General features: G+C 35.4%; 3 protein-coding genes across 4 annotated transcripts; all 3 read right to left on the minus strand.

Moving 5' to 3' along the window:
• Nucleotides 1-16394: 16394 nt before the first annotated feature.
• LOC109193703 (retinol dehydrogenase 11-like) lies at nucleotides 16395-26992 on the minus strand. Its single transcript, XM_019344553.1, has 9 exons — nucleotides 26906-26992; nucleotides 26617-26863; nucleotides 25419-25539; nucleotides 25131-25248; nucleotides 24610-24746; nucleotides 22828-22929; nucleotides 22261-22353; nucleotides 17571-17643; nucleotides 16395-17049 (listed from the first exon to the last, which is right to left on the minus strand). The coding sequence occupies exons 1-9, from the start codon at nucleotides 26976-26978 to the stop codon at nucleotides 16787-16789; spliced, it is 1227 nt and encodes a 408-aa protein (XP_019200098.1). The 5' UTR covers nucleotides 26979-26992; the 3' UTR covers nucleotides 16395-16786.
• A 30011-nt stretch (nucleotides 26993-57003) lies between these two features.
• On the minus strand, nucleotides 57004-59076 carry LOC109193658. Its single transcript, XM_019344511.1, has 2 exons — nucleotides 58265-59076; nucleotides 57004-57175 (listed from the first exon to the last, which is right to left on the minus strand). Exons 1-2 carry the CDS (start codon nucleotides 59074-59076, stop codon nucleotides 57004-57006), a joined length of 984 nt encoding a protein of 327 aa, XP_019200056.1.
• A 4729-nt stretch (nucleotides 59077-63805) lies between these two features.
• Nucleotides 63806-65781, minus strand: LOC109193643. 2 transcript variants are annotated; one of them, XM_019344498.1, is made up of 2 exons: nucleotides 65193-65781; nucleotides 63806-64433 (listed from the first exon to the last, which is right to left on the minus strand). In XM_019344498.1, exons 1-2 carry the CDS (start codon nucleotides 65548-65550, stop codon nucleotides 63991-63993), a joined length of 801 nt encoding a protein of 266 aa, XP_019200043.1. In that variant the 5' UTR covers nucleotides 65551-65781; the 3' UTR covers nucleotides 63806-63990. The 2 variants fall into 2 exon arrangements, with proteins under 2 accessions (XP_019200043.1, XP_019200042.1); XM_019344497.1 differs by having other exon boundaries at nucleotides 63806-64442.
• Between the last annotated feature and the right edge of the window lie 6308 nt (nucleotides 65782-72089).

Raw genomic sequence — 72089 nt, forward strand, 5'->3', positions numbered from 1 at the left:
ACTGCTCTTTATATATTTGCTCTCACGAAGATATACTGCTCACACAATCTCACACACACTTTATGTTTATTTATTTCCGCTGTGCACCATACTCTAACAATCTAGTTAAGAGTTTTGGTTTATCTCTGTCTTAGCAATTGTTGTGCTGTGCGAAAAAGTTTGAAAGTCTATTCACCCCCCCCCCCCCCCCCCCTCTAGACTTTCACCCTACCTCTTTTGGGACCAACATGAATGATTATTGTGAAGAGCTTAGAAGAAGTCATCCTGGAACCACTGTAAAAATGAAGTTAGATAGTGAATTCATGGTTAATGGAAAGCCTAAGTTTGAAAGACTTTACATTTGTTTTGGAGCTTGCAAGGAAGGATTTGTAAGAGGATGTAGACCCATTATTGGTTTAGATGGCTGCCACCTAAAGGGTTCTAAAAAAGGAGGACAATTACTGAGTGTTATAGGTTTAGATGGTGATAATAGCATTTTTCCAGTGGCATTTGTAATTGTGGAGGGTGAGTTGAAGGAGACATGGACTTGGTTTTTAAAGCTATTGGACAGTGACTTAAATGAAATGGTAAGTGCACTTGAACTTCAATCCTTAATATACTTTCATTCAATTATGAATTTGTGCTCATATGACAACTATTTTCAGGCAGGAATGTCTTCACAACCATCACAACCCACTGTTGGAAGCAATGTCATCCCAAGTGTCTCAAATTTTATTTCAACACATATTTCATCGACCAGTGCTGCTGCAAGTGGAATTACAACTAGAAGGAAAAAATATGTTACTATTGGAGGCTCCTAAAAAATATGAAGAAAAAGTGTGCATGAGTTGGAGGCCTAAACCTGTTCTTGCAAACTGTTATGTAGTTGAAACTGTAAACTGAAGTGTAATGCTTATGTAGTTGATAATGTTTTTGCAAACTGAAGTGTAATGCTTATGTAGTTGATAATATTTTTGCAAACTGTTATGTAGTGCTTATGTAGTTGATAATGGTTACTAAATGAAGTTTTTATGAAGTTTTGCTTACTGTTGAAGTTGAAGTTTTGCTTACTGTCAAGTTTTGCTTATTGTCAATGAATCCTAAGGCTTTTGAATGGCTAAGTTTTGATTAAAATGAAGTTTTAGTAATCTGTCAATGTTATGGTTTTAGTAAACTGTTGATCAAACAAACAGAATGAATGGTTTTAAAATGAAGTTTTGCTTACTGTAGTGTTAATTTTTGCTTATTGTCAATGCTTACCATCTATTGCCAAAATGAATGGCTATATTCAAATGGAGCACTTTCAAACAAGCAGAATGAATGACTCAATTAACATTAATGTCTTATTGTCAATGCTTACTTGGAACCACTGTCAAAATGAATGGCTCAATTAACATTCAAACAAACAGATAACGTTACATTACATTGTTGTTGGGAGTTTATTACACAATTAATTGCTGGAAAAAAATACAGTTAACCTAACTTAACCTCATTACAGTACTACTTTAGCTGCAATAACCCTACACTTGCTACATCAGATTTGATCCAAATATTCATAACAAACACTGCAAATACAACCCCAATTTTAAATCCATACAAAAACTTCAAATTCGACTCCCAAATCTTCTTATTAATTTCATGACCTTTTTTATCAATTGTAAAGTGCATGTAACACCCCTAAATTTTAAAATATTTAAAGCTTACAAAATAAAGGCGAATCTAATATTAAATCCCAAACAGAGCATAAACGAAACATAATAGTCGGGGTGCTATGCCACATCTAGGTTTGAGAACCTAAATGCACAAGCTAAACTAACCAAACGAGGCATGAACTATAACCAATATCCATAATACAAATCAAGGCTCACAGGTCATCTAACTAATACTAAGCTAAGTCCACGAGTCTATCTAACACGCTCCGAAGCTACTGATCTATACCTGGAAAAACATACGGTGTAACAACCGTCAGTGAATAATGCTGGTAACCCACTCCAACGCGTTAAGTACAATAGGGGTAGATATAAGAAATCATTTTGAAACTGGAATACATATATACTTATGAGACACTAATTTAAATCCAAGATCAAGACTCAAGACACAACAACAAACTTGACAGTATAGACCAATCATAAAGACTAACATGCATCCTAAGAGTGTAATACAAGGCATAATAGACAGATAAGCTCATAAATAACAAATAGAGACAACAATGGAATTCAAGGCAATCAATTAGCATGTAAACATCAAGGCACACAATCCATCTTCCAACCTTATACCAAGTTCCAACCTTGTGGCTCCCCCTCCATACTTATATCAGTTCCAACCTATACCTCCAGGCCACCCTTATATCGCCTCCCTTATTCCTCCAAGCAACTACATGCCCCCACCGACAAACCACCTATCAACTACCAACATATCAAGATAGCGCCGCAGTACCATTCGCATGATCCGCACCTCTAGTGCCAATATCAAGGGGTCAGCGCAAGTAGCCCCGACATGGCACCGCAACACTTATAACTTGACCCATGCTCAACGGCAAGCTAATCGAAGGTGGGTTGTGCCTTTAGCACAGTAACCGCTAGGCCTGTACCTTTAGTACAATGACCAGGCACTCGTTGTGCCAACCGCCATCAATTCATTTCCACCAATCACAATCTCAACATCATTATCATCTGTCACACCGGCCATTGTGCAATGACCACGATACTCATCATCATCCAATCAATCAACACATACACAATCAATAACAATCAAGACATAACAACAACGACACGCACTACACATAAATTCCTAGAACGGTATTCAAAACATCAAACGAGACTCATACACGTCAAACAGGGTACAATGGGACATGGGAAAACATCAAACGAGGAAAAACATCAAACGAGGAAAATCATCACTACCCACATCAATTTTCTAGCTGGTGGGCGGTGGGTGGAGGACCACCCGCTGGCCACCCGCCGGCAGCGGCCTTCCATTCTAGCGGGTGCCCGGCGGGCAGACCACTGCCCTCCGGCTGCCCGCTGGAACAGTATTTTCGGGCAGCGGGTAGGTGGCGGGCGTTCGTCCCCCCACCTACCCCCCACTAGTACAAAGGCAACTTTTCGGTCCCAGGATCTCTCGTGGAACCCGAAACCATGTCCAGACACATTCCGACACACCACAACAATATCACGGATTCAATTATCGAAGATTAAACCAAGAATCATTCCAAATAAGTTCTAACACGATTCCTAAACATGCCAAGAATCAACATCAATCATATAACAGTTCAGGAGCATCCGGAACCACAAGAACATCAAGAAATCTATATGCAAAGTCCTAAATACAAGTCCTAGGCTAGACTCAACACCCGATCATGCATAAACCCACCCAAATATACCAAGAACATCACAACAACGAGATTCACGATACAAACCCTAGGGACAAGCTCTAGACATAATTAAAATACAAGATTATTCATATAATCAATCACAATATCAAGAAGATCAAGATTATCAAATAAACACAATATAAACCCTAGGCAAAGCTCTATCAAGACTCAATCACAGAATTACACATACGATTATCAAAGGAGCCAATGAATAAGATTTAGCAAGAAAAATAGGTTTTGTAAGACATGGGTTACCTCTTAGCCTAATCAATATCCCTGGATACTAAGGTTCTTCTCTAAGATTCTTCCTCCAATGGATTCCTCTAAGTTTGGTGGCGGGGAATTCATTTGCTAGGTTTCCTCGGAGAATATCTCGCGTGGTAGGATTAATTGTGGTAGGGTTTCTAAATGCTTTCTAATTCCCTATATATATAGATTCAGGAGTCCTAACTAGGATCTGAATAGTAAAGGCCCACTTTTCCTATTCCTTATAGAATTAAAGACTTGGTTAAGGATAAGGGTCCATGATCCATTGTGGACCATACTAATTAATTAATGGGAATTCTAGTCTAATTAAATCCTTTTTAATTATATGTTAACGGAATTAATTTCATAATTAGTCCGGATATAGAGGCCGTAACACGGGGTGTTACAGTGCAGCTTCTTAATTTCCTTCTCATACTTGTCTGCCCTCTTCAACAAACCTCTAATCACATTTGCTACACGTTCGAAGACATCATAGTCCATCCATTCCAAAAATCGGCAACTCTCATTTCCCTGACCATATATATGTCAAATTAGAATTAAATAACAATGTTTAACCTAATAACTTGCCAAATTTTACACTTACCCCGTATCTTGGACATGCCCTATATCTCTTCCCTGGGTTAGCATAACTCCATGACATCTTTATTGGAGCCACATATCTGCACCTACATCGCACCTCCGCCATGAATTCCGATGACGAACTGGTCTTGCAAGACATTATCTTTCTTCTTTGTTGGTTGGAGTCTTCAAATTTTTCAAAAGCTCTCGCAATTCCAGAACTAGGGCTACTGATGGATAGTTTCCTTCTTGCCCATTCGACTCTGTTTCGGATATAAAAAGAGACTAATAGACTAAGAGAATAAGAAATGACCAAAATTCCCAGGGCAAATCAGAGCTCTCCCCTGAGTCTTGACAGAATACGGCCATAGGGACTGAATTGACGAAAAACAATTATTTTCGGGGACCAAATCGATGAATACAGGATTGAGGGGCAACATTGACAGGTCGCTAATAACTGAGGGACCAAATCGTTGATTCACCCTACAATACAACAAGCTTAATAAAATGTTAAGCTTCTCAAAAGCTTATATCTAAAAAAAAGTCATAAAATACTAATCTTACAATACAACAAGCTTAATAAAATGAAAATGTTAAGCCGCTTCTCAAAAGCTTACATCTAAAAAACATCATAAAATAGTAATTTTACAATATAACATCCACATTCACCATCCTTCAATATCTAGCAAGAAAAGCTCTCACCCATTCTAATCTTCTATCCGATAGAAGGCTAAAAAACACAAGCATCTGATTTGGATGTTCACGAAGTTTGATCAAAGCCATCAAATACTCTTTGTTTAACTGTTGAACTTTTTCTTGAAGAGTTAATTCAATTTCAATGTTCTTACTTATTTTATCACCAACCATTACCAATGTTTCACTCACCATCACTGCAACATTGTGAAATGATTGTGAAGTAATTGGTTCACCTCTATCACTAGACTTCCTCATTCTTTTTTGCACCACTAGACAATGATTCAAAGTTTGTTTCAATTTGATCCCTATTATGAGTTGATGGCTGAGCTTGGCCAGATGTGAAATTTATATTTGGCATATCTTTTTCGCCAATATCTTCATCTTCACTACCTAAATTGATCCCACCAATGCCTTCCTCATTAGTCATTTCTTGAATAATATATGTTCCAGTTTGTGCATCTCTCTCTGTTGCATGATATTTCCCATAGATAGAACTAAATTCATTACAAAAAGAAAAACTTTTCCTTCTGGACTAAGCAACTTCTTTGTGACTCTAAATAAATGATGTTTTCATTTAAGTATAAAATAATTAAAGTTTTCATATAATTAGAATGAAAAAAAAAAATACTTACACTTATATAAGAATCCCACACATAATCTTCAGTTGTGACCATGTTTCTTTCTTCATTCTATCCAAACCAGATGTTATTGCTAGTGAAAATATCATGTACTACACTCCATTCTTTTTTCAAAGTCTTTACCTAGACTCAATATGCAGTTTAGCTTTTATATTATGGCCAAAACAAGTAATTTAGATTTTAGCATTTTCTCCAACTCATACAAATACCCACCTTTGAACCCATTCTCAACATTTTTTGTTCCTAAATTATGGAGGTCAACCATACCAGAACCTAAAACAACATCTTCTTCATGGCTCCACCTCCTTGCACTAGTTGCAATAATTCCTTACAATAGGAAAAAGTTAATAAAGACTTTAAAATAGAGCAAGAAACTTTGAAAGAAAGTTTATATATTGATAAGTGCCAAAGACACATGCTTTTAAGAGTCATTTTGGGGTTGTGCTGTGCTCATTTAGAGTCCTTTGTGAATGATTTATGATCTAAATGTTTCAAAATGTGCTAATGTGTTGCAAAGCTCTATAAATATGTACACTTTACTGTTTGAAGGGTTTTGAGCTTAAAGGATGGCATATGGGCATGAACAGGAGCAACCAAAGAAGAGTGCAAATGGAGGAATTTCTACAAGTCCTAGTCACTTTCGTGACCAGGTCGTGACAAGGAATCAGATCCTGTTACGAGTGAGCCACGTTCGTAACCGGGACACTGGGCACTTTAATGACCTAGTCACAATCGTGGCCTATTCGTGACAAGGACAGTAAGCCAAATTTCAGCATTTTAAATAAAGCCTTTGTGGATTTTGAGGGAGGGGGGGGGGGGGGTTCAAGATCTCTCATTCTATCTTCTCACTTTTGTATTTTCAAGAGTTCTTAGCCTAGTTTAGATATTTCTCTCTCTAGATTAGATCTAGATTCAACTAGCTTCAATACATTCTTCAATTCCTTGAGGTAGATGATCTAGAGTTGTGGAGAATTGACAACTCTCATTGATTGTAGAAGATCTCCTCTCCAATTTGTGTAATTGAAGATTACAATTGTGGATTCAAGTTTCGTAATCATTCTTCATTCATCTTTAATTTCATATCTTGATTTCTCCATTTCATCTTCTATAATTGCTAGACTCCTACAATTGTGTTTCGATTCATGATGATGAATTGTGGCTAGAATACCTAGGAGTTGGATTTGATGATCTAGAGATTATGCATGCTTGATCTTTCAATATTGAAGAGATGAGATGATTGCAATTATGTCTTGAATGCTTTTGTTGTGAATGATGTTGTATGTTGATCCTTTCCTCATTGCCGGTTGGGATGAGTGAGGAGTAGGAGAGAGGGGAATTGGAAAGAGATTGCAATTCCCCGGAGTCTTACATATTTGCATTCCCCGTCCTTCGATCTGAGAGGGCAAGCACTGCTGGAAATTAAGAAATTTCCGACCACCTGAAAGTGATCTTAAATTAAGTCGAAAGCCTTGTTCCGACCACTTTTGGTATCCGAAAAAACCTTTATTGCTATTTCCGACCACTTTTGCTTTCAACTTGATTTAAGATCACTTTCAAGTGGTCGGAAATTCCATAATTTCTAATAGTGAAGGCTCGGGAGGAGGCGTAGGCAAGGTGTTTGTTGAAATGCCTTAGTCACTGTTAAGGAATATATATTTGATATATAGAATCTCTATATATTAGGCAGTTTAAGGTTTTAGGTAGGTAGGACATATGGAAACTTGTTTCCTATTCGTAGTTTTCTAGTACCTATTTATAGGGCTTTGTATTTTCTATTCCTATGAGAGTTTGATATAATATATGACAGCACATTAGAAACTCTCTCTCTTCACTTTCATAACAGTCACATTTAGGTGTGATCTAAGAGTTTAAGCATGAAATGACTTAGTGTATGCATAACGGCTCCCGAAGGTTAGACATGATTTGCATTACTTCAAGTCCACTGTAGCCAAATGCGTGCATAAGATCTAGTGATTCAATCCAACTATATTGTACTCTCTGTTTTTCCTTGTTGTTGTTTTACTTTATTGTTTTGATTCTTTCATTCACATTCTTTCAAATGCTGTACTTTCCACCTAGTTATCTCTTGTTGACACACTTCCCTTGAAAGCATTGCACTCCCCTTACCCAAGTTGTCATCCTTTGAGAACGACATTTCCGGGAATCTTCATTCTCCACTTTCTTTCCATCCACCGCTAAAACCAACTCATCATATATAACAAACATGAAAGCTAATGAATTCACTCATTACATCATAGAAAATTGGTGGATAAATATTCTGACACAGTGAAGCCAAAGTGTCTGGCCTCTTAGCTTGTTCCATTTGGTTTCGAAAAAGTATACAATATATTCCTTTATTTGGTTTATACTTCATGCAAGGTGTTTTAGTAGTGTTTAATGCATCAATGGTGTGAAATGCTGGCAGACAAAAAAAAGACTTTATTTTGCTAATGAGCTAATCAAATCATAAATTGAATTGCTCCGGTAATTTTCTCATCCATAGGTTGGTGGTATGTGTAGATTGGTAAATAAGTGATGAATTTACATTATTCAGAGGAGATATTTATACTACAAAGGTGAAACTAAATCTACTAAACTCAAGGTAACCACATCAATAAATACGAAACAAACTTAACAAACTAATCACAACCAAGCACTATAGTATCTCTTATCATGCCCCCGCAAGATGGACAGCCGTCCGGCGAGGCCAATCTTGGTCACCAGAAGCTGAAAGCGGCGGCGTGGTAGAGGCTTCGTAAGAGCATCAGCCAGCTGATCATCACTTGCAATATTAGAAATACGAAGTGCACCACTCTGGACACGCTCACAAATAAAGTGAAAGTTAAGAGCAACGTGCTTCATACGAGAATGAAAAACTGGGTTTGCACAGAGACTGGTTGCACCAAGATTATCGCAATAAATAATTGGTTTCTCCGGGAGAGAAAAACCAAGCTCGCTCAGGAGAGATGAAATTCAAGCAAGTTCCGCAGCAGTACCAACAACAGTGCGATATTCGGCCTCCGTAGAGGAGCGGGCAACAGTTCGCTGTTTCTTAGAACTCCACGAGATAGGATTACGCCCTAAGTAAACAATATAAGCTCCTGTAGAGCGGTAATCATGCTTGTCACCAGCCCAATCAGCATCAGAGTAAGCATGAAGTTGCACCGGTGAATCAGCAGAAAGGAAAATACCATGATCCAAAGTTCCGCATAAATATCGAAGCAAACGTTTCAGTGCCGCCCAATGGTCTACGGTTGGTGCTGCCAGAAATTGAGAAAGTTTATTAACAACGAATGCAACATCTGGTCTGGTCAACGACAAATACTGCAAGCTCCCAACTAGTGCCTGAAACTCAGACGGGTTTGAAAGAGTGTGTCCGGTTGTAAGATGTAGTGGAGGAGAAACAACCATAGGTGTGGCCACAGGTTTAGCATCCACCATCCCCGCACGACAAAGTATGTCATAAATGTACTTCCTTTGGTTGAGAAAGAGGCCGTGAGAGCAAGGAGATACTTCAACACCAAGAAAGAAGGAAAGGGAACCAAGATCCTTTAAAGAAAAGCTACAAGCCAGACAAGAAATAAAGGAGCAAAAAGATTTTTCATGTTTGCCGGTTACAATTATATCATCAACATACACAAGGACATAGACAAAGTCAGAGTGATGAGTATAGTAAAACAATGAAGTATCTACCTTCGAATTTTTAAAACCAATATGCAGAAGGTAATTACGCAGCTCAGTGTACCAAGCCCGAGGGGCTTGTTTTAGACCATACAACGACTTTCATAACCGACACACATGCTGAGGTAGTGTATGATCAATAAAACCGGGAGGATGAGTCATGAACACATCCTCATTCAAAGTTCCATTCAAAAATGTGTTGTTAATGTCCAACTGACGAGTTACCCACCCATGAGTAACAGCTAAACTTAAGACCAGCCGAACAGTCGATGGTTTGACAACCGGACTGAAAGTCTCAGTGTAATCAAGCTCCGGTCGCTTATGAAAGCCTTTGGCAACCAGTCTAGCTTTGTACCGAGCAATGGACCCATCTGGATGATACTTGAGGCGGAAGACCCATTTGCAACCCACCTGATTGTGAGATGGATCGCGGGGACAAGATCCCAAGTTTCATTACGAGCTAACGCTGCAACATCATCCTTCATGGCTGCCAACCAGTTTGGATCCTGCATAGCTTGCCTAACAGAAATAGGTTCAATAGGAACAACTTGAGCTAATAAATTGAGTTTTCGAATGGGTTTAAAAATGTTGTTTTTCGACCGAGTGATAACGACACGTGGGGCAAGAACTGGTACAGAAGCTGGTGGGTCAGGAGGAGAAGTAGCAGGAGATGAAACTTGACTCGTTTGTGAGCAACTAGAGGGAGAAGAGTGGGATGTAGAACCAGGCAGAGATGGTGATGGAGACGACTGAGTATTTTGAGTAGGAGGTGAGGGGAGTATAGGTGACAGAGGGGAAGTTATAAGGGAATTTGGAGGAAGACTATGGAGGGGTGGCGGTGTGATGCTTTGGTAATGTGGTTGCGCCGGTGAATGGGCGATGGAAAGAGAGATGGAACACCACTCACCTGCGCTGAAAGATGAAGGGCGGGAGAGGTCTTTAGCAATATGTGCAAATGGGAACCATGCTTCAACAAACCGTACATGTCGAGACACATATATACGATTTGTAGTTGGTTCTAAACAATAAAAAGCATGTTGAGATGCACCGTACCCGACAAAAACACAAGGTAATGAACGAGACTGAAGCTTGTGAACAGTATATGGTTTGAGCCATGGATAACACAGACATCCAAAGCTGCGAAGACTAGAGTATTTTGGTTCACTACCAAAGAGTTTAGAGTAAGGGGAGAGATGGTTAAGAGTTGGTGTGGGAAGGCGATTAATGAGGTAGACTATAGTGGAAAAGGCAAGAGTCTAGTAACTAAGTGGCATGGAGGCTTGGGTAAGAAGAGCAAGATCCGTCTCAACGATGTGACGGTGTCAGCGCTCCGAATACCCATTATGCTCGGGAGTGTGTGGCGGAGAGGTGAGATGAGAGATGCCACTTAGTGTTAAGAAAGATGATAAGGCTTTGTACTCACCACCATTGTCAGAGTACAAGGTTCGAAGTGTTTTATTAAAAAATTTCTCAACAATCAACTTAAAGCGTACAAACACATCATATGTGTCAGACTTCTGCTTGAGTGGATACAACCATACATATTTTGTATAGTGATCTACAAAAATAATATAGTATGTATTTGTAATTATCAAAGGAATGTAGTGGAGAAGTCCAAACATCACTGAACACAACCTCAAGCGGTTCTGATGTAGTAAGAGTGGAGTTTTTAAAGGAAAGTTTATGACTTTTATTGCTAAGACATACATTACAATGTGACTGAGCAAAGGAATTAGAAATGCCTAAACAAACCAAGAGTTGGTCGAGGATGGAAGCGGAGGGATGACCTAAGCGGTGATGCCAATTATTGTCACAAACCATTGTGGTGAAGACATGAGTAGACACACTAGGAGACGCCGGCCACTCATAAACTCCGTTTTAGATGGTCTGGTTAGGAGGGGTGCCCCCGTTTGAATGTCCTTAACACAAAAGGTAGTGGGTGAGAACTCAATAAGGGAATTATTATCACGACAAAATTGTGAAATAGAGATAACATTTCGACACATGGTGGGAACACACAAAACATTAGAAAGGGAAAATGACTTAGATGTAGAAGGGAGAGAAACAAAACCAGTATGTGAGATGGGAAGACCAGAACCGTTCCCTATCATAACTTCATCTAAACCATCATATGGTGTGTGAAGAGAAAGATTAGAAAGATCCGTGGTAACATGATGGGAGGCACCACTGTCTAGCAACCAGGAGGGTGCAACTGGTGAGGTGGCAGCAACATGAGCCTGTGTTTTTACCTCTTGTTTGCGTGTAGGACGGGGGGAAACTGAATATTTGGGTACTATCCACAAAAGACAGAACAATGAAAAAGAACATGACCTTGAACATTACACCACTAGCAGCGACCAAGAAAGGGTTTTGGAGCAGGCCGGGATGAATTGTTGGTGAAGCGAGGATATGAGGGTTGCCGAGTCTGAAAATTGCTTACTGGTCGAGTTTGAGTGGGATGAGCTGTAGCTGGAAACGTGGTAGGAGGAGTTGCACGGTGCAGAGCAAGTTCTTTGTTAATTAACTTTTCATGCAACTCTTCAAACGAGATGATGGGTCACGTCCATTAACATCATCAATAACAGATTGGTAATCAGAATCCAAACCATCAAGAATTTTGTCTGTGATATCTTCAGGTTCCATGGGTTTGCCTAAAAGGGCAAGTTCATCAACAACTCTCTTGATTTGGTGTATGTACTCGGTAATTGTGGAGCCGCCTTTGATGATATTCTTGAGTTGATCCTTGAGCTGCTTTATATGACCACGGGTGGGGCGAGCATAAGTATTTGCTATGATATTCCATGCGTCGTGAGAAGTTTGGGCACTTGAAATGAGAGGCCCGACAGCTGAGGACAAAGTACCAGCTATAGCGCCAAAAATGAGTTTATCTTGGCGTATCCAAGTGGAATAAGCAGGATTTGGAAGTACGCGATCTTGCACAGTGATAGTAGCAGTTGGGATGGGTTTACTGCCATCAATAAAATGTTTAAGATCATAGCCAATAAGAATGGCTTTGAGCTGAATTTTCCATGTGAGATAGTTGGAGGAAGTGAGTTTTTAGATGTTATGAAATGTAACCACAATTAGTGGTTGGCTAGGTTCAAGATTATTAGGAATGGTATTAGCACCTTCAACATTAGGTACCGGATTAACTGGAGTGGGGGAGACAGTAGGTTGAGTATTTGCATCATTAGCAGCCATTGAAAATAGAACTTAGGGTGAAGGGGAAAAATATATAGTTTAAATCGAATAGCTCTTGATACCATGTAGATTGGTAAAGAAGTGATGAATTTACATTATCCAGAGGAGATATTTATACTACAAAGGTGAAACTAAATCTACTAAACTCAAGGTAACTACAACAATAAATACGAAACAAACTTAACAAACTAATCACAACCAAGCACTATATTATCTCTTAGTATGCTATTAGTGTTATGTTTATCGTAATTCTAATGATATAATATATGATTGATGATATTTTCTGGGTGTTCCTTGCTCATTTGTGCCACGGTGTAACAAACCTAGGCGTGTTGATGTATATTATTCAAGTTGGTGCATTCGTCCAGGTAGGTTATGACTCAGCCATTAAGTATCTGTATATTTATAGCATTGTCTATTCTACTGTCTAACACGAAACTTTGTAATATAACAGCTGTTGGTTTTTTTTTTTTTTTTTTTTTTTTTGAGCTGTTGGTTTTTGTTCTCTGAAATCTCAACTTTTTTTAAAAAAATTTTTTTTGTAATTCATACAGTTAGCTATTTTTTTTATTCATATATTTATAACAACAATAAATTTGAGTCTGAAATAATGGGCTTGGTTCTGAATGACCACATAAATCATTAAAGTAACTAGCGGCAATTAATATCGTGCACAATGTGCGCCCTGGTGTAAAACGATGTCGTTTTATATTTTTTTTTTAGGAAATTTCGCTTTCTGTATCTGCTATTAACTTTTTAAAAAAAAAACTCATGTTTTGAAAATGTACATAATCGCATAACAGAATGTACATAATTATATAACAGAATGTACATAATGGAATAACATAATATACATAATTATATACCAGAATACACATACACTCTGTCGCGTCAACTTCCCACACAATTTAAAAAAATGTCGTTTTGGGAAGCGCGAAGCGGACATTGCTATATGCACCGTGGTGCACGATATACGATTGGTGACGACAAATTATTGTATGGACCATGGTCCACGTAATGTTATGTGAACCATAACAAAAAGTATATTTTTAATATGTTAAATGTACATTATTTTTGTACTGAATGTACATTATATAATATAATGTACACTTAGAATAAAAATAGTGTACATCCCCTGAATACAATGTACATTATTTTTGTACTGAATGTATATTATTTTACAATAGACAAAATATGGTTCATACAATTTGTGTGGACCATAATGATTGATTGGTGACTAGCTGGGCACGCGCATTGCGCGTAGTGCAAGGCCCAATACAAATTTAAAAGTCATTTATCGCTCTGCCACTACACTCGGCCCATCTATAGCTGTGGCTAAAGCAAGAGTTGCTACCTCTGTGTGGTCTGTTAGCCTGCTGATTTTCCAACTTCTACAGCACTCACTGTAATTTAAGGAGTGACTATTCAGAACACAGATTAAATTTCTCGTAAATGAATTCGTGCAATGAGTGGACTTTTTTCATATATAAATTTTGGTAGATGATAGCATGGCACTCTTCTGCTGCTTATTCATATAGGCATATTGCAATAGTTGATTTTGCTAGTGAAATTACAGGTTCTGATTAGTGGCGAATCTAGAAAATTATTTTAGTGGGCCGAATATTAAATGACGTTAGGAATGTGAATGACAAAATATCAAACAATCATAATAAGGTTAAAATACAAAATACATTATAAATTACAATATATTTATGAGAAAATATGAAACATAATCAATTAGATAAAATAATTTGAATAACAATATATTCATAAATACTTTTAAATTTTAATTTCTTTTAGTTAAATCGATTTTTCTAAATTAATTCGAATACAATAAAGTATATTATAAACTTGTATACTATATTAATTAAATGATTTATAAAAATAAGACTAAAAGAGCATTTAATTTGTTAATTAAATGATTCATAAAAAGTAGACTAAAAATATTTAATTTATCTTGTGAAGAAATAAAAGAGAGAAGATAATTAAAAGTGTTGCTAATGAGGTTTGAACTCGTGATAAGCCTTTTATAACATAAAATTTGGAATTCAACCAACTAAGCTACTCAAACTACTAATGTTTTCAACATAAATATACATTTTATATAATATTTCATGTTATATATGTATACATAACATACATATATATAAAAGGGAAGGGTGGGCCCACTGCACCCACACTGGGTCCGCCCCTGGTTCTGATGAAGCGTGCACAGGATGTAGCCACATATAAATATGTTACCACAGACCTTTTTTTTTTGTTTTGTTCTGTCCAAAAAATCCATCTTGTAAAGAGAAATATTACAAAAAAAAAAAAAAAAAAAAAAAAAAAAAAAAAAAAAACTTTATTTCCAATTGTTAAAAAAAAAAAAAAAAAAAACCTTACCCAATTTTGTAATCGACCTTCTTCCAGACTGGTAGAAGGTAGCGACTCCCTTCTTTCAGCATGGAAGAAGGCAATAGCTGCCTTCATGAAAGGCGGTCGGGAGGGAGGCCGTAGCAATTCAAGATAAATGAGAGCATGAAATGAGCAACAGATAAATATGTTTAATTAAAGTATCGACAAAAATATTTTATACAAAAAGGACGATAAAACTCAACAAATATGGTAAATGAGAGGCAAGTAGAAAATCATAAGCAATTAAAGAAAAATGAGAACAGAAAATGGCCACAACTTTCACAAGGAGAAAACGAAAATAAAACGAAGAGAAATGAAACTTATGTGCAATAGTCCGCTATATATAAGAAAAAGTGAGAGCTTATGCAAGGGATAAATCAACCCACGAATTAGCTAACAACTCCCCTCAAATGTTCATAACTGACACCAATAATGAAAGCAAAATAAGTCTTCCAAAGGACAATTGAAGTAAAGGGAAAATCTAAAAAATTGGATAAAAATGACATCTAAAAATAATAAAGAATTAAAGTAGTTGAATGAAATCCATAATTCTGACATCAATAAAATATGATAAATAGTAAAGGGTTAATTCCACCAAAGGTCTTTTGTCATTGGTGGAAATTGCAAATTTGGTTCCAGACTATCGTTTTTGTCATTTAACATTCCAGGACTATTATTTTTGGACACTTTTAGTTCTTCTCATTATTTTTTCTATTTTTAGTAAGAGAATTTTTGTCTTTTCATATCTTTCATTTGTTATTTTTCCGGTTTCAATCGGTTTAATTGGTTTAGAACTTTACTAAAAATCGGTTGAAAAGTATGGTTACTAAAAATCAGAGATTAAGGAAAGTTCTAAATCGATTAAACCGGTTGAAACCCGAAAAATAACAAAAGAAAAATATGAAAAGACAAAAAAGTCTTTACTAAAAATAGGAAAAGTTATGAGAAGGACTAAAAGTGTCCAAAAAAATAATAGTCTGGGATGTTAAATGACAAAAACGATAGTTTTGGACTAAATTTGGAATTGTCACCAAAAACAAGGGACCTCTGGTGGAATTAACTCTTTTATTTTTTTGTTATTAATCGGGGGTTATTTGGTAATTTGGGTGTGCATTTAAACTTTATTTAATATTATTTTAAGATAGTGTGCATGATTTTAGGGATTAGTTAGCCATTAACATTCCTAATTTACCCCTAATCTTGATTAATCACCCAAAAACATACAAAAACAGGGAAGAAAATTTTTAAAAATCTTTTATTTCAAGTCATTGTTCTTCACATTTTAATGGATTAGACTCATGGGAATGAATGGACTGATAAAATATATATATATATATATATATATGAGGACCTATCCTTAGGTGACGTGAAGACTTATCTAATCCTTTCATTTAAATAAGCTCATAACTGTGATTTAATTATATACAATGGATATGAACATTTTGATATTTATATTACCTTATTCCTACTTTCAATTCTCATGAATACCAAATTGAATTTGAAATTCTCAATAATTCTACCAAACACTGAAATTTAAATTCTCACAATAATCATCTCCATGAAATTGTAATTTCTTTACCCCTAATTCCTCATTGCAACCAAACGACCAGTGAAAGTATTTAAAGTTCCATAAAAGTCTTGAAAATACACCATTACACCCCCTTAGTATATTTTTAACTGCACAAGTAAAAAGCTACAACGCTCACTAACTCACTGCTCATCAAACGTATAAGTTATGATTAAAAAGTTATACAACTCTTTTATACGTGAAGGAGATAAACAACTTACTACCAGTTGAAAGCTAGAAGTAAAGCATACAAATTCAGGTTGAATCTTAAGGCCAGTTTGGTCCATTGTGTAAAGGGCCATCGTCTCCTTGTCATCCAACCACTCCAAAAAGGAACCTATATGATCGTTAAACAATGCTGGCTGAATCTGCGGTGACCTATAGCTTACAACTAACCGTGAAGGTGCATAAACAAGCCACACAACTGAGCTATTCCTTCGGTTTTCCATATTTGCACTCGACTTCTTCCCCCTCGATAAGCCTCTCAACTGCATCCGTGGGAAGGCCAATCAGTTCCAAGGTCTTCTCCCAAACTTTGTAAGAAGTTTCAAGGTTGTGTGATTCTTCGGAGGGATTCATTGGACGGCAATCTTGAGAAAGGTAAGCGCAGACTGGCCAATCATCCGCTTTCAACGTCTCACAGTACTCTGGAACTTGAGGATCAGTGGCTGCAAAAAGTGTACTTCTAGAACCTGCAGCAGTCATTTATAATGACCAGGTTAGTGATCAATTTGTGATGAAACGACATTAGTCCTAGAACCAAATTGTAGATTTGGGCAGGAAACCGACTATATGAAAGAAATTGCTGAAGGACTGCACAAATGTCCAATCAATCAATCAATATATATATATATATATATATATATATATATATGGGGGATGGGGGGGAAGCAGGATCAAATGAGAACAAGGTCCTCCAATAAAAAGTGAGGACTGATCTTAACCGTCCATCAGGGTTCATTAATGACGAATGGTTTTAGTAAAAAAAATGCGAGGTTAATTTTCTAATTATTGAAAACTTTTAAGAGCAGGGTTCTTTTTTATAATTATTACAAACTTGAAAATTTAGTTATGGTAAGATCTTAGCCTTTGATTTCTCAAGATAGATGGTGTGGATGTGTCCACGCTTTTTAGAGGGAGAGATGTTCTCACTTGAACCCTCCCCTATATTTATATATAAAGTACTGCAGAAAATTAGGCAGATTTGAGTTACCTTCCTCAGGATTGAATATAAGATATGGTATCAAACGATATGCACCTTGAATGAACCTAGGAAGATCTCTTGCCTGCATTATGAGTAAAAATCATGAATTATATTATGTAATGAATTGAAATACTACATTTGCAACAATACTGTAAATAAGAGAAACACTGAATCGAAAACAATGGAAGACATAACAAAACATAAAAACAAAAATAAAAAAACGGAATAGAATAATCTGCTGCATTATTATTTAATCATATTTGCAAAAATAAATATACAGATTACTAGATTAGGTGGAGGCAGTGCAAATAAATATTCAAATTTGGCAAATACAATTTCATCTTATTTTTCATTTTGAGTATTATCATTCTCTAGGATACAAAATGCTTCTGTTTTTACTTTTTCAATATTCGGTTAATGGATTGAGAATAAATTAAGCTAAACTCATAGCCAGCTCCTGATATGTTTCAGTAGTTTGGCTACACATCACGGGTCTGTGGTTAACAAAAGAAGAAGAAGCTGATGGATTACCTATGGTGGCGGATAATAGTGCGAGAGAGAAGAAGTTGGGGAAGCGACTTCCTTTTGATTTTATTCAATACCAACTTACCAAGACAAACTAATACTCTCCCTATATATATAGGAGTTACAACTAAAGATACAAGGGAATAATATTCTAAAATCTACTGAACTAAATATAAAGGCAATCCTTAATAAAAGGAAATAACATAACTAAACTAGTAAAGAAACAATATAACTAAATTGATTCTTAAGCAGTGTGAATGATACAATACAGATTCTGCTGCCCCTTAAGAATCAATTTAGTTATATTGTTTCCTTTACTAGTTTAGTTATGTTATTTTCTTTTTATTAAAAATTGCCTTCATATTTAGTTTAGCAGTTTTTAGAATATTATTTCCTAATATCTTTGATTGTACCTCCTATATATATGAGAGAATATTAATTTGTCTGGTCAAGTTGGAAATTGAATAAAATCAAAAGGAAGTTTCTTCCTCCAACTTCTCCTCTCTTATTCTATATTCAGCCACCATAGGTAAACCTTCTTCTTCCGTTAACCATAGACCCGTGACGCGTAGTCTAACTACTGAAACATATCATTTGGTTCCTGTTGCCGGGAACATGGGTACTGATTTGAACATCGAATCAGCCATCAAAGCTTTGCAGAAATCTGTCAAAGCTTTGGAATTACAGCATGACAAAATTGAAAATGTGACAACTACTGTCGCCTCCTTATCTGCATCCTCTCACACCCAGGCAGCTTCTCTTGCCAGATTGGAGACACTGGTCCAACAGCTACTAACCAGCCATGGTAAACAACCTGTCCAGGAGGAGAGCTCCGTTACTGCCCTTCAAATTGAAGGGATATCTACTACGGTAGACATAGGGGATCACTCCTACGTTTTTCCCGGTATCCCAAAGTCGAATTCCCTTTGTTTTCAGGCGAGGAAGACCTCAAGACCCTATGGTTTGGCTACTTCGTTGTGAGTCTTCGTTTCACCATGCTGACACACCAGACCATGAACGTGTTCCTCTAGCAGCACACCACATGATTGGCAAGGCCCAACTGTGGTACCATTCTGAAACTGCGGTGTCACCATTTGCTTCCTGGGCATTGTTTAAGGAAGAGTGTTGTTTGAGTTTTGGGCCACCTCGAAGCATTAATCCACTAGGTGAACTGAAGCTGCTCTTTCAGACCGGCAGGCATGTTGATGATTATGTCAAGGACTTTCGAGCTCACCTTGCACGTGCAGGCACAGTACTCCCAGCCCAACGGGTTGATCTTTTTACCGGTGGTCTGGACGAGGTACTTCGGATTGATGTAGAAAGGACCAAGCCTAGTTCTCTCAACGAAGCCATTAATACAGCCCGTGACTTCTATCGGAAATGTCACATCTTAGGCCTTCTACCTGCCAAAACGGCAAACAATGACCCACACCCTGCTGCACCCCTTCCCTCTGCCCGTGTCTCACTAACCCCACAACAACCAATCAACCACACCAAATTACCTCGACCTCCGTATAAATTCTTATCCCCAGCGGAAAAGGCTGAGAGGGATGCCAAAAAATTGTGTTACAATTGTGATGAACGATTTTTTCCAGGTCATAAATGCCGCCACCTTTCTATGTTGTGGACATTAGAGGATGGTGAAGAACCCCCTGCTTGGCTTGCATCCACAGAGTTGAACGCATGTGATGGAATCACCTGAATTCACCTTGAGCGTTGTCACCTGCTTCAAGCTTGATCTCCAGGAGGGGTGTAATGATACAATACAGATTCTGCTGCCCCTTAAGAATCAATTTAGTTATATTGTTTCCTTTACTAGTTTAGTTATGTTGTTTTCTTTTTATTAAAAATTGCCTTCATATTTAGTTTAGCAGTTTTTAGAATATTATTTCCTAATATCTTTGATTGTACCTCCTATATATATGGGAGAATATTAATTTGTCTGGTCAAGTTGGAAATTGAATAAAATCAAAAGGAAGTTTCTTCCTCCAACTTCTCCTCTCTTATTCTATATTCAGCCACCATAGGTAAACCTTCTTCATCTTCCGTTAACCATAGACCCGTGACGCGTAGTTTAACTACTGAAACATATCAGTGAACAAGTTGGGCAGTAAGATATGTATTGTATCATTACACCCCTCCTAGAGATCAAGCTTGTCCTCAAGCTTGAAGCAACTGACAATGTTCAAGTTGAATTTAGGTGATTCCATCGCCTGTGTTCATCTCCGTGGATGCAAGCCAAGCAGGCGGTTCCTCGCCATCCTCTAATGTCCACAACATAAAAAGGTGGCGGCATTTATGACCCGGAAAAAATCGCTCATCGCAATTATAACACAATTTTTTGGCGCCCCTCTCGGCCTTTTCTACTGGAGAGAAGAATTTATACGGAGGTCGAGGTGAATTGGTGTGGTTGGTTGGTTGTTGTGGGGGTAGTGAGACACGGGCAGAGGGAAGGTGTGCAGCAGGGTGTGGGTCATTGTTTGTTGTTTTGGCAGGCAGAATGCCTAAGATGTGACATTTCCGATAAAAGTCAGAGGCTGTATTAATGACTTCGTTTATAGAACTAGGCTTAGGCTCTGTTTGGTAAAAAATTGGCCTATAGGCCAATTTTGGCTTATTTGACCATTATTAATTGTTTGATTTAGTTAAAATATCAATAGAAATATTTGGTTAATTAGCTTTTTGCAACTTCAAAAGGCTAAAATTCAAAAAGCTACTCTAAGCAACTTTTTCAATTAGCTTTTTGAGAAAAGAAATTGTACCAAACAGATATCAGCTAACAGCTAATTTACCAAACACTTTTCTACACTCATCTAATGTTATCAACTATTTATACCCTCTAATTAACACAATCAGCTAACAACAAACAGCTATCAGCTAACAGCCATTTTACCAAACAGGGCCTTAGTCTTTTCTACATCAATTCGAAGTACCTCGTCCAGACCACCGGTAAAAAGATCAACACGTTGGGCTGGGAGTACTGTGCTTGCACGTGCAAGGCCTTGACATAATCACCAACGTGTCTGCCGGTCTGAAAGAGCAGCTTCAGTTCGCCTAGTGGATTAATGCTCCGAGGTGGCCCAAAACTCAAACAACACTCTTCTTTAAACTATGCCCAAGAAGCAAATGGTGACACCGCAGTTTCAGAATGGTACCACAGTTGGGCGTCACCAATCATGTGGAATGCTGCCAAAGGAACACGTTCGTGGTCCGGTGTGTCAGCATGGCGAAACGAAGACTCACAACGAAGTAGCCAAACCATAGGGTCTTCCTCGCCTGAAAACAAAAGGGAATTCGACCTTGGGATACCGGGAAAAACGATAGGAGTGATCCCTTATGTCTGCCATAGTAGATATCCCTTCCGTGTGAATGGTGGTAACGGACTCCTCCTCCTGAACTGGTTGTTTACTGAGGCTGGTGAGTAGCTGTTGGACCAGTTTCTCCAAGTTGGCAAGAGAAGCTGTAATTCTCAATTTTGTCATGCTGTAATTACAAAGCTTTGACAGATTTCTGCAAAGCTTTGATGGCTGATTCGATGTTCAAATCAGTACCCATGACGCCGGCAACGGGAACTAAATGATATGTTTCAGTAGTTTGGCTACGCGTCACAGGTCTGTGGTTAACAAAATTAGAAGATGGATTACCTATGGTGGCGGATAATAGTGCGAGAGAGAAGAAGTTGGGGAAGAGACTTCCTTTTAATTTTATTCAATACCAACTTACCAAGACAAACTAATACTCTCCCTATATATAGGAGTTACAACTAAAGATGTAAGGGAATAATATTCTAAAATCGGCTGAACTAAATATAAAGGCAATCCTTAATAAAAGGAAACAACATAACTAAACTAGTAAAGGAAACAATATAACTAAATTGATTCTTAAGCAGTGTGAACAAGTTGGGCAGCAGAATCTGTATTGTATCAGCTCCTGCCTACAAATCCATCACCAAAGTCAAAAACAAATTGTTCAATGCCGGAAGGCATTTTATAATTTGCTTGAGTTTGCTTTCCCTTCCAGGTATAAAAAAATAAATAAAGTCTAAATATGCACAAGGGAGAAATAAAACCAAGCACCTAGATAATTGATCTAGTTAGGGTTACTCAATGACTACAAATGTAAAATAGCAGAAGGGATCAACAGGAAGCAAAAAACGCATCGTTTAGAAACTTACAACATTGGTTTGAACAATTCCAGGAGAAACACATATTACATTTATACCAGCTTCAGCTGGCAGTCTCTTCTGAAGCATGCTACTGTACATAACCTGCGATTTTAATACCAGAAATAAGTGTAAGATCTGGAACCTGGAACCTTATCAAAATATTTTTGATAGGCATTATCTTGAATCATTAATTATAAAGAGTTCATATATGGAGCAATGCCTTCCAGGAAAAGATGACCATGGCAATCACCAATAACATGACAGAACTAAACAATAAAAACATAAAGTTTCAGTACCAGAACAAGCTTAAGATCTTGAATTCATTTAAAGCTCTTAGACATGGGTGCTTTTGAAATTTGAATTATAAACAGATGATAGCGCATGTTAAAAATCCTTCTTTAAAGAAAATTTTAGAAAGAGTACAGATGATAGCACATGTTACCTTACCTTGTTGACAAAAGTTTAGAAAGAGGACATTTTCTTTATATAATTTAAGCCAGATTGCACAAATGGACAGAAAATAACCAAAAGGGTCAGGAAGTACAGACTAAAAAAATCAAGTCTCAAAATACATGCCTGCGCAAGCTTACTGCCTGAATATCCCACTAAACTTGCGTACTTTCTCTTCCCAGACACAACATTCATATCCTCTGGATCAACAAATCCAACATAGTGTATCTATTAAAAAAGAAAGATTAACTGAATTTGGTCAGGTGGAGAATTAACAACAATAGGAAAAATAAAATGCAGGCATAGGAAGACAACTAAACATAAGTCATTGATATACAACTACAATTACAATAAAATAAAAATACAAAATTTCACACACTGTTTTCCAATAGTAAATTACACTGTAATAACAAAGAAGTCTATGTTCAGTTATTCACTTATTCTACGACAATAGTAAACTCTTTTTGTGAATTTCATTGCAGTTTCCTGAAAACATGTCATTTCACATTGAGAGGTCAGAAGCTAGATTCCGTTACTGCTGCTACAGTCATTTAAGGAAACTACACATGAAGATGGACTCAATCACTTTATCAAAGAGAAGTTGGCTTATTTGTCCAGACATCCAGTCATCCGTGTTATCTGATAAGGATAGGCCATAAAATTCAGTGGAAAGCTAAGACTGGTCTCATAAAAAAATATTTGGGGTCAAATTCCACTTGTCTAGTTAATAGGGTGCTGACGATCTTATTTGTTAAAGAAAAGGTTCATTGTAAGAGAGAAAAGTATTCCTATTTCCTTGCTTTTAATCTGATTAGTACAACAGACATATATACATTAAAATGTCCTCTAAGCTACCCTAACTACATAAGTCTGAACATATCAAATAGCCCTTCATATTTCTTTACAATTTTTCTTAAAAGTCCCTTGGGACTTCCTCACATTTTTCTCAACATTATTTAACTACTAACTAGTTTCCTTGAAAATTGGCATCAATAATTTACTTGATTCATTGATATATTAGGTCGAATAAATGTATATTTTACCTTCTGGTTAAGGAGATATAGATTATATCCTATATTGATATTTTCCTAGCCGTTTAAAAAGGATGTAAAGTTGAGTGGAGCACCATTCACAATTCGACCTGATTTCTGTTAACGTTGTAGTTAGCAGGGAGTATGTAATCTGAAGTAAAATTATGTATTGCTCTTAATTTTAGCTATAGTTTATCAGGATCAATAGGATCCACCAATAGTTTCAAATTGAATAATAGAACGTAAGGGCTTTGTGAAGAACATTCACTTTTAATATTATGTATTCCTAGCATCTCCTTGTTATGGCCCTAGTGTCATATATTCCATAGTTAGATTTGAGTGTTCCAGATATTCTGAGTTCAACAAAGAATAATTCCCATAGAAAATTATGCAGTATCATTGCTATATTCTTTAAAAAGCAAAACCATCTCAAAGGAAGTTAAACATTCTTCCTTCCTGGATCCTTATGTTTCAATTTTTCACAACTACTAATTCTTTTATTCTTTCTAGATGTAAGAAACTGCATGTTGATAACTATGCTTCTAAGAAAGCAACATTGACCAAGGACCCCAAAACAAAATTTGAATAAGAAGAAAGGTCTATGTAAAGTGTCTTCTACACAAATTGGGGATGAGTATCATCCCTGATAAGTCACATTAACACAAACACCCCGTTGCTAATAATGTTTTCTGTTAGTCCATGAAAGAATCATAGTTATCTAGCAATCTTCATTTCATACATATCAAGAAATAAATTTCTTTTGGACTGACAAGGCTATAAAATACAATGTCAAATGAAAAAAAAAAAATGAATAATAATTGATAAGTAAATGAATATATCCCATTTATAAAACAGTGCATATCTTACTGGAACTTACAATGGAGTTCACATTGATGATTCTGCTTGGCGAACCTCTTATAAGGGATGGTAAAAGCAATATGGAAAGCAATGCTGGAGCAAGATGATTCACTTGCATGTGTTCCTCATAACCATCCTTTGTGAATTTCTGTGGTTCTAAAGAAAATAATAACATAACCAAATAATTAACCTGGGAAGGTAGAGATATGAATTATAAAAGCATGTCCATTTTCTTCCAAATCCATCAAAGCACAAGACAGAAATGCAATGACAACCAAATTGCTCATGAAAAGGAAAATGCAGAGGATCAAAAGCACCTCTAATACAGTTCTCCAGAAAACAATAAAAATTAAGACTATTAAGTAGAAGAAAAGGAAAGCAAGATAGATGAAAAGGCTAAAAAAGTTGAATATGACAACGACAAATGATCAAAATAACTCTACGTTTTAAAGTAATCTTTGATGTGTGTGTGTGTGTAATAATTAAATATATATTTCACAGTTCCACTTAGTCAAATGTTTGGCATAGGGGAATACTAACCACCAATAGAAAATATCCCAGCATTGTTAATGAGGACATGTAATGGTCCTGCACGTGCATTCCATGCATCTGCAAATCTCACAACAGAATCCAAGGAGACAAGATCAAGTTCCATGACCTTGTAACATTGCAATCACAAAAGTTAGCATCCTTCAACTTAACACATAGCATTTCAAAATAAAAAATAAATATGAGGTTAGAGCACATGTATAGGATTTAATGGAACATTTCATTTAACATAATAGACAGTCTACTTCCAGTATGCAATCTCAAGTTCATATTATATACCTCAATATTGAGAGGAAGGCCCTTCCCTGCCCAATCCTCCTGCCACTTCTTTATCAATTCATTTGCAGCCTTTGTATTTCTGACTGCCATAACCACATGAGCCCCTGCTTCTGCCAATTGTCTGTGCAAAAATGAAAAACATCTTTGCATACATGTACCAATATGTATACTTTGCAAGTAAGAATAAAAGACTAAGGCTGGCAGGTACACAGGTTTATCTTGTCTTCATTCTTACATGAAGAGATGACTGAGAATACATTCATAGGGTCAAAAAGAAAGAGCATATGCATAGTTTCAAAGTTAATACTTCCTCTATCCCACTATCTTTGTCTTACTTTCTATATTGAGATGTCCCATTATCTGCATCCTATGAAAAGTTACTACATTAGTACATAGAACTTTCCTATTATATACCCTTCCATCATTGTTAAGTATGAAGTAAAGACTTAACATTCTTGGTGGATGCAAATTTAATATGCCCTATTGTCTAATAACACAACTTTCACAAATAGAATCCCTCTGCCAGACCTGAGGCCCTCAGCAATGAATCTTTACAGGTTACACTTACACCACCTTTCTTCATAAAACTGAATCCCATTCAATTTAAAATTTTGGGAAAAAGGTATTCATCCAGATTCGTTTAAGCTCTAAGGCATAGCCTATAATGCAAAAGACTCTAATTTCACCCTCCTTTTGCTGGAAGCATATATTAAAGCGCTGTTATCTGCTGTGATCAAACTATTCCCTTAGGGAATTAATACAATATTTTCACACACCTTAGTGTCATTTGATATATCCTACAGGGAACTTAGGCAGTGAATAAGCAATTGAGATTGTGTGTGGGTGTGAGCAAGGGTGATCATCACATAGTTCAGCTCAAACCTCTCCTAAAAACAAGAATCTGTAAAACAAGCTTATACATTAGCTAACAAATTTATTTTATATTTTTAAAAAAAATCATCATTCCTTTCGGCACCACTCTCGTTTATTACATACATTTTACTTCTTTGGACTGTCTAATAATATTAAAAAACGTTGACTTCGATCTTTAGTTTCATAGATCAAGTCATCAAGCATACGCAAGACAGTTTTTCCAATAGCATTGAACTGATCAATGGTTCAATAAGCGTTCTAAAACTAATCCCCATTTCCAACCAAGAGTTCGAATTGACATTGAAATGAAAGAGTGAGTGAGTACCTAGCGATTTCCCGGCCGATACCGCTGGTGGAGCCGGTGACGATACAGGTGAGATCATTGACTGGAGGGAGAGGCATAGGGTTCTCCAAGTGGCTTGCGGCTATCCTCTGGAACAGCAGCTCATAGACCACGAACAACAACCCCCTCAGCCACTCTATCCATCCCAGCGCCACCTTCTTCTTCGGCCGCACATCTTCGCTTCCACTACCCTCCTTTTTCTCCTTCGTCTCCGGCGCCATTCTCTTCTATCTCACTCTCTCTCTCACTCTCTCACTCTCTCACTATCTCTCTCTCTCTCTCTCTTCCCCCGGGAGTTCTACTTCGGCAGATTCCAGCAAGGCAGTTATAGGGCGATTTTCCATTTTTTTTCCCTTTTCTTTTAAAAACAAAAACAAATTAAACAATGAACCTTTCACTCATAAATGTAATACAAATGAAATGAAATGAAATGAAAAGAAAAGGGAGAAGAAAAGACAGTCACCCTCCACATCTAGAAAAGGATTCCTAACTAAATTAAGAATAAATTAAAAATGAAAGAAATTATAATTCAGTGAAAAAGAATAAAGTATGAATAAAATAAGAATTCGAATTACATTATTTAGTAAAGAAGAATGAGATTATTAAGGAATTAATACTATTTAGGGTTCTCCGAGTATAGACCCTGTTTGGTAAAAAATTGGTCTATAGGTCAATTTTGGCTTATTTGATCACTAAATTATTTGATTTAGTTAAAATATCAATATAAATGTTTGGTAATTAGCTTTTTGCAACTTCAAAAGGTTAAAATTCAAAAAGCTACTTCAAGCAACTTTTTCAATTAGCTTTTTGAGAAAAGAAATTATACCAAACAACTATCAGCTAACAGCTAATTTACCAAATACTTTTCTATAATCAGCCATTGTTATCAACTATTTATATCTTCTAATTAACACAATCAGCTAACAACCATTTTACCAAACAGGGACCAAACAGGGCCATAGTGATTTTGTCACCTTTAGTCATAAACTTTCAAATTACCACCCATGATCCTTCGACTTTCAAATTGTTACCGTCCGTAATCCAAATTAACCACCCATGGTCCTTCAACTTTCAAAATTTAACCAGTCGCGATGGTTAAAATTTGATACTTAAAGACCATGGGTGGTTAACTTGGATCACCAATAGTAACAATTTAAAAGTCGAAGGATCATGGCGGTAATTTGAAAGTTTAAGACTAAAGTAAAATCACTATTCTCGGAGAACTCTAGATGATATAAACTCTTAAGAATAGAAAAAGAAAAAGTGATATAAAAATTTAAAATATCTTTATATTATAATATTAATAATAATATTCAAGGCAATTTTTTTTTAAGGAAAATGACACTTTTTTTCCCTGAGTTATATACATATAGTACTTTTTCTCCCTAAATTATTTAAGTGGCTCTTTTTTCTCCTGAAATGTTAAATAGACATATTTACCCTTAAAATAAATATTTCATTTATTTTTTTCTCTAACAAATTATTACTATAATTTAGTTCAAACCAAACAGATACTATAGCAACCAAACCAAAATATTCCAATTACAATTTATAATCAAAATGTGATATTTATAGTTTATTAAAATCGCGAACCGGAATGGCCGGTTCATGTTCCGAACTGAAAAAATAAAATACATTTATTGTTAAATTTAGACTATTTTAAAATAAAAAATAAAATTTTAAAATAAATACGGTTCAAAATCGCGAACCGGATCCAGGACCACCGATTCACGGTTCATGATCCAATTTTTTTATTCTTAAATATAATAAATTGAAATCCAAATATTGGGTTCTAGATCTGAATCATATGATTCAGTTTTTTTATTCTTAAATATAATAAATTGAAATCCAAATATTGGGTTCTAGATCTGAATCATAACCGAAAATTTTTAATTCGATTGCTATAATGTCTGGTTCAGTTCGAACCATATCGTGGTAATCGCTACCTATACACAATAATTTGTTGGAGAAGTAAAATAAATAAAATGTTTACTTTAAGTGTAGAAATATCAATTTAATATATTAGGGGGGAAAAACCACCACTTTTAAAATAATTAAGGGGCTAATGTGCTTACATAAATAATTGAGGAGGAAAAAGTGCTATAAATATATAACTTGGGCGGAAAAAGTGCCATTTTCCCTTTTTTTATAGCAAAAACGAAGAACATTTCACTCACTATCCATCATAAATGCAATACAAATGAAATGAAAAGTGGAAGAAAAGACAGCCACCCTCACAATTATACCTAGAAAAGGATTCGTAACTAACATGGCAATCTTATCCATTAATTGGGTGTTTGATTTGAAAAAATGAATTAATGAGAAAATAAAATTGTAATTAAGTTGGAAAAGAATAAAGTGATAATAAAGTAAGAATTTAAATTATATTATTTAATAAGGAGTAATGGAAAGAAATAAGTGATATAAAAATTAAAATGTACTTGACTAATAATATTCAAGGGTGATTTTCCTTTTATTTTTTCTTTCTTTTTTTTTTTTTTTATCAAAAATGAAAACTTTTCCCTCACTATCATTCATAAATGTAATACAAATTAAATGAAAAGAGGAAGAAAAGACAGCCACCCTCCATAATTATACCTAGAAATGGATTTCTAACTAAACACGGCAATCTTATTCACAAAGAGGGTGTTAATGGAATGAAGGAATTAAAAGAGAAATGAATGGTAATTTGGTAGGGAAAGAAAAAATTATGAATAAAGTAGAAATTTGAATTACATTGTTTAGTAAGGAGGAATAGAATAATGGAATTAAAAATGAAAAAAGTGATATAAAAATTAAAATATCTTTGTGCAATATTATTAATAATAATATTCAAAAGTAAATATGTCTTCTTCTTCATTTTTTCTTTCCTCTGTATGAAATGCAATTTATATTACAACTTAAAAATATTACAATTCTTTGAATTGAGGGAATTATAATCCCCTTCAACTAAATTAAACACCTCATAATCGTTACGTTTAACAAAATAGATACAAATGTTAAAAAAATAACTGAACAACTCTTTTAATATCTTCCTTTATTTCCTGTAGATTCTTCACGTTTTTGGCTTTTTCTACACTTCTCTTCTCTAGCCATGTGATTCTCACGATGTGACTTCTAAAATCAAGACCCAATTGATATTTTTTATTATTAGTACATTTTATAATTAGTACATTTTATAATTTATAATTTGATTAATATATTTAGGCTAAAGTGTCATCTCGATCCTGAATCATTCCTGATTATTTATGTCGCACTATGATTATTATATCGGAGAAATGAGAAGCGAAAAATGCAGAGTAGGCCTATACGTTTAAGGAAAAAAAAAAATACGAAAAAATATTATAATACGAAGGTGAAAGAAGAAAATACAAAAAAAAAAAAAATAACTAATAAAAAATTCCATGTCAGCAATATTATTACCGGTAACCTGTAGAAAACCTGTAAAAAGTTATAGACGAAAAAAAATTATGATTTATGGCTCTAAATATCACTTATTAAATATCATAGTGCGACATGAATAATCAGGAATGGTTCATGGTGCGGGATGACACTTTTGTCATATATTTAATATTATATCTACTATCTAATAATCTACTATCTCATTAACAATATATTATCTGATTAACAATATTGATGTTTGGTTGTGTATGACCTTATAATGAGAATAAATATTTTTAAAATACGAAAACAAAAATTCAAGGCAATTGATTCTAATATAATGACATCTAAAACATCAATTTGAACAAAAAAATTTAAAATAAAAATCTAAAAGTACTAATTCAAACTTAAAAGTTAGATTACCAATAAGATGGGATGATACCTATTTTTAATTAGGAAACGAATCTAATTTGAAATCATCTTCTAACTCCTCTAATCATATTTAAACGTGTAGGGTTTACAAATCTAAGATTAATTGCAATATTTATGAATCTAATTTGAAATCATCTTCCAACTCCTCTAGTTGTATTTACAAGTGCAAGATTTACAAACCCGTACGAGCTTAGCTCAATGGTTTAGTGGGCAATATTTAGAAGAAGAAACCAAGATTCAAATCTTGACCACAATGTAGGAATTACATCCTCCACATGCTCTGACTGGTCAAAGTGTGGGCCGACTCAAACTAGCACACAGAGGACGCCAACCAATCCGGAAGACAACTGCAATTCTTCTCCGTTAATGGTGGCTTTTTGAATTATATACTCCTGTTGAATTAAGTGTAAGTTGTATAACTTATAGATGTGGTTTATGATTGTGATTTGTGAATTATATATTTCTCTCATTGATTTAATGTGGTTGCTATTAACAAATAGGTAAGTTCTTAACGCGTACACGAATTGCTTTTCACAACAACTGCACACCCAAGGAGTCACTCCAAAACCTTTCGTGTCCTATAAAGGATCTTACCTAATAGACTCATGGATTTTGAGATCCCGAACTCTACAATTGCTTCACCAAACTAACCAATGATCTTCTCAACCTTGGATGATTAAACAAGGCTAAGAACTAAACTTAGGAATCTAGCACTTGAGATAAGATATAAAAACAAATTTAGCTATGTAATATAAGTAGTAGTTCTATTTTTTTGGGATTTTTTGGTATGTGTATATGAATGTAAAGAACAAGATATTGGGGTATGCCTTCTTGGCTTGCAAACTAGCTTCTCAGTAGCTTACTTAGACTGAATGCTCCTCAGAAACAACCTAAACACTCAATGCAATTTTCATGCAAAGAAAAGATATATAGAAAATCTCACTTCATTTCAAAATAGTACAATCTGATTTGAACCATTCGGTTATTGGGGTATTTATAGGGAAAGTTTAGAGACTTAAATTGTTAAAATATTCTAGGTTTCTATCCCTTAACTATGAAGTAAATAATTAAAAATTATAACTTGCAAAATAATCATCCTTTGCGTATGAAATCTGATCTTGTAGGCTGATTTTTTTTTTCTTCCAAAGCTTTGTTATCTTTCACATCGGTTGTCATAAGCATTTAATGTTTTATCTCCTTGAGTAAGCTTGAGGTGTTTGCTTGAGCTACTTTGTTGATAACAAGCAAGGAGGTGAGTGAGCAGCTAGGTACTAAGGAAGTTGCATAAATAAGTAGGTGAATCACTAAGCAAGTACGTGATTCATCAAGCTAGTAGGTGAAGCATACTCCTTAAGCTAGTAGCTCTCTTCAAAAGTCTTGATGTTAGTCCTATTTGGTCGATCGTGTGCATCATCTGCCGTGAACTCAGCACTGAAGGCAATTGAATAGAATTGTTTCTCCATATTAATCTTCTTCTCCATCAATAGATGTACTCCAATTTGCTTGCACAAAAGTGTTAAAAGCCTCTTGAATCTTCTTTGACTAGGATCTTGTTGTTGGGCCACTCGAGACTTTCATGTGATCATTTGCTTTTCGTCTTTGGGACTCATCATCCTCCCCATCTTGAAAAAGATTCGTCCCCGAATCTGAAAATTCAAAAGGAGATAAATCAGCAACATTAAAGGTAAACATTATGCTCACCTCGAAGATCTAATTTGTATGCATTGTCATGGATTCTTTCAAGCACTTGGAAAGGTCCATCTCCTCTAGGCATCAACTTGGACTTGCGTTGGTTTGGAAACCTATTTTTGTTGTAGTGTATCCAAACCCAATCTCCGGGTTTAAAAATTGTAGTCTTGCGTTCTTTGTTAGCCTTGTTAGTGTTTAAATGTTGTAAACCCCAACTTATAATTGGCTTTATTATTATTGCAAATTAGATATGTTAGGTTTAGTGTCAGTTAGCATGCTAAGTAAAGATCTGATGGAACAAACAATATACCAGAGCCTTGAAAATTAGTCGTTAGACTATACCGACTTATCCAAGATTAACTGAAAGGGCAATTTTACAACACTTGAGGTTATTTTAAAAGAAAGCTCTTATCTCCTGATATACCTCAAAGGGTAAGACAGTAATCTTCTACATAAAATATCTTTGAGATTACTTGTCTTCCAAGAGTCAGAGATATAAATATAGAGAGATGATTCAAGACACAATACAAGAGATGATCTTCAACATTTGTATCACAAGAAAAATTTCTCTGCGTTCTAAAACGACTACTCTAACATATTTTATTCTCAAGCTATTATGATATGAGTTTAAGAAGAGCATTGAGAAGAAATACTTTGAAGCTGAATCAGTGGATCATATTCCATGCAACTGTGGTATAGTGAAGAGTGAGTCAGTGAGACGGACAGCAACAGTGTGGCTATCCAAGAAGGGACTTCTTGGATTACTGATTGCATAGATCTCCACCCTTGTCAATCTTCTATAACCTCTACAGACTGGGTCATTACCGTGTGTGGTACACATTGGGTGAGAATGAGTTCTCCTACCTTCTGTATGAATTATTATTGAGATAATGGATTGAACGCACTGATGGTGGTCCCCCAGACATAGATACGGTTGTATTGAACTAGGTAAACAATACCTTGTGGCATTTACTTTCTACATGTTTTAATTTCGCACTTAATCGTATACTGTTGCAATGACTGTTAGAACACACGTTTAGGATTTTGCAAGAAGAACGATCTTTTAATTTGTTAAGTCAGAATGTTAACTAGGGTTATAGAATATCACGAATACACTAAAGCACACTTGGTATTAGAGCTTTTAAGTCTACATAGTGACTAGATCCTTTAGGGAGTTTAATTTTTGTATCTTAGGTATTGTAATTAGTTTCTTGAAGCTTTTGCAAATTTGTGTTGCATCTCTATTCTTCATATACTACTGTTGTGGTATCTTATTTGACACAAGATGGATAGCAATGTGAAGCCACTGTAGATGGATGGAACGAACTACTCATTCTAGAATGCCAGAATGCAGATTTACCTTCAAGCACAAGGGGATAGGGTTTGGCACTTAGTGATTACTAAATAGACACCTCCGACTCAGCATGGACCAAATGGCGCAATAGTTTCAAAGCCAGAGACTGACTGGACAGACGCTGAAATTACTCTATCGGACTACAACAACAAGGCGCTGAATTCCATTGTGGGTTCCCTACATGATTCTGTCTTTACTCTTGTTACATGTGTAGATGAAGCCAAGAATGCATGTAAGATCCTACAAACAAGATTTGAAGGAACGAATGATGTTAAGCAGTCAAAACTTCATATAGTTCTTTCTGAATTCGAAGGGTTAAAGATGAATGAAGACGAGATGATCACTGACTTCCACAACCGAGTGCAAGATTTGATGAATATTGCTTCATTTCTTGGTGAACCATTCACTGAGTCACAAGTGGTGAAAAAGATCCTTCACTCCATACCCAAGAGATTTTGTATGAAAGTGATAGTGATACAAGAGAATTTAGGATGGGAAAATAAGACAGTTGGTGAACTCATGGGGAGTTTCCGTACTTATTAATTACAAGTTCTTGCTGAAAACAACCCTAGTTCTTCAAAAAAAAGGTAAATTAGTCGCATTTATTGCGGATGCTGAGAATGAATCAGATGTTGAGGATCTGGATGATGAAGCCCTTGCCTTACTGACAAAAAACTGCAAGAAAATCCTAAAAGGATTCAATCGTCATGGACAAAGTCAAGCTGGCAGAAACCAAACTAAGTCAAGATCCTCATTTGGTCAAAAATCTGCATCCAACACTACTGGTTCTAAATCTGGTCAAACATCTTGCTTAGGATAACTAAAGTCCATGACTACCACAACTTCGAGTGACGATGAGGGAGATGATGCAGATCAGGTTGGTGATGAAACTACTAGAAACTTTGTTGCAATTTTTTACTCCAGAAGTTGATCTATCAGAGTCTGAAGATGAAGATTATATGTCGTCTGATGATTTTGAGGAAAGACGCACTCATCTTGAACAGGAATATGCAAAGTTGGTTGCAAGCTGGGAACAACTTGTCAAAATAAACAAGAATTTGAATGATGAGTTGAAACACCATGAAGAAACAATGAAGAAGTTGAATGTTGAGCTAGTTATGAAGGATGATCTGATTAATCAGATACGAACTCGTGAAGGGAAACTGATGAAGGAAGTAAATGAACTAACACGTAACATCAAGATGATGGATACTACATCAACTTTAGATGAGATCCTTGACTATGGGAGAAAAACTCATACTAAGAATGGTATAGGTTATCAAGAGGGTCAATCACCAACTACAAACACAATGTTTGTAAAAGGAATTACTTCTGGTTCTATTATGCCAATACGGCAGTCAGTTCATACTAAAATGAAAGGAAGAAGAATCAGGCAGTATGTTCCTACATGCCACTATTGTCAGACTAAAAGTCATACTTGGCCAGAATGCTATCCTTTCTACCAGGACCAAAGAGAAGAAAAGTATAAAAAGAAGAACATCAGTTCATTTAAGAGACAGATCTGGGTCAGGAAATCTGAAGTAATATGCTACCCAAATATAGTCTTATCTGCTGCTTTAACTGAGACAAGATGGAACTTCGATAGTGGCTGTTCGAGGCATATGACCAGAAATTCTATGTTTCTAAGTTTAGTCTAACCAAATAGTGGATCAGTAACATTCGGTGATGGTCAAAAAGGAAATATTATTGGTAAAGCTATCCTAAATGTACCTGGTTTATCTCATCTGGATGATGTACTACTGGTTCAAGGACTACGTGTAAATCTGATAAGTATAAGCCAGTTATGGGAACAGAACTGGAATGTCTGCTTCAACAAGGATCACTATAGTGTGCTAGACAATTTGAATCAAGCTGTAATGGAAGGTATATGTTCTTCTAATAACTGTTATATTCTGACTAATGATGTAATTTGCCACAGGACCAAGACAGAAGAATCAAAACTATGGCATCAAAGGTTAGGCCACATAAATTATCGAGACATAGACGAACTGATTAAATTATAAGTTGTTCGTGGCATACCTAAGATGAAAGTTGATCATGATGGAGTATGCGGTGTATGTGCTATTGGAAAACAAACAAGAGCACGCCATAAATCAGAGAAGGCAATCACTACTGAACGATGCTTAGAGTTAGTCCACATTGACTTAATGGGACTGGCACATATAGAGAATATTGGAGGTAAAAAGTACATATTTGTTTGTGTTGATTTCTCTCGTTTTTGTTGGATAGCTTTGTTAAGGGAAAAGTTAGAAGCATTTGAAGCATTCAAGACTTTGTGCATTAGATTGTAAAAAAAGAAAAGGATGAGCCCATAATCAAAATCCTAAGATTGAGAAGTGATCATGGAAAGGAATTCGAAAATGCTACTTACTCAGAATTCTGCTCAAAACATGAAATTGCACATGAGTTTTTTGCTCCCATGACTGCTCAACAAAATAGAATCGTGGAAAGGAAAAATCGCACTCTACAGGAAATGGCTAGAGTCATGCAAAATGCTAGTCATCTCCCACAACGATTTTGGGCAGAAGCTGTCAACACAGCATGTCACATAGTGAACATAATCTATCTTAGGTCTGGCACAACTATGACTCCATATGAAATAGGGAAGGGTAAGAAACCTAATCTAAAGTATTTTCATATTTTTGGCACTAAATGTTTTATCTTGATTGATCGTGAATGATGTAGTATATACAAACGGCATCAACTACGATATACGATCCTAGGTCAGTTCCAGATCCAGATCCTATGCCTAGTCAGCTTATTGGTTTAAGTTCTGTAGCTCGGAATGCTTGACAATGGGTCAGAGGCTCCCAAGCTAATAGCTAGTGTATAGAAGTGGCCAAAAGTCCATCTCTCGACAATAAATGCGATATTTATAAGGGAAAGTAGGGAGCAGGTTCTGGGCCGGCAGCATGTGTAGCACGTGGACCTCATGCACGGGCTCAGGCGGGGCCCAAAGGGGTCTGGCCACATGCCCTGATATTCCTAATCATAGAGTACTTTACCGCCGAAGCTAAGTTAGCAGGTCGGCCCTGACCTGAATAGGTTGGGGTGTAAACATTATGAGGAGAGATAGAGACCCACTCCCTCAAACCGACATAAGAACTTGAGGCCTTTAATTTACTAACACATGAGCAGCATGGTTCGCTAATCAACTAACATGACGAACTAACACGTTTTCAATGGAGGAAATAATGTTCTTACAATGATTTCTAACTAAACATGTATAAGAGTAATCATATCAATCGAAATTTTATGAAAGCCTGAGCAAAAGTTGAGGTTGTCCAACTATATGATTGTGTTGTTGAAGTAAATATTTTAAATATGGTAAATGTTTAAATATAATTATGGAACATTTAATATATATATATATATATATATATATATATATATATATATATAGGGTTGAGTTCAAATGAGGACAACAATATATAGAGGACTGTGAGGATAAATAATGGGCACACAACAAATTTATACCAGGCACACAACTAAATACATAATGGCACACAAGAATAAATGTAAACATCAGGTTTCGAACTCAGGCTCTATAAATTAACAAATACAGCACGCGACATACAAACTGTGGCACACAACTACATTCGGTCATGCACACGGCATACCGGCTAATGACACACACTACATCTGTCCTCACAGTCCTCTATAATATACTTGTCCTCATTTGAATACACACACACACACACACACACACATATATATATATACACACACACACACACACACACACACACACACACACCACAAGAAGTTTAAGGGTATAAGATAATTTTGTTTGATAAAAATGATAGTATAAAATTTATAGTGCAATGTACAACTCAATAAGCATAAAAATACATACATAAATCATGAGTAATAATATTGGTTTACTCTTATAAGTTCACTATTATAATCAAGTAAATTTTAATTAAAAAAAAATGTTAAGTTTTACTAATTCATCAATATCGCATTAAGAAGACGTAATTTATTTAAAAATGAAAATTGTTAGGATATTATTTTTATTCTCAATTATAATTATCTACTGCAATACTCATCTTTATTACTATTTGTATTACAAGTTGAAAGAACTTATTTTGATTATATTAAAATAATTATTTTATTTTATATTAATTATTAAATTATTAATATTTAAAATTGTACTAAGTATTTAATTATTTTAATTTTTGTGTTAGACATTAATTTAATTACACAATGCACGCATTATAATAGTTAACTTAATATTATGTTACTAAAGTTTGTATAATTGGAAAAATAGAAAAGTTAAATGTGATAACTCTGAAGATGTCTTAGGGTGTGTTTGGTTCATATGTTTACACTCTAGAAATAAAAATCAAAATCATAGGTAGCGTTTAGTTGACAACTTTTTAAAATACCACTATGAGTTTTGCTTACTCCTTCAATTAAAAATTTAATAAACATTACAATTAACCTTAGATTTGTAAACCCTACACGTGTAAATATGACCAGATGAGGAAACTTTTTTTTTTTTTTTAAAAATACCAGATGAGGAAACTGATTTCAAATTACAATCATAAATATTATAATTACTCTTAGATTTGTAAACCCTACACGTGTACGGTTTACTAATATGACCAGAGGAATGATAAGATGACTTGAAATTAGATTCATAAATATTGCAATTAATCTATTCCCTACATGCACGTGCAATTTTGACCTATTTAGCAAAATTCGAAGGGGAGTAGAAATTAGAATTTTTAACAGTTCCAATTAAATCCACTAATTGAAATTCAAAATCGGATTTGCAATTTCGACGTATTCAGCGGAATACGTCAATGAGTAAAAGTTACATTTTTATTTTTATTATATCGTTTACAACCAAAGCATTACCAGAACATTGGGAAGAGGACTAGAGGAGTACAATTTATGATTAGTGAATATTGTAATTCATTTAATAATATGACCAGATGACTCCATTTAAAGTTTTATTATAGTTCAATTTCGTTCGTATCGTACATAGAACTTATAATATGAGTAAAATTATGACTATTGGATATTGCAATTCATTTAATAATATGACCAGATAAGTCCAATTCAATTTTGATTATAGTTCAATTTCGTCCAATACAGAGTTGTAATATAAATAAAATTATGATTATTGAATATTACAATTTATTTAATAATATGACTAGATGAGTCCAATTAAATTTGGATTATAGTTCAATTTCGTCTGAATCCAACACAAGAGTTGTAATATGGGATAGTTATGCTGTGAAAACGTGTTCACCATACGCATGGTGAACACAAGAGTAGATCTATAATTTCTATATTGAGATTCATAATTTTTTTTTTTTTTTTTGAAAACGTAGATTCATAATTTTGTTTTTTATTTGTTGTTAACGGGATAGATCCATAATTTCTAAGCTGTAGATTCATAATTTCTAAACTGTAGATTCATAATTTCTATACTGTAGATTCATAATTTCTGTACTGTAAATTCATAATTTTTATACTGTAGATTCATAATTTCTATACTGTAGAGTCATAATTTCTATACTGTAGATTCATAATTTTTGTACTGTAGATTCATAATATCTGTAACAACAAATGAAAAACAAAATTATGAATCTACGTTTTAAAAAAAAAAAATTATGAATCTACAGTATAGAAATTATGAATCTATCGTCTTGTTCATCATGCGCATGGTGAACACGTTTTCACAACATAATTTGTGTGTAATGAGTATAAGAATTAATTTCACTTTTGGTCCCACGACTTTTGAGGTTCTATCACTTTTGGTGCACAACTTTAAAATTTTTCAATTTTAGTGCCTAACTTTGTTATTTTTATCAATTTTGGTTCTTTCAGCCAAATTGGCGGTGAAATGTTGCCGGATTTTATATTTTTAGGAGTAAAATTGTCATCCCAAGGAAACATCTTCAATATCTAAACAAAATCACTATAAAATCATATCTATAGGTGTTTGATCGATAAGAATAATGGGGAAGACGTGCATAAATTAGACACATATCTATGAGATTTATAGTATCAACGATTAACAAACCCTTCTTTTTCTCTTAATATGATTTTTCTTTATTGAAGATCTTTCCTTAGGATAACTATTTTGCCCCTAAAATATAAAATCTGGAAACATTTCGCTATTAATTTGGCCAGAAGGACCAAAACTAATAAAATAACAAAATTAGGTGTCAAAATTGAAAAAAAAAAAATTTAAAGTTGTGCACCAAAAATGATAAAATCTTTGTGGGACCAAAAGTAAAATTAATTCTAAGTAAAAATTATGATTATTGAATATTGCAATTCATTAAATAATATGATCACATGAGTCTTATTCAATTTTAATTATAGTTTAATTTCCTCCAAATCATACAAAAGAGTTGTGATATGAGTAAAATTATTTTTCTGAATAAAAACACGTACAACTCATTAATTAAAGGTCAACAACAAGAATAGAAAGAAGGGATGACGGAGGCACATTCCTTCACTCTCTACGGTCGGTAAAAAACAAAGCTTCCCTAACTAACATAAAGCTAATGTGTAGAAGATCACGAGCTAAATACCTAATATCTTGAAGAATAAGATCAAATGAGGAAATACAAGAGAGGCATTCAATCCTTTGGTTACAAGTTGAGCATCAGATTCTACAAGAACAGACTAAAAACCCAATGATTTAAATATTTAATCCACTTAACAGCTTCCTTAACCGCAATAGCCTCCACTATTTTTGGGGGTGATATATGAGCTTTCCCACCCTGTTGTAGAGCAGCAACAAACTTTCACTCCTCATCTCTTATGATATATTCAATACCTATCCTTTTGTTCTCAAAATTGTTTGCTACATTTGGAAATTATGGAATTTCCGACAACCTGAAAATGATCTGAAATCAAGTCGATAGCCTTGTCCAGACCACTTTTGGTATCCAAAAAAACCTTTGTTGCTATTTCCGACCACTTTTTGCTTTCGACTTGATATAAGATAACTTTCAGGTGGTCGGAACACTACTAGAAATTCTAAAATTTCCTACTACCTGAAAGTGATCTTAAATCAAGTCGAAAGCCTTGCTCCGACCACTTTTGGTATCAGGAAAAACCCTTGTTGCTATTTCCGACCACTTTTTACTTTCAACTTGATTTAAGATCACTTTCAGGTGGTCGGAAATTCAATAATTTCCAGTAGTGGAAATTCCAAAATTTATCAACGTTCAACTTGAGCTTACCACGGGGAGGCTTTTTCCAACTGTGTTTAGTAATAACTACGGTCTCCTCACCATGTTTGCTGTGGATGGTCTTCCATGCTTCCAAAAGAGCTTTTGCTATGGATGGTCTTCCATGCTTCCAAAAAGGCTGCTGCTTCTTTAACGATTAAGGATGCATGGTTGTGTCCTTTGGTTATGCCAAACAAACTTGTTCCTAGCTTCCCAAATTTTCCAACAGATAGTGACCAACAAAAATAAGGATTCGGAGTTAAGCTTATGCACGCATTCAGTAAACCAATCCATGAACTGCCGAACTGGATTCCTGCTCTTGGGGGTATCTTTAATATTTGATAGAAGGGTCAAATAGACCCATGTACTAACATCGATTGTTCATCTAGCACCATGAATTAAAATATGGTCCATCTAGGTCATTATACTCTCAATTATTTTTCATCTACCATTTTTAACAAGTTTCTAACAAGTAACTCATTTAATTTGCTTACATGGAAAAATAAATTAAAAACAAAATCCTGTTATTTTTTTCATCTAACTTGCTATTTTTGTCACTTTTTTATGTAGAAAAATTCATTTTTTTTTACGTATTTTCGGATTATGTTGATTTTTTATATGGCTTGAAGGATTCCAACTCCTTCTCTGTTGCGAGTGTTAAGTGTGAAAACACGTAGGAGTATTATAAGCGGAATGCATCCATGCTGTTGTTACCATATATTTGCCCTGCAAATTGTATATTTTTGTCGTGGAGGGGTACCCCATTGCCTTAAAAAACATGACGCTTCCCTCGGGGAAATATGATAATCTCCTTTCTTCGTTGTCTATCTCTTTATCTTTCTAGTGCTGCACATTATATCTCATAACGCGAAGTTTCTTAGCTGTTACTTCAGTCAGATTGTAGCTGCAGCCAGTAAACACAAGCATGTTCTTTTCGTATCTACATTCAAAGGAAGTCGGTTAATTAAGTTACACATCAAACATTAAATCAAAAGTCGTGTTAGTTATTATACCTCAAATGAAGAGCAATATACAGATCATCGTTGTCCCTTAGTCTATTAACGAACTTTTTTTCCAAGCTCCTCAATCTCAGGTGTGTACCGAAGAGCCTCATAAACACACCATCCAAAACCAAAATAAAAACCAATGCCAATGTCAATACCGATAAATGGGTTCAAAAATCACAAAAATGGTAACATACTTATTTCACAACCGACGGGAAAAATAGATTCACTGTTTTTTTGAAAAATTCGTAGAAGAAATCAACATAATCTAGAAATACATAAAAAAAATGAATTTTTCTACCGAAAAAAAGTGACAAAAACAGCAAGATGAAAAAAAACATGTCAGCATTTTGTTTTTATTTTATTTTTCCATGTAAGCAAATTAGATAGGTTACTTGTTAGAAACTTGTTAAAAATGCTAAATGAAAAATAATTGAGAGTATAATGGCCTAGACGAACTATATTTTAATTCATGGTACTAATTGAACAATCAATGTTAGTACATTGGTCTATTTGACCCTTGATATTTTAATCCAGCAAGATTCTCCAAAGTCACAGACAGTGAAGAGATGATCAATGGTTTATGGATGGGAGTTGCACTACGTGCATTGGATTTGGCAATCAATCTTCCTATTACGAAGGTTCTCAGCAGTTGGTAGGCATTTGAAGCAAGTTTGCCAGACAAAGTTCTTGATCCTCGTTGGAACATGCTGTAAGTTAATTCTATGAACATAAGATCTTTAGAACATATGTCTTTCACATACTGTATTTAAATGGCGTTCTGGGAACATACCTGGCTCCATTGTTTTCCCGTAGTTGCTTGAGTTAGAAACTGGATTTCTCCCTCCAGACCTTTAACATTCACTTAATCTAATTCTCTGATGGAGAGAGTTTAGTTTTTAGAGAGGTTGAGGAGAGGACCAAATATAAATAATATTACGTTTCATCAACTTAAACCTGATGATATGCAGTTGAAACTACATGTAACGTTTATCCGTTACTATTATTATAACATTAGGATAAGTTATGATAATATTCAGTATTTGATATGTGGTGCAACACTGATAACCTAATAGCTAGACTACCATTATGATTAGGAGTCTGGTTAGGGTTTAGGAGACCTAAAGACAATCAACCACAATGATGGCCAGTGGTTATATAAGGTCACTAGTCCTCTCTCTGCTCACATTACATACCTCATACACCATCTAGAGAGAGCTGAGTAAAGTGAGAGACAAAATACTCGTTATCTCTGCAGCAGTCCGGATCGCTCAACCGTAACAGAAACTATGGCTGGAGGTTAGTCGATCCTATGATCACATATTCTTTGATGCATGTGATATTTTAGTCTAACAGTTGGTATCAGTCCCCATAAATAATCTCTGCCTAGTTTTTTTTTAATTGCTTAAATATTTACATATTTTATATACTTTGTTATATAATTGAGATTATGTGAATATTCTTTAGTATGCAATTATATTGTCTGGGCTGCTGGAAATTAAGTTTTTATTCCGCATTAAGAAACAAAAAAAAAAAAAAATTGGATATTTTTCCTGCTTCGCGACATGGCTACGGCGGATTCGTCCGGCCACTTCATACATTGCTGGTCTCCTGTCTGCGCTGCTGTAGTCTACACGAAGAAGATGATGATTGATGTCTAAGTTATTGGGCCAGGTTTGGCCCAATTGGGCCAAACCTGGGCTCATAATTAAAAAAAAAATATTATTATTGTTTTTTTTTGGGCCTGTTATGGTTTTGGGTCAATCCTGAATTGATATTTGGACTACATCAATTCATTCAGTTTAATATCTTCATCATATTTGGACTTCTTCTAACTAAATTATCTAATTGAAATTTTTTTTTTATTAAGTCCATTATTAAATTATTATTCAACTTTGAATAATTATTCAGTTTTAATTTTTTAGTTGAATTTTAATTTAATAATGTTTTTCAGTTTAAATTGTATTAAGTGTTGCAATTTAATTGTGGAGTATTTGTGAGTAATATGCATAATCTGAGCATGCTATTTATCTTTTTATTGCAATAATTATTTGACTGTTATAATTATGCCTGTACAAAAGCATGTTCATTAAGAAAAAATTTAGAGCCTTTTAGGTCTGAATTATATGCTATGCCTGAATTAGTGCCTTTTAGGTGAATTAGTGCCTTTCAGGTTAGATTATGCATATTATTACTCAACCTTCAGTTATTACTCCACTCGTGTTTTATAAAGTTCCTAAAGCACATTAAGTACATAAACAATTCGTAGTTTTACCCTATTCAAAGCCTTATCCATAGGTGAAACTACTCTTTAGATCTCTCAAACGATTTTACTTCAAAAATGAGAACACATGAATTAGGGAAGTTTCTTGGGGAGGAATACTAGTTCTATGGCCCTGGCTTAAAAGCCTTGTTGCTACTAGTCCCCTTGCGACGCTACTCTGTCTAAGGAGTTGGTATTTAACCGAGCTTCGTCTCGACCAACTTTCCTGGGAGTATACCTAAGGATTGTCTATCATATTTTGGTTTAATCTGTTTGTTTATTAGGTTTTCTTGCTAATGTGATTATGTTCTTTGGTTAATTAAAGAGTAGCCACGGCATCTTTAATTTTTCCAAAATTACATATTAAGTTTTACTCACATAAAGTTAATGCAAGAATATTGTAATTCACTCTGCGTGATATGGCAAAATTTAGCCCACAGGCAATTTTGTTATATTTGTAGGGTGAATTAGGATGAAATACCATACTATGATCATAATTTGCCCACAGGGATTATGTATCGGCATATAGTTTTGGTAGTTTTGTCATTAAGGGTGGAAAAATTAAAATCGCACCCATTTCGTTTCCACCATTCAGTTTTGGTAAATTCATTATGCGTAAAAATTTAGCCCACAGGCAATTTTTATGGCATCCGAATTTATCTTTTGCATAATTTTACATTGGTAATATTGTGTACTTCAGTATCTCTCTCTAATTTTGTGCCTCGAAAATATTCTAACCAAGCTTTCAATTTTTCTTTTACAGTCACTCTTCCAATCACTCAATCAATAACAATTGATATTCCTATCCTTAATTATGACAATCACAAAGAGTGGAAAGACGCTGTTCTATTGAATTTAGGAATATTGGGGTTTGATTATGCTCTTCGCAATGAGAAGCCTGCTGAGTTTACCGCGCAAAGCACTGAGGAACAAAAAACGCTATACGAGCGATGGGCAACAGCCAATCGCTTAGGCGTATTCCTCATTAAGTCTAAAATTGCCAGAGAGATTCGTGGTCCCGTCGATGATATTGAGGACATTGAGCCATTACTCAAAGCCATCGATGAGCAATTTGTTGACGCGAATAAATCTTTGGCAAGTACCCTGATAATGAAGTTTATCAATATGCGTCTTTCCACTGTCAAGGGAACGCGGAAACACATCATGGAACTCAGGGACATTGCGGCACAATTGAAGAAGTTGAAAATTATTCTTCCAGATGCCTTTGTGGTGCACTTTGCACTAAATACTCTATCTCAGGAATATAGCGCGTTTAAAATTGCCTATAATACACATAAGGATGAATGGTCTATCAATCAATTGATTACCATGTGTACTCAAGAGGAAACGCGACTTGTAACTGAGCTTGGGGAAAGTGCTTTTATGGCCACAACAAGGCCTAAAAGAAAGTCTGGAAAACCTAAGGGACTTACCATAGCTGCTAAGGAGAAACTAACCCCGAAAGCAGACATTAAGAAGATACAAAAGTGTTTCTTTTGCAAAAAGAAAGGACACATGAAGAAAGATTGTATCAAGTTTCAGAAATGGATGTCCCAAAAAGGTAACATTTCATCTTCTTTCGTTTGTTTCGAATCTAACATGTCAGAAGTTAATACTAATTCCTGGTGGGTTGACTCTGGTTCAACAATCCACATTGCAAACTCTTTGCAGGATATGACAAAACTGAGACAGCCAAAGGGAACTGAGTGTAGCATCTTCTCTGGAAACAAGATTGCGTCACCAGTAGAAGCTGTCGGAGTTTGCAATTTAGTTTTGGACAATGGCTTTGTATTGACATTAGAAAAGACTTTTTATGTTCCTAGTTTTTCTAGGAACTTAGTTTCAGTATCTAGACTTGTACCCTTCGGATATTCTTTTGAATTTAATGCCAATGATTTCAAGTTATTTCGTTATTCTACTTGTGTTGGTAATGGTACATTGTCTAATGGTCTTTTCCGTCTTAAATTAAAGAATGATTCAGTTTACAATTCTTTACATGTTCAAAACGGCACCAAACGGTGTAGTATTAACGACAATTCCTCAATGTTGTGGCATCGGAGATTAGGTCATATCTCCCTTGAGCGTATTAAAAGGTTGGTAAAGGATGGAGTACTTTCTACTCTAGACTATACTGACTTTGAGACTTGCGTTGACTGCATTAAGGGTAAGCAGACAAACAAGTCAAAGAAAGGTGCCAATAGAAGTTCAACGTTGTTGGAAATTATTCATACTGACATATGTTGTCCTGATATGACAATACCTGGTCAAAAATATTTCATCACCTTTATTGATGACTTCTCAAGATTTTCCTATGTGTATTTACTTCATCATAAACATGAAGCATTGGATGCCTTTAAATCATTTAAAGCTGAAGTTGAAAACCAATGTAACAGGAAAATACACATAGTTAGGTCTGATAGGGGTGGTGAATACTATGGTAGATACAATGAGAATGGGCAAGCACCTGGTCTATTTGCTAAGTTTCTTCAAGAGCATGGGATTGTTGCCCAATACACCATGCCTGGTTCTCCGGACCAAAATGGTGTAGCTGAAAGAAGAAATCGGACCCTTCTGGATATGGTGCGGAGTATGCTTAGCAACTCTAAGCTTCCTAAGTCGTTGTGGGATGAAGCGCTTAAGACGGCAACGTATATATTAAACCGTGTTCCAACCAAGGCTGTCCCTAAGACACCGTTTGAGTTATTCAAAGGTTGGAAACTGAGTTTGCAACATATGCGTGTTTAGGGATGTCCGTCTGAGGTGAGGATATATAACCCACACGAGAAGAAACTTGACCCAAGGACGATTTATTGGATATGCACAATCTTCTAAGGGTTATAGATTCTATTGTCCATCTCATACTACTAGGATAGTGGAATCACGGAATGCTAAATTTCTTGAAGATGACTTGATTAGTGGGAGTGATCGGTTTAAGGACTTAGTTCCTTCCTTCGATCATACTGACTCTCGACCTTCTACGTCATCTGGTGGGGTTGTACTTATCCGCAGTGCTCCTTTAGTTCTGCCTGCAGATATACCACCTACCGTTGAGATTCCACAAACTGTTGAGGATCAGCCTTTGGAAGAACCAGTTCAGGACTTGCAACAACCGCCTGAACTAGATTTCGAACCAATGGTTGAACCAACTCAGGATATACAGCAAGATTCTGAGCCGATGCAGACTGAACCGACTCAAGAACTGCCACCAGTTCCTGAAGAGGTAGTTGCCCCGCAGCCTGTACAAGGTGATGAGGGTCCAACCTTAAGACGGTCTACTCGGGTAAGGCGATCAGCAGTTCCTAGTTATTATGTTTCGTATCTACAAGAATCTGACATAGGGGCTGAAGATGATCCTGAAACATTCTCTCAAGCCACAAATTGTGCACAGTCTGACTTATGGTTACAAGCCATGAAAGATGAAATGAATTCCATGAAGGACAATGGAGTTTGGGATCTCGTTGAGTTGCCTAATGGGGCCAAGGCCATTGGCTGTAAATGGGTTTTTAAGACTAAAAGAAACTCATTAGGCAACATTGAGAGATACAAGGCCCGGCTTGTTGCCAAGGGATTTACTCAAAAAGAAGGAATCGATTACAAGGAGACTTTTTTTCCTGTATCAAAGAAAGATTCACTTCGGGTCATTCTGGCATTAGTTGCACATTTTAATCTTGAGTTGCAACAAATGGATGTGAAAACCGCTTTCCTAAATGGTGATCTAGAAGAGGAGGTTTATATGAAACAACCTGAAGGTTTCTCTTCTAGGGGTGGTGAGCATTTAGTATGTAAGCTTAAGAAATCCATATACGGTTTAAAACAAGCCTCCCGTCAATGGTACATCAAATTCGATGGGGTAATTTCTTCATTTGGTTTTGTTGAAAATCCCTCAGATAACTGTATATACCAGAAGGTGAGTGGGAGTGAAATTCGCTTCCTTGTTTTATATGTGGATGACATCTTACTTGCCACCAATGATAAGGGGATGCTTCGTGAAACAATTTATTTCTAAGAACTTTGATATGAAGGATATGGGTGATGCCTCTTACGTTATCGGCATTAAAATTTGTAGAGATAGGTCCCGGGGTATACTGGGTTTATCTCAAGAAACCTATATAAACAAAGTTTTAGAGAGATTTCATGTGCAAAATTGTTCATCTAATGTTGCTCCCATAGCTAAGGGTTAGACTTTTGGAGAGCTGTAAAGAGGGTTCTAAGGTATCTAAGATGAACCAAATGTTACAAGCTTGGGTTTAGGCAGACGGACAATTTAGATCTTGTCGGTTATTCAGACGCGGACTTTGCTGGCTGTGTTGATTCTCAAAAATCAACTTTAGGGTGCGTCTTTATTATGGCCAGTGGGGCTATCTCATGGAGAAGTGTTAAACAGTCCTTAATAGCTACTTCTACCATGGAAGCCGAGTTCGTTTCCAGTTTCGAGGCAACTTCATAGGGTTTTTGGCTAAAGAATTTTATCTCTGGGCTTAGAATTATGGATTCCATATCTAAGCCATTGAAAGTTTATTGTGACAATTCAGCTGCAGTCTTCGTAGCTAAGACCACAAAAGTGGGAGTCGAATTAAGTACATCGACATCAAGTTCTTAGCAATTAGGAATCGTGTCAAAAATAAAGTTGTATTCTTTGAACACATTCATACTGAGTTGGTGTCAGCAGATCCCTTGACTAAATGCATGCCTTCAGTTAAATTCAAGGATCTGGTTCAGAAAATGAGACTTTTTCCCACTATGAAATTTGTATATACATTCAGTTTAAAATTCTTTGGCATTCAGACATTTTCTCAATTAAGTGTGTACACCTTCATTTGCTTCATATTGATGAGAAAATGTACTTCAGGGACTTGGAATAAACATAAGGTTTATTTCGTTGGGTTTTGTTTCCTAATTAAGTGCTCAATGGCAGTTTGCATTTGATCATAATGGATACTACTCGTGCTAATGAGAACATATCATTATGGTTGGTGTTTTTCTGTTATTGAGTGGTAGTGTTTGCACCAAGTGGGAGAATGTAACGTTTATCCGTTACTATTATTATAACATTAGGATAAGTTATGATAATATTCAGTATTTGATATGTGGTGCAACACTGATAACCTAATAGCTAGACTACCATTATGATTAGGAGTCTGGTTAGGGTTTAGGAGACCTAAAGACAATCAACCACAATGGTGGCCAGTGGTTATATAAGGTCACTAGTCCTCTCACTACTCACATTACATACCTCATACACCATCTAGAGAGAGCTGAGTAAAGTAAGAGACAAAATACTCGTTATCTCTGCAACAGTCCGGATCGCTCAACCGTAACAGAAATTATGGCTGGAGGTTAATCGATCCTATGATCACATATTCTTTGATGCATGTGATATTTTAGTCTAACACTACAATCTTATCTTCTTAACTGACCAATCACAAGATTTTTGCATGTTCCAAATCGCTGTCCATTTTAGCATTTCACCCTCTGGCAGGAAGTTGGTAAGTGATTTGTAGCAGCTCTTGACATAGTAGGCTCCTTTTTCCTCTGGCACCTCATATCATTCTATCTGCACATTTACTTAAAGGCAAGGGAATACTCATAATGTGATCCATATCCTCTTCCACAAAAATATCCTGGATGATCTCCTCTTCCCATTTGTCCTGGTTAACATCCGTAAGGGAGTAAACTTTAGCATTCTCCAAGTACTGTGGCATAGTCGTTTTGACAAAGGGGTCATCTTTTCTAGGAATCCAAGGATCCTTCCAAATATTTATAGAATGTCATTTCCCCACTCTCCATCTACAATTAGCCTTCATGATTATTGATTGAGATTCCATGATACTTCTGTAAGATTTTTCCTTGATAATATATATTATATATATTATATATTAGGATCTTAATTAAGTGGTGCAAGTTGATTAGGCTTATTAAGTGGTCTGGTTAGACTGAATAACTAAAAGTTGTTAGTCAATCAGACTCGGGTTCTGAGTCAGGTATGAGGCAAATAATGGCTAACGGTCTACCGTTAAGAGGCAACACAACAGGAATGAGTCAGGTATGAGGCAAATAATGGCTAACAGTCTACCGTTAAGAGGCAACACAATAAGAATATCAGTTGTGGTTGGAGATCAACATGGACTACGCTTCCGCTCTTATACGAGGTCATCTCTCGTATACCATATTCAGTATAGTTAGATTATTTTATATCCAACAACTTCTCCATAAAAATGATGTTTTACCACCCAACTTGGCTTTGAGGGAGGAAGTGTTCTTAAAATATTTCGCTTTGAACACTTTTGAGACAAGAGAATTAGGGAATTGGATGTACCGCCACACTTGTACGTTTTCCAAGAAGAGCTTGATTGAATTCCCTAATCTACCACCAAAAGATTTTGGCTTGCACAGCTCCTGCTACTTCTTCCAGTTAATGCTACTGCTCCTTTCAGCTTCCCCTTTCCACCAAAATTTATTCATAGCAGTTTCAATACTATTGCATAGCCCCACTGGAAATAAGAATATACTCATGGCAAATGTTGGGATAACATGGAACACATTTTTAATCAGGACTTCCCTTCCAGATTTGGAGAGGAAGTTATGGCAAATTATATCGTGCACCGCGGTGCATAATCAATTATGCACCACGCGTCATACACTACAGTGTGTTTAAATCGACACTGTCAAAACGACGTCGTTTTATTTAATGAAAAGAAACAGAATCTTCGCCAAAAAAAAACTATGTTCTTCAATTTCATTTTGTATACACTGCAGTTTCAATTCAACACACCTACAGTTTCATTTCGATATAACTACAGTTTCATTCAATATTTATACACTCAAATATGTGAAAATGTTATTTAATTTTATTTTATATACATTATAATTTCATTAAAACACAACTATATGATCATTTGAATATAATTACAGCTTCATTGTACAATATACACTCAAATATGTGAAATGTTATTCAGTTTCATTTTATATATATTGTAGTTTCATTTCACCACAACTACAGTATCATTTTGATATAACTGTAGTTTCATTTGATAATATAAAAATAATACGTGAGTCAGTGTCGGTTTAGACACACTATAGTATCTGACGCGCGGTGCACGATATAACGACCCGGAAGTTATTGTTCCAGCTTTTGACTCGACCCATAATCTTCTGTTTGATGAAGCCCAAAATCTTATTTTTTCCTTCTCCCAATCCAGGAAGGAAGGCCCAGGTACTTGCCAGTATGAGAACCTTCAGAAATTCCCATAACCTCACACACCACTTCCCTTAATAAACTATCCACATTTTGTTGAACAAGAGTGAAGACTTAGCTTGTCGTAGTTAATATGTTGCCTCGAGGCCAAAAAAGAAGGCAATCATCTGCGAAAAACAAGTGGCTAATTTTCGGGGCTCCCTTCGCAACTGTTATTCCATGAATACCATTGTTTTGGATCTCCTTTTTAATCATTTCACTCAAACACTCCGATCACCAAAATAAACAGGTAAGGCGAGAGAGGACCCCATTGTCTTAAACCCCTCTTAGGAATAATAGGGCCCAACTCCTGCCCTTCAAGAACAACCTTAAACTAAAACAAATCTGATACTATACAACATGCAATCATACCCAAAAACTCTTGACAGCAGAGCCGATTTTTAGATTTTTGTGGCCATGTTCTTGTAAATAAATGAGGTCATACAAAAAATATAAGCGCAATATTTAAAACTAGTACCGTTAAATATATGATTTTGTTTTATATATTATTTTTCAATATAATGAAGAAAAATTCAAACAACTTTGTTTATTATAAATAAAATTCTAACATAATGCAACCTAGAGATCTTTTATTTTAAAAAAATGTCCTTCTAGCATTCTTTGACGCAAATTCATCGATCAACTCTTGATAATCTACTTTATCCAAAAGATAATTTTCGATAGACATTATCACTAATCCATTAAGTCGTTCACGTGACATTGTAGAGCTTAAGTAGGACTTCAACCATTTCAACTTAAAAAAAACTTCTTTCTACAGATTCCATAGTAAAAAAAACTTCTTTCTACAGATTCCATAGTAATAGGAATAGTTAATAAAATTATGTATACAATAACCGCATTAGGACAATCAAACAATTTAAAATCTTTCAAAATTTAAATGGTCCTATTTTTCATGTCTATATAACTCTTTTCTTAGTTTACCCCTAATGCAGATTTCATCTTGATTCTCTTACATAGGGGCTTTGAAGTATCAATACGAAATTTGATCCTTATGAACGCAATCCAGGATCCATCAAAATTTGAAACATCCGCCTTAACAAACTCCCCCAGAAATTCCTTTCCACGATTGCTTGATGCCATTAGATAAACAAGGTGGATTAAGAGTCGTAGAAATTAAAGACTTGGCAAATCCCCAAGAAATTTTGATAAGTGTTGGGACAGCTTATCATGCAAAAACCAAATAGCAGAATGTGAGCAAAAGCTAAAACATCTGGAACATAAGGAAGAAAAGAGACCCCACCCCGGCCTAACATAGCATCTGGGAGGATGCCATAAATGTGGTGGCAAATTATATCATGCACCGCGCGTCTTTTTTTTTTTTTTTTTTTTTTTTTTTTTTTAAATGAAAATAAACAGTGTTTGTTTTCCGTCGTTTCGCACCCTTTTGCAAAAAGTAACCCTATTCTTCAGTGTCATTTTGTATACACTGCAGTGTCAGTTCAACACAACTACAGTTTCATTTTTATATAACTATAGTTTCATTCGATATTTATAGATTCAAATATGTGAAAATGTTATTTAATTTTATTTTATATACACTATAGTTTCATTAAAACACAATTACATGATCATTTTGATGTAATTACAGCTTCATTGTACAATATACACTCAAATATGTGAAATGTTATTCAGTTTCATTTTATATACACTGCAGTTTCATTTCACTATAACTACAGTATCATTTTGATATAACTGCAGTGTTGGTTTAGATATACTGTAGTGTCAGTTGATGTTTAATACACCAAACAAGCGGACTCCGTTAACTATAACGACGGGCCGTTTCTTTACTTAAAGAAATGACGCCGTTTTTTACCGCGGTGCATGTGCACCGCGGTCTATGATATAACGACTGAAATGTGGTTGGTGGCTTGAAACATTAATGATCATAAATGACACTAACACACAACATAAAAGAAGGAGATTTGAGGCTTGTAAAGATACAAGGAGGGACTTGTTAACCAGAACAAGAGGAAGAAGCATTTTTGAATTTTACAATCTATACATATACAAAAATAAAATGTTCTCCCAAAAAGAGAAAGTAGCATTTTCCCTCCTAAAACCACTTTCCAAAACTGGAAAGTATGGTATAATAATAATAATGTTATTTTGATAAAACATGGCTTTCAAAAAAAAAAAAAACGAAAGATAAAGCATTTAATTTAAATTTAAATTAAAAAACAAAATGCATGGTGCATCTTTAATAACCATTTTGGGCGGCAGCTAGGCCTATTCCAACTCCCATGATGGCAGAGGCAATATAATGATAAGAAAAAAGCTTGGCATGGGCAATATTGCATGATATAATGGGTATGCCGCTTCTAAAAGACAGACCCCTATACGGTCTTATTCACAAGTTGTATCCTAGCTCAATGCGATGGTGGGTGAGAGTATGTTGTGCGTGTGTAAATATGGAAGATGGATCCCATCTAAACAACTGTAGAGCTTTCTCCTAAAATTTGGTAGGATGTATGTTGTCCTAGCTTACTGGATGTGTAGTCGCATTAAGAATATGTTTGTATTCATTGTAGTTTGTGTTTTTTTTTTTTTTTTTTTTTTTTTGGTATAGCCAGGTTTCCACGACGAAGTGATTAATTTCCTTACTGGATTGTAGGCACATTTTTAAGTCGAACAATTGGCTTGAAGATTTAAAATTGCTCTATTTTTTCAAAAACCCTTGACTTTTAGTTAAGGATGAAAGAGCTTTTCCACTCAACCAAGCCCCAAGTTTATATGCTTGTCTCTATGTTTATGTAAATTTCTCTTTTTTTTTTTTTTTTTTTTGGGATCTTTTAGAACTTTTCCCTTTGTGAATTTAAAATGGTTCTAAACTTCTCATCTCTACGACTCTATCTTTTCTTTTAAAACTGGCAAATTATATCGTGCACCGCGGTGCATAATCAATTATGCATCGAACTTCAAAACGATATCGTTTTGTTTAATGAAAGAAACAACACCCTTTTCTTGCCGTTCCGCAACAAGTAATTTAGAAGTTTATATGTGTCTCTATGTGTATGTAAATTTCCCTTTTTTTTTTTGGGTGGGGGGAGGGGGGGTCTTTTAGAAGTTTTCCCTTTGGGAATTTAAAATGGTTCTAATTTCTAAACTTCCAATCGTTATACCTTGCACCACGGCGCACATAGCACTGTGCGCCTCGCACCTCCCAAAACGACGTTATTTTGGTAAATTATGTAGGCAATTGACGTGATTATGCGTATTTGTTTATACAATTATGTGTATTTGTTTTTATAATTATGTATATTTTTTATACAATCATTTACATGTTTTTTATACAATTATGTGCATCCGAAACAGGAAATTTATGTGTATTATGTTAAGAGTTGATGTTTATTATATTAAAAGTTTATGTATATTATGTATTATGTTAGATTATATGTATTATCTTTAAAAAAAAAGTATGTGTATTTTGTTATACAATTATGAACATTCATGTATACAATTATGTGTATTTTAGTATAAAATTATGTACATTTTTGAATATGAGATTTTTTTTTAAAGAAAATTAACCGCCAAAACAGAATAGCGAAATTTCAAAAAATAAAATAAAATCTAAAACGACGTCATTTTGCATCAGGACGCACAATGCAATGCGCGCCCTGGTGCAGGATATAAATTGCCCTAAACTTCTCATCTCTATGACTCTATCCTTGCTTTTAAAACTCAATCGTTATGCCATGGAACCGTGTTCACCATTCATGGTGAACACGGTTCCAACGATGTTAGTACACCGTTTTTTTTTTTTTTTTTTTTATAATTAATTGCGTGACTTTTCTTCTTCATTTTCACATTTCGCGGTTTCACTTTAATTTGAGGTGAGCAATGATTTCGGATATTCATAAATTATGAATTCATGCCTGCACATTCACTTTCGAACCATGCCTACACATTCCCGTCCGAAATCACGGACATTCATAAATTATGAATCCATGCCTGCACATTCACTTTGGAACCATGCCTACACATTCACTTTGGAACCATGAGATTATGAATTTTCTGTTATAAGATTATGAATTTTCAGTTATGAGATTATGAATTTTCTGTTATGAGATTATGAATTTTCTGTTATGAAATTATGAATTTTCTGTTATGAGATTATGAATCTACATTACATTCATAATCTCATAACAGAAAATTCATAATTTAATAAATATTTTACTTTTATGCGATTATGAATTTTCTGTTATGAGATTATGAATTTACATTACATTCATAATCTCATAACAGAAAATTCATAATTTGATCAAACGCGCGCCGTTAACTCCATATCCGCGAATTATTATTATTATTATTTTTTTTTTTGCGTAAAAACGATGTCGTTTGGACTTGTGTTCACCATTCACGGTGAACACGTTTCCAGGGCATAATTTGCGTTTAAAACTTTATTGGGTCATGTTTTATGGGCCTGTGTTTGATTTTGTTGGCCGAGGTTTGTTTTTCTCAATAGTTATGTCATGGACTCGGATCCATCTTGTAAAGTGGATCTAAGTCAAAACACATAATTTATATACTGAATATTCACAATTTATATACTAAATGTTCAAAGTTTGAATTGTGAACATTCAGTATGTAAATTGTGAACATTCAGTATATAATAATTGAACATTTGGTATGTAATTAATTGTGAACATATAGTATATAAAGAAAAGTACTTGAACTACTTTCAAAACTTACTTCCAACTTTTACTTTCGAGTTAATACCATCTGAGGTCCTCCGAGTATAGTGGTTTTACCACATTTAGTCCTAAACTTTCAAATTGACCATATGTGGTCCTTCGACTTTCAAATTTAACCATTCATGGTCCAAGTTAACCACTCATGGTCCTTCAACTATTAAATTTTAACCAACCATGGTCCTTTCAAGAGGATCACAACTGGTTAAGTTTTGAAACTTGAAGGACCATGTGTGGTTAACTTGGACCACAAATGGTTAAATTTGAAAGCCGAAGGACCACAGATGGTCAATTTGAAAGTTTAGGACTAAACGTGGCAAAATCACTATACTCGGAGGACCTCAAACGGTATTAACTCTTTTACTTTCACTTGTGTTCAAATTTGATTAGAGGAAGAAAAAAATGAATAAATAAACATCATGGCCCCCTACTAAATTGAGCAATCAAAACATGTCAAATCATAAGGAGTACATACAGAATTACTCATATATAAATTGTGTATTTTTAGATCCGGGTCCACCTTGCAAGGTGGACCCGGGTCCACAGAATAATTTGCCTGTTTTTCTTTCTGCGTCTTTTTTTTTTTTTTTTTTTTTTTTCTTTTTAACAAATTTTTCTGAAAGTTTTTGTCATCCTTTTATTTTTATGGCAGAAGGTTCAAATGGACCCATGTACTAACATTGATTATTCATCTAGCATCATGAATTAAAATATGGTCCATCTAGACCATTATATTCTCAATTATTTTTCATTTAGCATTTTTAGCAAATTTCTAACAAGTAACCCATCTAATTTGCTTACATGGAAAAATAAAATAAAAACAAAATGTTGACATGTAATTTTTTTTCATCTAACTTGCTGTTTTTGTCACTATTTTATGTAGAAAAATTCATATTTTTATATGTATTTTCAGATTATGTCGATTTTTTATATGGCTTGAAAGATTCCAACTCCTCATCTGTTGCGAGTGTTGAGTGTGAAAACACGTAGGGGTATTCTAAGCAGAATGCATCCATGCTGTTGTTACCATAAATTTGTCCTGCAAGATGTATATTTTTGTCGTGGAGGGGGTACCTCATCGCCTTAAAAAACATAACCGCTTCCCTCGGGGACATATGACAGTCTCTTTTCTTCGTTGTCTATCTCTTTCTCTTTCCAGTGCTGCACATTATACCTCATAACGCGAAGTTCCTTAGTTGTTACTTCAGTCAGATTGTAGCTGCAGCCAGTAAATGCAAGCATGTTCTTTTCGTATCTACACTCAAAGGTAGTAGGTTAATTAAGTTACATCTCAAATATTAAATCAAAAGCCGTGTTAGTTATTTATACCTCAAATGAAGAGAAATATAGAGATCAACATTGTCGACTGTAGGATGTAGAGTGAAGGAGGGCCAAGCCGGTTTCAACGACATACTTGTGTTGTCGCTCTGTGGCACCATTATGCTCAGGAGTGTGTGGTGGGGTGGTGAAATGAGAAATACCATGAGTGTTCAGGAATGGTATAAGTTTTATAAATTCCCCCCCCCCCCCATCATTATCTGAGTAAATAGAAATAATCGGAAAGTCAAAAATTTTTTCCACTAATTGTTTGAACTGAGTAAATATTGTCAAAACATCTGACTTACGCTTCATGGAGTACAACCAAATGTATTTCGAAAAGTGGTATACAAACATTATATAATAGTAAAATTCATCAATAGACTTTTTAGTAGGCCCCCATACATCGATATAGATTAATTGTAGAGGTTTAGTGCTAACAAGGGTATTTTTACGAAGGGAAATTTATGGATTTTATGAACATTGCAAGAGGAGCAGTAAAATTGTCGCAGAGACGACAAAGAGACTGGAACATTACAGCGCTGCAAAACCAGTTGCAACACCTTATTGGACAGATAGTCAAGCTGGTGCTACTAAGACAGGGAGGACAACTGCGTAACATGTATTGTTCACTCCCCACAGTAGAGGAATCCCCGTTCGAAGATCCTTGACAATAAAATGAGAATAAAAAAATTCAATAGACACGCGATTAGTCTTGCATAGTTGGGATATGGAAACTAAGTGAGTATGCAACTGAGGAACATGCAGGACATTTTCTAAGGCAATGACAGAAGATGGAGTAGGAATGACAGATTGGCCAATATGAGATAATTGTAGGGAATTACCGTCACCTAGGCAAATTTAAACAGGTCCATTGTACTCCGAGTGCGTCTGTAGGGACGTGACACTAGGTGTGGCGTGATGTGACGCACTGCTGTCAAACAGCCAGGGTGGAGATGCCTACGCGGAATGAGCTGTAAGCGACGTAGACGTCTGCGTGGTGATAATGTTATGTTCCTTTAGAAACCTGGCTAGCTTGCGACACACCCTCATTTCATGACTTGCAAAGTTACAAAACTTGCATATAACAGTAGGCCAATTCGACCGGTTGGCTTCGTAATGATTAGGATTGTTACGGGCCTTCCGGTTGGAGTTCGACTGATGGTTGTTCCGAGGGAACGAAGTCCGCTGAGTGACATTAGCCGACACCAACAATGACTGGCATGTATCATCTGTGTCCTTCAACTGACGTTTATGGTCAGTTAGGACGACTGCTAACTCACCCAACGAGATGGGTGTTTCACAAACGCGGACCACAGAAATAATAGAGTTGTACTCCTCTCCAAGCTGGGTCAGTATGTATACGATCAAATCTTCATCAAACACAGGACACTGAGCCAAGGCAAGATCATCAACTATGGCTCGCATGTCATTGAGGTATTTTTGGTGAGTTTTGCCTGGAAGGAAATGATACCGTTCTCGTGAAGCACTAGCATAACTAGCAACAAGGCGTTGCCATGCATCATGGGCCGTTTTAGCCAACGAGATGAGTGGCTGGATTGTATCCGTACAACTTCCCAGAAGTGCACTAACAATAATTTGGTCTTGACGGTACCAAATTGAATTGTTTGGGTTGGGGACGGTCTGAGCAGGGTCCGAGAATTTGGATGGTTCCTTGGTGGAACCGTCAACATAGCTTAGTAGGTTGAGACCAACAAGAGTAGCATGAACTTGTCGGCGCCAAACTGGGAAATTGGTGGTAGTAAGTATAATGTGGAAGTGTGTGGGAGCATTTAGTTGAATTACCTCATTGGTATTGGCAGTGGTAGGAGAAGCCATCAGCTAGAAAGGGGGAAAAAGTTCTTTCGTAGGAGATTAAGGCTCTTGATACCATGTAGAGTTTATGAACTTGATGATTTATTGATATAAACCCAAACAGGTATAAATAGTATTTAGAAGAGAAAAACTAGCAAGAAATTACAACAACTAATCTAACATATACAACTATTCAACAGGAGTTAAACTGTAACAAAGAGAGATGGAATATGTCAGCCACATATGTCCTTAATAGTATAAAGCGAGTTTGTAGCCCAAGGGTTCACGCAGAGACCTAGAATCAAATATACTCTCCCATAATGGATGTCATTAAGTTTCGCTACATAATTGACAAAATAATAATAAATTTAGATATGAAGTTGATTAAATTCATTACCATAAAATTATGAGTCATTAGACACTATTGTTTATTTGGGAAAATCGTTGATGGATTTACAATTCTCAGAATGAAAGAAAATAAATATCATAACATGATTGTTGTTAAAGTCCAACGGCTTTACATAGCTTGAAATAGTAAGCAATTGACTGAGTAATTTTCTCCTGAAGTAAGAAAATGTAGAAATGAATATGTTCCATTATGTGCTTATTAAAAGTTGCTAATGTAATTATTTATTTATTATCTCAATCTGTGTTGGTGTTATGAACATCATTGAAATACATAAAGAGCTTAATGATATTAGCTCATGTCTAAAGACGGAGTTTGGAAATAAAAGACTTGGAAATCCAAGTATTATCTCGACATGTAGATCGAGTATTTCCTTGAAAGGAATTTTATACACCAGTCAGTCTATTTTGAAAAATATCTTTGACGCATTTTATATGGATAAGTACCATTGACTTATCATATTAACAGTTGTCCAATAATCTCTTGGAGTAGATAAATGACTATTTAGACCTGAAGAAGATAATGAGGACATTTTGAGATTGGAATTCCATTACTTCATTGCTATTGGAGCTCTATTATAGAACTAGAAATTCCATAATCGCATCAAGACTGATATTGTCCTTACGATGAAATTACTAATAACACCTAGTGTTCCTCCTAAAATGAAATATTGGAATAATATTCAAACATCCTCCAGTATCTTAGATTTATGAAATATTTTAAAATTTATGCGATAAACCATTGTGTGATTTTCATAGGCCACTTGAATATTGACTCTTTTATTTGATCCCATGATACCAAATTCCAAACTAGTTATGTTTTGCTTTATCCCCATTGTCCTATGCGAGGACAATAATGCTCGTGTTATACAAATAATAAGTGAGTATTTTAAAGAATATTAGACAAAATATATAATGTCAATATTGAACCCATGTAAGCTCCAGAAGAGTCACGAGATTATTGTATAAAATGATTAACTCTAGTGACAATCTTGAAGATTGTACCATATCATTTTTCTACACTCTTTTGAAACAATGGTTTTATTTTAGAATATGTAGACCTTAGAGATTGTTATCTTCAAGGGGAGTGACATTTACAATTCTGAAAATTGGACTTAAATAATCCTAAAAATTGGGTCTTAAAGACTAGCAGTTGTACTCTTTTGCAACACATGAATGCATACATATTATGTACTTTTTTCCTCACTAGATTTTCCCATTGGTTTTTTTAGTGTGGTTTTTAACGAGGCATGTGTATGATATAGTAATGTCGATGGAGAAAGTTGCAAATAAATACTTAAATAGACAAAATCATGAAGATTATGCCCTAAAGGCTTATGATTGTACTCTTTTTCCCTTAACAAAGTTTGTTCCCACAAGGTTTTCTTAGGATAAGGTTTTTAATGAGGCAACTCAAACAAACACATGAATTACCCATATATCGTGTACTCTTTTCTCGACTAGGTTTTTCCCACAGGAATTTTCTAGCGAATTTTTAACGAGAGATGATTATGGTAAGATAATGTTCAAAGGGGAGTTTTTAACGAGACATGATTATGGTAAGATAATGTCCAAATGAGGAGTGTTATAAATATTATGGGGGAGTGTTATAAATATTATTAAAGTGTGGACATTATGATTGGATTATGTAATGGTTGTAACGATCCTCGTATTGTTTGTATTTTGTCAGACCACGATGTGTCTTAAGCAGCGCAATGTACTATTTTTTTTTGTCAGACCACGATGTGTCCTGGCCCGTACCATACTCAGATTAATCCCCGTTCGCACCGGGCCGGTCCAATTAAGGGGAAAAGTTCCTAAGCAGGCCCTACCATACTCAGACTAATCCTCGTTCACACCGGGACCTAAATTAGATATATGCGTTGCAATGTACTATTTTTTTTTTGTAAGACTACGATGTGTCCTGGCCCGTACCATACTCAGTATGTGTTTGAGTACATTGGTTTATGAATTCTGAGTATGTGTTGACTTTAGCATTGAACCATGTCATGGTGTTGGGTTTGTTTAGGTGCCGGGCCCTTGAGGCTCAGCCCAATGTCGGGTTCATTTCGGTCCGTGACTCGTGGGCCCGTGAGGCTCGGAGACATGGGACCGTGATGACATGCTTGCATGCAATGTGCCTAGTTGATTTATGTGTAAAATGCACTTTTCCAAATCAAGCATGATTTATTATTTCTTCGTGAGTGTTTCTCAAGTACTTGTGATTATGAAGGTTGTGTAAGGGTTGGTTTGGCATTAAAGCATGAATTGATTTGTTTAAGTGCCCAAGTTGTATCATTACACATCATTTCTCATATGGTGACCATGTCTGATGACTATGTGTATTCTATGCCTATGAATTGTTGTGATGAACCCGGTTGAGAATTTCCGGAAGGTTACTTAAGATCCGGTTGAGAATTCCCGGAAGTGTGTGTTAAAGTGTTGTGATAAATCTGGTTGAGAATTCCCGGAAGGCTACTTGAGTTGTGTTATGATAAATTCGGTTGAGAATTCCCGGAGGATTTCTTGAGACATGTTGTGATGAGATCCGGTTGAGAATTCCCGAAAGTGGGTAATAAAGTGTTATGATAAATTCGGTTGAGAATTTCCGGAGAGTTTCTTGAGATATGTTATGAGATCCGGTTGAGAATTCCCGGAAGGTTACTTAAAAAGAGTGTATGATATTGATTACATGCCACTTGATTTCCAATTATATGCATAATTTGATATTTTACCTCCTTGCTTAGTTTTGATTACTCTTGATGGCATGCATGTCACTTTACCTACTCCTTGATCTATTAAGTCAAACTTGATTTATATCTTGTTAATGTGTAATACGTATGTATATTTGAGTATGAGTTGCGTAAGTGCTTGAATATGGATTATATTTGCATGTGGGTTTATTGCCTATAGATAAGCATTATTATTGTATATGTATTTATATATACACATGCAGGGACGGAGCCAAAGGGGGGGCGGCTGCCCCCCTCACCCCACCCCCACCCCCTATATAATTTTTGTATGTATATATAGTACAGGTTTTAGTATTAGTATAAAAACAACTATTAAATCTAAATGAGAATGAGTAGATTAGTTGGTAGAGCATATGTTTGGCAATTGTAAAGGTTAAGGGTTCAAATCCTTACATTAACATATTATTTTTACAATGTTTTCCATAGCTTTTTAATATTTAATACACACACATTATATATAATATTCTTTTATATTAATAATGAGATGTGTAATTTATAATGTGTTTTCTATTCAAATTATTTTATCAAATTTATTTATTTATTTTAAATTATCTCTATTGTTTTAATGTTTCGCCTTCATTGGAAAAAATTTCTGACTTCATCCCTACTTCTTTGCCCCCCTCACCTGAATTTCTGGCTCCGTCCCTGTACACATGTGAATCTAGTTGCCTTATATCTATGATCTTGATTGGCTTAACGTGTTATAAGTGTAAAGCAAACCATTTTCCAAATATATGCCTTATATCTATGATCTTGACTGGCTTAACGTGTTATTATAAGTGTAAAGCAAACAATTTTTCAAATCTATATCTATATTTATATTTACAGGGTTGAGTGACTTTATACTTAACATTTTTATGCTAACCGGTTTATTTGCTCTAGAGCTTAGTAGATGCTATTTTTATGCTAACGGGTATATTTGCTCTAGAGCTTAGTAGATGCTAGACTTAGTTAAGTACTGATGTATTGAGCTCATGACTCTAGATTGTAGAAGTTTAGCATGTGCAGTTACTCGAGGGTGAGTATAGAAAAGGGGGACTCTAGATTGTAGAAGTTTAGCCTGTGCAGTTACTCGAGGGTGAGTATAGAAAAGGGGGACTCTAGATTGTAGAAGTTTAGCCTGTGCAGTTACTCGAGGGTGAGTATAGAAAAGGGGGACTCTAGATTGTAGAAGTTTAGCCTGTGCAGTTACTCGAGGGTGAGTGTATAAAATTATTTCCACATGAGAGGGGGTTCAAACTCCCGACCTCTTTTAAGGGATAAGAGTGCACGGCCACTCACGTCAACCAAGCTGGTTTCGTTGTAATGTAGTGTTAAGTTGTTGAAATAATAAGATTGTTATATATGGTTACACTTTGTCTCTACAATTCTAGTATTCCCTTCTTCCTTTTCTTTGTATTGATTTTGTTATGAATACCATCCGTTTTTTGGGGATGACTACGGGCTAAAGGAAATAATTACAACATATTTTTAATAATAAATCAAAACCAAATTATTCAGTTCAATTTCGTTTAGACTCGATTTGATTCAGATAACTCGAAGCAAAATGCCTACCCCTACTAATTACAATAATGATTCATTTTTCATTTTTACTCTTATAAATAAACACATACGGAGTACCTGTTTTATTAAACATAGTTTTGGAATTATTTTGGATAGGATATTTAAACAAAAAGTACCCTAAATACTCATTTCGATTAAGTTAAACGAAACGATATGATGGTTGCATGAAGCAGGACTAAAGAAGAAGAAGATACAGGCAGGCATCGCTTATTTTAAGCTAATAAAGGCCACGGTTGATAGTTTCCAAGAAACGCTGCTCCGATTCCTGTCTCTGCAACCTCAATTCATGATTCACCTTTCGGATGAAATCATCGAACCGCTTGTTCATCTCCTCCGGGCTCCGCAGTAGGTCCCGGGCCAGGCCGCCTCTCCGACACGCCGACACCGCGTCATTGAACGTCACCGATTTTCTCAGCTCTTTCCACGACGTCGCCGCCGCCGCTGATGGACGCAAAGGTTCGGGGGCAGTCGTGTCTTGCCCTGTCGTTGGCGGCGGCCTCGGCCATGTCTCGCACTTCTTGAGTTTGCTGCTCTGTTTCTCCTCTCCTCCTCCTCCGCCGCTGATTGCCTCCCATGTCGCCTCAATTGTGTCCTCCTCCTCCTCGTTGATTTCAGGATTTTGATGCTCTTTTACGTCAACCCCTCCTCCACCCATTGTATCTTCATCATCTTCCAAGAAAATGGGATCTTTTTTGTTAGTGTCCATTGTGATTCGTGACTGTTTGGTAAAGTTATCAGCCCCATTTAAAAAAGAGATTTAGAATGAAAATGGATTATTCACAATATCAATTATAGTTCGACCGAGCTCTTAAGGATCAAGTCCAACCGGGTTGATATAGTGCCAAATTCCTGCACCTTGAAAATTATGTTTTCATTATTAGGTCGTAGTGGTAAGCACTTAGTCCCAGCAAGAGTAATTCTGGTGCTGGGAGAGGATTGATTCTGCTGAAAATTATAGAATTTCTATCCACATGAAAAGATCTTAAATCAAGTGGAAAGTAAAAAGTGGTCGGAAATAGCAATAAAAGTTTTTCCAGATACCAAAAGTGATCGGAACAAGGCTTTCAACTAAATTTAAGATCAATTTCAGGTGGTCAGAAATTCCATAATTTCCAGCAGTAGTGTGATGGCAGAGACCGATAAAGGCCAAGTCCAGCATCATGTAACTAGAGAAATTGTTGGGCAGAAGTAGAAGAAGGCCAGTCCAGCACCTAGCTTTTGAAAATGTATGGAAATATAAAGAAATAAAATTGTGTCTTCACTACTTATTATAGTTTTTGATATTTTTATCCTAAAATAGTTACTATAATTATAATTTTTTGACATAGTAATAAGTGTTTTATCCTAACATAACTACTATAATTATAGTTTTTGATATATTAATAAGCGATTGATCCTAGCATAGTTAACGAGGCTTACCAAATGGGAGTGTTCCTGCGGGAGACAGAGGCGGCGGCGGAGCGTTGACGGCAGGAATATCGGTGGCGGCGTCGTAAGAGAAAAGGTAGTGGTGATAGGGTTGGGTTTTCCGGTGATGAAATTTGGAGGAGGATAGTAAGATGAGGAGGACGATGGAGTTGATGAAGAGACAGATGAAAAAGGGAGAAGACAAGAATGAGAGCCTGAGGTCCCTCAAGTTGCAGAAGAGGGAGTGAAGGAAGCCAAAAGGGTTGTTGTTGGTTGAATCTTTAAGAATGAGAAGAGTGGAGATTAGTCCAGTGGGGAGGAGGAGAATCTCCATGGCCAGTATTGCAGCTTGGGCTACTTTAATTTGCATTATATTTCTTCTCACAGATAGATTCTCATCATCTCATCTCTACTAACATGTATGGGAGATCAGATCAGATCAGAGTATGTAATTGAGAAGATGAGTGTGTGATATGATGATGAATTGGAGGCTAGGAGATCAAAAGGTAGTCCTATTTGATTAGATTTTTTGTGCTTTAATGGAAATAGGAAAATCAAGACAATAAGAAAGATAACATTTTGAGGAAAAGGGGAAACTCTAGGTTGGAGACACAATTCTTAATTGAAACACTTCCATTATATATGCTAGACCAGTAGACCCACTGCCCAACACACACCGTACAGTGCCTCCTTGACCCAGATCATGTTGGTTGTACCAGGCCTGCTCTATTTTTAACTCACAAAATACTATATGTATTCTAATTTTTTATATTTAATTTTTACTGTCACGCACAAAATTTTGATGTAGACACTTGTATTGGAATTCACATAAAAAAAATAATTTATCATTAATGCCCCGAGTACAATTTTGAGAATAAGATTTGAGAGTCCATATAGTAGAACTTTTTTTACTCAGTTAACATCAAATGCTTTGCTCCATTTATTTACTCAGGTTAACGTCATATTTTTGCTTAAAACATGTCCTCTTTGTTAAGCCCGTCACAAATCACATATGTTCATATTGAAGTTTATTTCGCCTATATAATTTATGCACTATTACACATGAGCAGGGGCGGAGCTATCGTGGAGGCAGCTGCCCCCACTAACCCCACCCCACCCCTAGCCCTTATATATATATATATATATATATATATATATATATATATATATATATATATATATATATATATATATATATATATATAATTACATTCATGTTAAAACAGGGCTTAAAATACAAACGTGTGGACATTTCTGGATCGTTCGATTTTGGATATCTAAGGTTGTGATTTGTTTTTATGATTTTGTGTGGTGCCCGCCTGTGTGCATAGTCGTTCATGGACGTGTGCACGTCGGCCCAAATATTTTGGATTCACACATGCATACTATATTGGATGTGTGCACACCCACATTTAGGTGTGTGCATGATATATGTCCACATGTTTTTATTTTAAGGGTGTTTGCATGTGAATGCAACTATATATATATATATATATATATATATATATATATATATATATATATATGTATGTATGTATGTATATATATATTGCATGTATTAGATATAAATATAAGAAAATAGCTAAAATAAACAATAGAAATGTTGGTTGAGTTGGTAGATGCATGTTTAACCTCTTAAAAGGTTAGGGGTTTAACCCCTTATTGCTGTTTTCGACTTTCAACTGCTTCTTTATGATTTTTTAATATATATATATATATATATATATATATATATATATATATATATATATATATATATATAAATTTTTTTTTTATATTCATAATGAGATGTATAATTTATAATGTGTTTTCTATTTGAATTATTTTATCAAAATAATTACTATTAACAATTGTCCTAATTGCTAATTGTTGAGTTATGTGAATTACTAATATGTTAGTTACTAATAATTACTAACTGTGTATTATCCCTAGTTAATTACTAATTTGCCGTATGTTGAAATGATTGTTTAGTGCTGTATGTTGAAAAATATATTTTTGATCAAGTTTCAAATGAAGCAGTTCTACAACAATTTCAAAATATGAGAGAGCATAGAGGAGTATTATCCCGTAGTTTATCATAAATCTTGTAGTGCAATTTATAATTTATTTTGTCTTTTACCAATCTTATTTGTATTTGAACATTTTTAAATTTATTTTCCTTTTGCTTCTTCGCCCCCACTGAAGAAAAATCTTGGCTCCGTCACTGCACATGAGTCATCAAGTAGTGACGGTATATTTCCCTTGTCAACTATTTTATTACAAGTTCAACTATGGGGACCCCCAAATTCTAGTCCATCAATTATACTCCATGATGTAGCAAGCATGAATATGACATTTTCATCTTGTGGGTTCAGAAAAAATTGTATATGCCTCCCAAATACTCTGTGGAGTCGGGGTGTGGGGGGCCCTTAGGGTTGGGGATTCAACATTTTGGGAGAAGAAGAAAAAATTGTATACATCCATGATTTGTGAGAGTGAGTAAAAGTTGAGAGTAAAATTTGAGGGTACAAGTAGTATTCTCCTCTCTTCTTTTTTTTTTTTTTTTCTTTTTTTCTTTTCCTACTAAAAGTACACTACTCATTTCCCTTTTTCAATTTGTACAAAAACATGAGTTAATAAGATATTGACACTTTAAATATTCAATGGTAATTATGGAGTATATGAAAAGTATATTGAGTGAAAACAAAATTTATTATTATTATTAGATGTTAATTTGGTTCAATATAATTAATTTTAATTTATAACCATATAATATCTTTAAATTAAATAAAATATATACCCAAATACGATCTATAATGGTTAGATGAAAAGAAAAAAAAATGATTAAAATCGAGTTTCATTTTAGAACTATCAATCAATAGGTCCGTTTGACTCGTGAAAAATATTTGAAGAGGAATGGAATTGATATTTCATTTAAAATAAATTACTAAAAAAATTAATTACATTGTTTGATTGGTGGAAAAGAAATTATTGAAAATATTGATTCTATTGTTTAGTTGGGTTTAGAATTATAAGGAATAATGAGTATAAAGATCAATATATCCCTACACAACAACAACAACAACAACAACAACAACAACAACAACAAGTCAACAACTATAATAATAATGATAATAATAATAATAATAATAATAATAATAATACTAATAATATAATAATGATGATAATAATAATAATACTAATAATAATAATACTAATAATACTAATAATAATAATAATAATAATAATAATAATAACAATAATAATAATAATAATAATAACAATAACAACAATAACAACAATAACAATAATAACAACAATAATAATAATAATAATAATAATAATAATAATAATAATAATAATAATATTATAATAATAATAATAATAATAATAATAATAATAATAATAATAATAATAATAAATCAAGGGTAACAAAGAAATTAAAGTTCTATGAGGACACAATTCTCATATTAATTTTTTATGGAAAACAAAGTAACAAGGGTGAGTTAAGGAAAACTTTTTCTTCATTCTTGAGAAAAATATTTTTTGTAAAAAAAGTTTTCCAAAGACTAAGTAGAAGAAAATTCATTTTTTTAAAAAATTTTAAATAACACTTTTTCTTTGAAAAAAAAAAGAAAAAAGAAAAAATTTTATCCAACAAAACACCCCTTAAAATTGAATTGAGTAAAATGAAATCATACATCACTTAGTAATATATAGTTGGTTAAAGCATGCTCATCATGACAGTATCTAGTGTCTAGTGTCATAGACTCAATAAATGGTGAGGTAACTTAGCTTCTCACTCACTCTATGTTTCTATCAACTTTTAGACTACATCCATTGCATTATGTATTTGATTCATTACAGAAAAAGCAAAAGTTTAACATATTTATTTTCGTATATACTGCTTGAGAGATTTTCGAAGAAGTATTGATCGAAAAGAAAATTGGATTTTTTAAAATAAATAAATAAATAAATAATATATATATATATATATATATATATATATATATATATATATATATATATATATATATATATATATATATATATATATATTAAAATATGACATTTTTAATAAAAGCATGTATGTATATCAATGTAATTATGTTCCTGACAAATGGCATATATTGTAATTATGGTGGCCCCAGCCGTGGGGAACGTTGTTGACGATGTGCGGGGATTTGTTCCCCGTGATTCTTTTTTCTCGGTATTGATGTTTTGACCTCCCGTTGTTAATTTATTGGGTTATTTGTGAGTCTTCTTGATGTTTCGTATGTCTAGAACGGTGTTTTAGGAATCCATGTAGGATTTGGTGTCTTGGAATCATGCTAAGGGTCCAATTTCGTGATTCATTGGGCTAACGTGATCTTGAATGTTCTTTGGAATTACTTTTGGTTTACCCGTTGTTGAGCATGCTAGTTTGATGTTGTTATGCTAGTATGTGTGGTTTGTTCCTTCCTATTGGGGTTGGCAATTTGTGTTGTCAATCACTTGGTGTTGGATTGTATCCTTCGTTGTTGAGTAATGTCTCATGTCCTTGTTGTGATCTCTTGATTGATCCATATGGTGTGATCATGTATAAATCGTTGTACCCTTTTGTTGAAAACGTGATTGGGGCCATTGATGGGCCTTAGTCTTCTTGATGATAATGATGACTATGTGTGACTATGAATGAGATTGGTGGTGTGCGACTTGAGCTTTGCTCACATGATCGGTGGTGTGTATATGATATTTAATGGTACCCTCGTGTACTGAGAGTTCGGCGGTGAATGATTGGCAGTGTAGTGGGGGGGGGGGGGTGGGGGGGGGTGACGGTCCCCGGCGGTATAAGGTTGGACTCAGAATTATAGGGTGACAATAAGAGGTAACGGTTGGAACTGTGATAAAGCCAGGAGTAGCCATAAGGTTGGAACAGAGCATAAGGTTGGAACTATGAAACTTGTGACATGAAGTTGTCATTGTGTGAATATGAATTCCTTGCTTATGAGCATGTCTTTATGTACTCTACCTTGTGATGAGTAGGTTACATCCTGAGTTGTGTTATCCATTATGTTTGCGGTCTTGTTGTTGTTGTGAGGTTGATGATCCTCGTGTTTGTTGAGAGTGTGGTGGTCTTTGATGTTGACTTCCCTTCCTTGGTTTTGAAATGATATATATTGTATTCCCCGTTTCAAATGACTTTGATTATATCTATCTATATTATGTTATTTAACGCGTATTGATGGTTTACCAGCATTATTCGCTGATCGGGTGTTATCCCTTGATTTTACAGGTTTTGAATAGATGCCGAGCGCGCTAGATGTGGACTCTAGATAGTATAGATCCAATGCTAGACGTTTATCTTTTTGTTGGCCTGTGTGCCTAGATTAGTGGCCTGTGTGCCTAGACTTGTGGCTTGTGTGTAACACCCCCGATTTTCACGACATTTTAAAACTTAAATTCATAAGGCAAGGTAACTAACAGGTATCATAAAACGTAAACAACAGCGGAAGTCTTAAATTAAAAACGGGAAAAGCGGGAAGTGCTATGCCACATCCACCTCAAGTGGATGCACAGGCTAGTCTAACAAACGTACTATCCATGTTCAAACAACCCAAGGCACACAGGCCCAAAACACTATCTACACAGTCCAAGGGAGCTACACTACAACCAACAGCTAGGGTACTCGCCATAAGCTACTCAAGACCTGTAAAGCAACATAAAGAAAGGGGACGACGCCCGGTCAGCGAATAATGTGGTAACCTATCAATACGCGTTAAGTAGCATATATGTAGATAGTATAAATCAAAACCATTTTTGAAACAGAATACAATATATATCAGTTCAAAAGCCAAGAGAGAAGTCACTTCAAAGACTCTTTCACACTCTCAAAGGAAAAAGGGAAATCATCATCCCAAGACAACAACAAGACAAGGACAACAACGGTAAACAAGTAGAACTCGAGACGTATTCCACTGATCACAAAGTAGAATATCACTCGACATGCTCATTAGCAAAGAAACACATATACACATTGGCAACTACATGCCACAGTGACACTACATGTCACAAAACACAATTCAAAGTTCCAAGTTCCAACCTTATGGCTACCCCCGGCCTTATTACGGTTCCAACCTTTACCTCCGAGTGCCACCCTGTACTTCCAAGTCCAACATTTTGCCTCCGGGAACCGTCATTCCCCCTCCAACAACCGCCAATCAATACCGCCAAACTCTCAGTAGACGAGGGTACCGTTCAATATCATGTTACAAAACCGCCAAACTCATGAGCAAAGCTCAAATAACAAACCACCAATCTCAATTCATGGCCACCACGAGGACCACATTGGTACCTTGGTGATTAAGGTCCCATACCCTTAATCGTGCAATCAAGGTACCACAAGTACACACATTTTCATCACCGGAATCAATCAATGGATCGCAACAAAGTTATGAAACCATACTCAACAAGGAAGGATCACAATCCGACACCAACGATAGTCAACACAAGTTGCTAACTTCAATAGGAAAGAACAAACCGCACACACTAGCATTTCAACATCAAACTAGCATGCTTATCAAACGGGTAAACCAAACATAGTTCCGTAGAACATACAAGACTCATCATAGTCCAATGAATCACAAAGTTGGACACTTAGCACGATTCAAGACACCAAATCTTACATGGATTCCTAACATACCGTTCTAGACATGCAAAACATCAAGAAGACACTCAAAAGACCCAATAAAACAACATCGGGAGGTCAAAACTTCAATTACCGAGTCAAAAGAATCACGGGGAACAAATCCCCAACCATCAACAACCATGTACCCCGCGGGTGGGGCCACGGGTGGACCTCCACCCGTGGTTCCGCCCGCGGGTACCTTAGCCCACGAGAGGTGTACCCCGCGGGTGGGGCGGCGGGTGGAGCTCTGCCCGCCGTTCCCC

Source organism: Ipomoea nil, unplaced genomic scaffold (assembly GCF_001879475.1).
Source record: "Ipomoea nil cultivar Tokyo-kokei standard unplaced genomic scaffold, Asagao_1.1 scaffold1900, whole genome shotgun sequence".
NCBI classification, from domain to species: domain Eukaryota; kingdom Viridiplantae; phylum Streptophyta; class Magnoliopsida; order Solanales; family Convolvulaceae; genus Ipomoea; species Ipomoea nil.

What these genes read in the sequence shown, in the direction of transcription:
- LOC109193643 (XM_019344497.1), bottom strand. Translation starts at nt 65,550, where the DNA reads ATGCAAATTAAAGTAGCCCAAGCTGCAATACTGGCCATGGAGATTCTC. An exon ending in CGCAGGAACACTCCCATTTG is followed by an intron (nt 64,443 to 65,192) that starts GTAAGCCTCGTT and finishes TTTTCTTGGAAG; the next exon opens with ATGATGAAGATACAATGGGT.
- LOC109193658 (XM_019344511.1), bottom strand. Translation starts at nt 59,076, where the DNA reads ATGGCTTCTCCTACCACTGCCAATACCAATGAGGTAATTCAACTAAAT. An exon ending in GTGTGTCGCAAGCTAGCCAG is followed by an intron (nt 57,176 to 58,264) that starts GTTTCTAAAGGA and finishes CTTTGAGTGTAG; the next exon opens with ATACGAAAAGAACATGCTTG.
- LOC109193703 (XM_019344553.1), bottom strand. Translation starts at nt 26,978, where the DNA reads ATGGAAAATCGCCCTATAACTGCCTTGCTGGAATCTGCCGAAGTAGAA. An exon ending in ATCGGCCGGGAAATCGCTAG is followed by an intron (nt 25,540 to 26,616) that starts GTACTCACTCAC and finishes ATTTTTGCACAG; the next exon opens with ACAATTGGCAGAAGCAGGGG. An exon ending in GAATTGTTCAAACCAATGTT is followed by an intron (nt 17,644 to 22,260) that starts GTAAGTTTCTAA and finishes CTCATAATGCAG; the next exon opens with GCAAGAGATCTTCCTAGGTT.